At 42.9% G+C, this 72089-nt stretch overlaps 1 protein-coding gene across 5 annotated transcripts; it reads left to right on the forward strand.

Moving 5' to 3' along the window:
• Positions 1-12863: 12863 nt before the first annotated feature.
• Positions 12864-45807, forward strand: LOC103890894 (protein RoBo-1-like). Of its 5 annotated transcripts, XM_054560502.1 has the most exons (13): positions 12864-12934; positions 13172-13579; positions 15386-15492; positions 17018-17126; positions 21939-22104; positions 37553-37602; positions 37736-37852; positions 41246-41314; positions 41522-41612; positions 41848-41961; positions 42483-42632; positions 43562-43693; positions 45474-45807. In XM_054560502.1, the coding sequence occupies exons 9-13, from the start codon at positions 41540-41542 to the stop codon at positions 45662-45664; spliced, it is 660 nt and encodes a 219-aa protein (XP_054416477.1). In that variant the 5' UTR covers positions 12864-12934; positions 13172-13579; positions 15386-15492; positions 17018-17126; positions 21939-22104; positions 37553-37602; positions 37736-37852; positions 41246-41314; positions 41522-41539; the 3' UTR covers positions 45665-45807. The 5 variants fall into 5 exon arrangements, with proteins under 5 accessions (XP_054416477.1, XP_054416472.1, XP_054416473.1 ...); XM_054560497.1 differs by lacking the exon at positions 13172-13579 and having other exon boundaries at positions 12870-12934; XM_054560498.1 differs by lacking the exon at positions 13172-13579 and having other exon boundaries at positions 12878-13102.
• Positions 45808-72089: the final 26282 nt, after the last annotated feature.

Here is a 72089-nt window from a genome sequence, read left to right on the forward strand (position 1 = left end):
TTGCCAGCAGTAGGAAAGAGAGGTAGTGGAGGAAGGCAGGCAAGTTTCTGTGGGTTGGGTCTGGATGTGAATGCATCACTTCCTCCCACATTCCACTGGCTAGGACCCGGTAAGACAGTCATCTTGGCTGTAAGGGAGGCTGAGATAGTCAGGTAGTATGACCCCGAAGGAAAGAAAGAGGCATGAAGCTAAAATGAACAAGCCAGTCTCTGCCAAAATATGGCTCAAAATAATAAGAGTTTAAGAGCAGTAGTATCCAGGTACAGTATGATTTTAATATTTGTTAAGTGTCAATTATAGCATCATGAATCAGTGTCTAACTGTAATCATGGATTTTTCAGCGGTGTCAAGCACCATGCTTATCCTGAACCTCTTATTTTGGTTGTTGTTTTTTTTGTTTTTTGAGATGGAGTCTTGCTCTGTCACCCAGGCTGGAGTGCAGTGGTGCAATCTCAGCTCACTGCAACCTCCGTCTCCTGGGTTCAAGTGATTCTCCTGCCTCAGCTTCCTGGGTAGCTGGGATTATAGACATGTGCCACCATACTCAGCTACTTTTTGTATTTGTAGTACAGATGGGGTTTCGCCATGTTGGCCAGGCTGGTCTCAAACACCTGACCTCAAGTTATCCGCCCACCTCGGTCTCCGAAGGTGCTGGGATTACAGGTGTGAGCCACAGCGCCCAGCCCTGAACCTCTTTATACTGCTTTTTTTTTTTAAATACACTTTTTTTTCAGAGTAGTTTTGGATTCACAGCAAAATTGGGCGAAGTGATAGAAATTTCCCATCTACCTGAAACGCATAACCTCCCCCACTGCCAACATCCCCACCAGAGCATAATCTCCCCCGCTGCCAACATCCCCACCAGAGCATAACCTCCCCCGCTGCCAACATCCCCACCAGAGCATAACCTCCCGGCTGCCAACATCCCCACCAGAGCACAACCTCCCCCGCTGCCAACATCCCCACCAGAGCATAACCTCCCCCGCTGCCAACATCCCCACCAGAGCATAACCTCCCCCGCTGCCAACATCCCCACCAGAGCATAACCTCCCCCGCTGCCAACATCCCCACCAGAGCATAACCTCCCCCGCTGCCAACATCCCCACCAGAGCATAACCTCCCCCGCTGCCAACATCCCCACCAGAGCATAACCTCCCCCGCTGCCAACATCCCCACCAGAGCATAACCTCCCCGCTGCCAACATCCCCACCAGAGCATAACCTCCCCGCAGCCAACATCCCCACCAGAGCATAACCTCCCTGCTGCCAACATCCCCACCAGAGCATAACCTCCCCCGCTGCCAACATCCCCACCAGAGCATAACCTCCCCCGACTGCAAACATCCCCACCAGAGCATAATCTCCCCCGCTGCCAACATCCCCACCAGAGCATAACCTCCCCCGCTGCCAACATCCCCACCAGAGCATAACCTCCCCCGCTGTCAACATCCCCACCAGAGCATAACCTCCCCCGACTGCCAACATCCCCACCAGAGCATAACCTTCCCCGACTGCCAACATCCCTACCAGAGCATAACGTCTCCCGGCTGCCAACATCCCCACCACAGCATAACCTCCCCCGCTGCCAACATCCCCATCAGAGCATAACCTCCCCCAACTGCCAACATCCCCACCAGAGCATAATCTCCCCGCTGCCAACATCCCCACCAGGGCATAACCTCCCTGCTGCCAACATCCCCACCAGAGCATAACCTCCCCCGCTGCCAACATCTCCACCAGAGCATAACCTCCCCCGCTGCCAACATCCCCACCAGAGCATAATCTCCCCCGCTGCCAACATCCCCACCAGAGCATAACCTCCCCGCTGCCAACATCCCCACCAGAGCATAATCTCCCCGCTGCCAACATCCCCACCAGAGCAGAACGTCTCCCGGCTGCCAACATCCCCACCACAGCATAACCTTCCCCGCTGCCAACATCCCCACCAGAGCATAACCTCCCCCGCTGCCAACATCCCCACCAGAGCATAACCTTCCCCGCTGCCAACATCCCCACCAGAGCATAACCTTCCCCGCTGCCAACATCCCCACCAGAGCATAACCTTCCCCGCTGCCAACATCCCCACCAGAGCATAACCTTCCCCGACTGCCAACATCCCCACCAGAGCATAACCTCCCCCGCTGCCAACATCCCCACCAGAGCATAACCTCCCCCGCTGCCAACATCCCCACCAGAGCATAACCTCCCCCGCTGCCAACATCCCCACCAGAGCATAACCTCCCCCGCTGCCAACATCCCCACCAGAGAATAACCTCCCCCGCTGCCAACATCCCCACCAGAGCATAACCTCCCCGCTGCCAACATCCCCACCAGAGCATAACCTCCCCGCAGCCAACATCCCCACCAGAGCATAACCTCCCCGCTGCCAACATCCCCACCAGAGCATAACCTCCCCCGCTGCCAACATCCCCACCAGAGCATAACCTCCCCCGACTGCCAACATCCCCACCAGAGCATAATCTCCCCCGCTGCCAACATCCCCACCAGAGCATAACCTCCCCCGCTGCCAACATCCCCACCAGAGCATAACCACCCCGCTGCCAACATCCCCACCAGAGTATAACCTCCCCCGACTGCCAACATCCCCACCAGAGCATAATCTCCCCACTGCCAACATCCCCACCAGAGCATAACCTCCCCCGCTGCCAACATCCCCACCAGAGCATAACCTCCCCCGCTGCTAACATCCCCACCAGAGCATAACCACCCCGCTGCCAACATCCCCACCAGAGCATAATCTCCCCGCTGCCAACATCCCCACCAGAGCATAATCTCCCCCGCTGCCAACATCCCCACCAGAGCATAACCTCCCCCGGCTGCCAACATCCCCACCAGAGCATAACCTCCCCCGCTGCCAACATCCCCACCAGAGCATAACCTCCCCCGCTGCCAACATCCCTACCAGAGCATAACCTCCCCGCTGCCAACATCCCTACCAGAGCATAATCTCCCCACTGCCAACATCTCCACCAGAGCATAACCTCCCTGCTGCCAACATCCCCACCAGAGCATAACCTCCCCCGCTGCCAACATCTCCACCAGAGCATAACCTTCCCCGACTGCCAACATCTCCACCAGAGCATAACCTTCCCCGACTGCCAACATCCCTACCAGAGCATAACGTCTCCCGGCTGCCAACATCCCCACCAGAGCATAACCTCCCCCGCTGCCAACATCCCCACCAGAGCATAACCTCCCTGCTGCCAACATCCCCACCAGAGCATAATCTCCCCACTGCCAACATCCCCACCAGAGCATAACCTCCCCCGCTGCCAACATCCCCACCAGAGCATAACCTCCCCCGCTGCCAACACCCCCACCAGAGCATAACCTCCCCCGCTGCCAACATCCCCACCAGAGCATAACCTCCCCCGCTGCCAACATCCCCACCAGAGCATAACCTCCCCCGCTGCCAACATCCCCACCAGAGCATAACCTCCCCCGCTGCCAACATCCACATCAGAGCATAACCTCCCCCGCTGCCAACATCCACATCAGAGCATAACCTCCCCCAACTGCCAACATCCCCACCAGAGCATAACCTCCCCGCTGCCAACATCCCCACCAGGGCATAACCTCCCCCGCTGCCAACATCCCCACCAGAGCATAACCTCCCCCGCTGCCAACATCCGCACCAGAGCATAACCTCCCACGCTGCCAACATCCCCACCAGGGCATAACCTCCCTGCTGCCAACATCCCCACCAGAGCATAACCTCCCCCGCTGCCAACATCTGCACCAGAGCATAACCTCCCCCGCTGCCAACATCCCCACCAGAGCATAACCTTCCCCGCTGCCAACATCCCCACCAGAGCATAACCTCCCCGCTGCCAACATCCCCACCAGAGCATAATCTCCCCGCTGCCAACATCCCCACCAGAGCATAACGTCTCCCGGCTGCCAACATCCCCACCACAGCATAACCTTCCCCGCTGCCAACATCCCCACCAGAGCATAACCTCCCCCGCTGCCAACATCCCCACCAGAGCATAACCTTCCCCGCTGCCAACATCCCCACCAGAGCATAACCTTCCCCGCTGCCAACATCCCCACCAGAGCATAACCTTCCCCGCTGCCAACATCCCCACCAGAGCATAACCTTCCCCGACTACCAACATCCCCACCAGAGCATAACCTCCCCCGCTGCCAACATCCCCACCGGAGCATAACCTCCCCCGCTGCCAACATCCCCACCGGAGCATAACCTCCCCCGCTGCCAACATCTCCACCGGAGCATAACCTTCCCCGCTGCCAACATCTCCACCGGAGCATAACCTTCCCCGACTGCCAACATCCCTACGAGAGCATAACGTCTCCCGGCTGCCAACATCCCCACCAGAGCATAACCTTCCCCGACTGCCAACATCCCCACCAGAGCATAACCTCCCCCGCTGCCAACATCCCCACCAGAGCATAATCTCCCCGCTGCCAACATCCCCACCAGAGAGGTACATTTGTTCTAAGCAGTGAGGCTACATTGATACAGCCTCATCCAAAGTTGATAGCTTACATTAGGGTGCCCACTTGGTGTTGTATATTCCATGAGTTTGGACAAATGTAGAATGATATACATCCACCATTGTAGTAGTACCATATAGAGTATTTCCACTGCCTTAAAATTCCTCTGTGCTCTACTTACGCATCCCTCCCTCCCCTCTGAGCTCTGACAACCACTGATCTTTGTTATTGCCTCCAGAGTTTTGCCTTTTCCACACTATCCTATAGTTGAAATCATACAGTATGTAGCCTTTTCAAAACGGCTTCTTTCCTTAGTAATATCCATTTAAAGCTCCTTTCACTTTTAAAATTTCTGGGATGTCTAAGCTGCTATGATTTTTAATTCTAAAACTGTGTCCTAGAGCAACATGACATCAGAAAGATTTTTCTCTCTCTGCTTATCTTGTCCCCAGCTCTGATAAAAGGGATCGGTTTTCCTCTTTCTCATAGGACTTGACTTAAGCTGAAAGCCAGACAGATCAAAGCTATCATAAATGTAGGGGTATTTTTGTTTCTTTTTGTTCAAGATCACTTTTTTTAATACAGTGGAAATGTTCCACGAAACACACCTCCTTAAGTCACTCTAACTGAGTCTTCAGCACTGGCCAGGTGCGGTGGCTCACGCCTGTAATCCCAGCTCTTTGAGAGGCCAAGGCAGGCTGATGACTTGAGGTCAGGAGTTCAAGATCAGCCTGGCCAACATGGTGAAACCCGGTCTCTACTAGAAATACAAAAATTAGCCAGATATGGTGGCCTGTAGTCCGTACTACTCAGGAGGCTGAGGCAGGAGAATCACTTGAACCTGGGGGATGGAGGCTTCAATGAGCCAAGATTGCACCACTGCACTCCAGCCTGGACAACAGAGTGAGACTCCATCTCAAAACAAAACAAAAAACTTCAGCACTGATGCTTGCTATAAAACAGCATTTGGAGGTTTCTCACTCCTTTTCCAAACAAGTTTAGAATCAGCCTTTGTTGTTGCTGCTGTTCAAGACAGGGTCTCGCTCTGTCGCCCAGGCCGGAACGCAGGGGTGTGATCACTGACTCACTGCTGCCTCAAACTCCGGGCTCAAGCCAATCTCCCATCTCAGCCTCCAAGTAGTGGGACTACAGGCATGTGCCACCACCCCTGGATAACTTTTAATTTTTTGTAGAGACAACGTTTCCCAGTCTGGTCTCAAACTCCTGGCCTCAAGCAATCCTCTCACCTCAGCCTCCCAAAGTACCATGATTACAGGCGTGAGACACCATGCCTGGTCCTAGAGCTGGCCTTGAACTCAAATTGTGGCCCTGCTTGGTGCCTGGTCCTAGAGCCGGCCTTGAACTCAAATTGCAGCCCTGCTTCTGACAAGTGGTGAGTAGAGTCACTTCACCTCCGTGAGTCCCTTGGCCTCTGTGAGGTGCCTGTCTCCAGGGCTGTTTGAATTGCAGCTGACAGAGCAATTGGGGCTCACAGTAAGTGCTCAATAACAGGTAGCTGCTATCATAACTATGTCTTCTGTCCAAATGCCCTAGGCCTTTTTCTAGTACATGAATCTCAAAACATGATTAAACATAGCAGAACCCCAATTTATGGCAGAGACATGCCGTGGTCTCTTACATGCCTCCTGGTGGCCCTTCCTTCTTCTCAGGGAAAACTCAGGCAGGGAGGACTCAGGTCCAGAGAGGAGTGAGGATGGAAAGCAAAGCCTGGAAGCGGACAGGGAAGTCCAAGGTGCTGGCCCCTTCCTGAACTGAGAACAGAGAACTGCCTTTTGAATCTGTTCCTGGTTTCCTCACCTTCCAGCTACACAGGAACACAGGAGATGTGAGTCCCAGGTCCAGCTCTGACCTTCACTGTTTAGCCTGGGCTGGCCACTCACCTCCAGGAGTCTGTTTCCTCCAGGGTCAGGTGGTGGTGGGAGTCTAGGCCTCTGACCTCCAGGGTCTCTCTACCATTACCACGTGGTGTTCTTGACTTTGAACACGCAGGCTCCTTCTTCCTGCCTGGGCTTCAAGAGCACACCAGCTCTTGCCGGTCACCGGGCCACCGTGCTGCAGGTGAAGAACTAAGAGCAGGTGTGGGTGGAAGGACAAAGGACTGAGTGGCGTCCCTCCTGTCTCCTTTGCATTCACAGACATTGAGTCTAAGAGTCTCGTGCTGAAAGGCTGTTCCAACGTCAGTAACGCCACCTGTCAGTTCCTGTCTGGTGAAAATAAGACTGTTGGAGGAGTCATCTTTCGAAAGTTTGAGTGTGCAAACGTAAACAGCTTAACCCCCACATCTACACCGACCACTTCCCACAACGTGGGCTCCAAAGCTTGCCTCAACCTCTTGGCCCTTGCCAGCCTCCTTCTGCTGGGACTGCTGCCCTGAGGTCCTGGGGCTGCACTTTGCCCAGCACCCCATTTCTGCTTCTCTGAGGTCCAGAGCATCCCCTGCGGTGCTGACACCCTCTTTCCCTGCTCTGCCCCGTTTAACTGCCCAGTAAGTGGGAGTCACAGATCTCCAGGTAATGCCAACAGCTGCCTTGTTCTCCATTATTAAAGCACTGGTTCATTCACTGCCCAAATCTGTCCTGATGCATTCTGGGCTGGGCTTCATTTGAGCTGCTATCCAGCATCACCTCCCACTTCTGGGCTGCAGGTGGGGTCCTTGCCTTTGAAACCTGTGCACGTTTGTTTCTGGGATCTGAGGACATCCCTGGCTCATCTTGCTTCTAGGAAGCCGACCCCTTGACCTTGCAGCCCTGCATTTCTGGGCACGGACATGCCACCATCCACACTGTCACACACAAGGAGCTCCCCCGCCTACTTTATAAGGCCTGTGTTGACCCGAGTACCAACACATAAGCTTCTTCAGTATTGGCCAATATATGGCTCTTCAACAGTTGTCCTGATTGTGGTCAGAAGTCCACAGCGAGTGAAGAAAACAGCACCATCTCAGGGTCCTATCACGATGGGGGCCCAAAGAGGTTGGAGGGGCTGCTGAAGACCAGCATGCCCCTACTGTCTAGCCTTCCCAGGCAGGGACATGAGTAAGTCACTGGGCAACCTGCAATGCCAGGCTCCATTCCCGGCTGAGGAAGTTTTCTGCAGCCTTGTGCAGAATGGAATGTGGCTACAGAGCACCAGTCCAGCCCCTCAGAGAGCTTATAATCAAACACAGAGTAAATAACTCTACATCAAATGCCAAGGGAACAAGAAAACCATTCAACAGAATATGCCCAGAGGTCCAGGTCTAGTAAATAAGGACGGCCTTGAGCTGAACTTGGAAAAATGGGGTTTGCTGTGATAAATATTTTTTTGTAAACTGATGTGGGTCAACATTAGCCAGGATTGCTGGCAATGCACCGTGGACAAAGCCACCATAAAGGTCCTCTGATGGCAACTCATCACCACATGCGCTCTTACTTATTTCAGCTTGTTATTTTGAAATGGAATTTTAGACTTACTGAAAAGTTGCAAAAATTAGTACACAGAGTTCCACTATCTCCTTCATGCAGCTTCTCCTCACGTTCACATTTTAGATAATCACGATACAGTTACTGAAAGCAGGAAATGTTCACTGAAACAATATTGTTCATGAACAGACCTCATTTGCATTTCACCAGTTTCTATGAATGTCTTTTATTTTCCTGATTCAGGATCCAATTCTTTGCATTTAATTGTCATGTCCCCTCAGTCTCCTTCAAACAGTGGCAGTTCTAGAATCTACCAAGACCTTGATAATTAAGAAGATTATTGGCCATTTTGTAGAATGTTTCCCAATCTGAGCTTGCCTGAAGTTTTCTTGTGATCAGATTGAGGTTATGCATTTTTGGCAAGAAAACCACGGCAATGATATGCCCGTCTCAGTGCATTTTATCAGGAGATACGTGATGTCGATGTGTCATATTACTGGTAATGTTAACCTTGGTTAAGGTTAGTATCTTTCAGGTTTCTCCATTGTAAAGTTGCTATTACTTCTTAATATAATAGGCTAGGTTGTACTGCTATAACAAATATACCTTAGTAAAAAAAAAAAATCACACAATGGGATTTTTTTAAACTCCATATAGATGCTCCTGGTTGGACATCTGTCCAGGGCTGCTCTTCTCCAAGAGTAAGGAAGGCACCATGCTTCTTTAATCCCACAGTTCCACCATCCTCCATGACCCACTGGACTCTTGGTTATGTGATCTGTCTGTAGCCAGCTGATAAGTAAAAAGAGAGAGTGCCTGGAGGGCTGTGCAGAATGGCCCAGGGGCCAGGGCTGGCAGTGACATCCATCACTTATGCTCATAAATCCGGCTGTGGGACCTTGAGCAAGAGACTTTTCCTCTCTGGGCCTTAGTCTCCCCACCTGTATAATGGGGATAGTGATAAGGTCTGCTACCTGGGCTTGTGCAGTCTGTCAACATAGTTCTCCCTGTGAAGCTTAGTGAAGAGCTTGGCAAGGAGTAAACGTCAACAGCAGAAGATTGCAGAGTCTGCAGGGTGCTCCCTAAGGACAGTAGGAAGAGAAGAGGCCACAAGAAATGCTGATGTAGAAGGAACTGTCCCCGCTCAGCTCCCTCTGACGATGCCAACTTCACTAAGGTTACAGCTGCTTCTGTTTCAGTCTCAGAATCTCGTATCCACTTCACTCACCCTTCCTAGGCCCTCCGTGGCTGCTGACACCATGGCCTCACAGACCGCAATGGGGGCTTCTCTGCCTCTCATCTGCATTGTCTGAACTACCAGCTAACCGGTTCTTAAAGTCTCCTGGAAGCCCCAGTGCTCCGTGTTGATGTGAGGAAGCAGCGACATGTTTGGGGAACTGCAAAGGGTCACATGGGAGCCTGCCTGAAGGACAAGTAGGACCAGAGCCCAGGAGGTCTCCACAGCGTTGTAGATGACTCTGGCTTTAGACTGAAGGCCATGGGGAGTCAACGTATAGTTAAGAGAGATAGTAAGAGTGGGATTGGGTTTCCAGTCTGGGAAGATTGCCTAGACTGCAGGATGAAGGTGGAAAGACAGCAGAAAGACAGGGCAGCAAGAAAGTTAAACAGAAGTAGTGGGTACTGCCCCAGGGTAGATGCTCTTCATCCTGTTCATGGAGTGTAAACTAGAACCCTAATGTACTTCCATTTGCATTACCAGCTCCCATCTCCTTACCCAGAGCAGGGAATTGAGCAGAGTGCCACTCCCGCCCGTGTGTCTACCTTTTTTTCCTCCTGGCTCTTCATGCTTAACTCTAGACTCCTGTCCTCTGGCCCCTGAGCCAGGTCTCATACTTTGCACCTAAGCTAAAGCCCCTTACTGGCAATTCTTCATTAGGCCCAGCCTGGGCTCTAGGATAAGCCCCCATATCTGAGAAACTCCACAGAATTCTACACTCACTCTGTGGTTGGACTAATGACAGTGGCCTTTTCTTTCCACAGTACTTTATAATTTGTAAAGTTCTTTTGCCCATGTTGGTTTATTTTATTTAGAATGAAATTGTACACAATTACATTTTAGGAAGGATTTACATACAATAAAATGTATGTGTGCAGTCTGATGAGTATCAACAAACTTGCCCTTGTAACTAACCCCCACCCCAGTGAAGACATGAAAGCCTCTCCAGTAGTTCCCCTGGGCTGCTATGCAGTTCACTCCTTGCTAGCCCCAGGCATCTCCACTCTCCCCTCCTGAAATGACAGGCAACACGCTGCTCACAACCCATTGAGTTGAGCATTCACTCAGCAACACCCGGGCTCAAGACAACAGGCAGAATAGTCCCTAGGGGTCAGCTTTTCCCAGCAACAACTCTGCCTCATGGAAGGGGTTAGGATAAGGTACCGTTTCCATCAGACCCCCAAGCCCTTTTGACCCCTTCTCACTGCCTCAGCCAGGAAGACAAAAGGAGGGTGTGGGGTTCCTTTCTTTGTGCTCAAGACTGGGTTTAGCACATCTGAGCTAAAAGTTTCTTGAACTAAATCTCCAAATAACCTTTAATCTGAAATATAAATTGAACCAAAGTAAAAACCACTTATCACTATGTGTCTTCAATGTACATTTTCAATATATACATAATAATTGTACATATAATATTTATGGGGTACATGTGATATTTTGATACATGCATATAATATATAATGATCAAATCCAGGTAACTGGGATATTCATCACCTCAGACTTTTATCAATTTTTTTGTATTGGGAACATCACAAATCTTCCTCTTTAGCTATTTTGAAATACAAAAATTATAGCCTACTGTGCTATTGAACACAAGAACTTAGTCCTTATATTGAAATGTATTTTTGTTACCCATTAACCAACCTCTCTTTATTCCTACCTCCCCCCTACCTTAACTAATCTCTGTTAATCTCCATTCTACTCCTTATATCCATGAGATAAACTTTGTTAGCTCCCACATGAGTGAAAACATGCAATATTTGTCTTTTCGTACCTGGCTTATTTCACTTAACATACATTCATCATCTTTTCATGATAAACCCTTGACAAATGGGGTATAGAAGGAACACACCTCAAAACAATCAAGGTAATATATGACAGATCCACAGTTAACATCCAACTAACATACAGCTTTTCCTCTAAGATCTGGTACAAGACAAGGATGTTCACTGTCACCACTTTTATTCAATGCAGTACTGAAAGTTCTAGCCCAAGCAATTAGACAAGAGAAAGAAATAAAGGACATTCAAAACAGAAAAAAAATAAGTCAGGCGGTTGTGGTGGCTCATGCCTGTAATCCCAGCACTTGAGCCAAGATGGCGCCACTGCACTCCAGCCTGGGTGACAGATTGAGACTCCATCTCAAATAAAAAGAAGAAAAAAAAATAAGTCAAATTGTCCTTGTTTGCAGATGACATGATCTTATATTTAGAAAAACCTTAAGATTATGCCAAAAACTGTTAGAATTGCTAAATGAACTCAGTAAAGTTGGAGGCCACAAAGTCAACATGCAAAAATCAGTAGCATTTCTATTTGCTAATAGTGAACAATCTGAAAAAAATCAAGAAAGCAGTTTAATTCATAATGGCTACAAAAAAAAAAAACACCTAGAAATGAATTTAACCAACAAGTTGAAAGAGCTCTACAATGAAAACTATAAAACACTAATGAAAGAACTTAAAGAGGGCACAGAAAAAAAAATGGAAAGATATCCCGTGTTCATAGACTGGAAGAATTAATATTGTTAAAGTGTCTGTACTACTCAAAGCAATCTACAGATTCAATGCAATCCTTATCAAAATACCAATGACATTCTTCACAGATACAGAAAAAGCAATTAAATTCATATGAAACCACAAAAGACCCTATATAGCCAAAGCAATCCTGAGAAAAAAGAACAAAGCCGGAGTCATCACACCACCTCACTTCAAAAGATACTATAAAGCTGTAGTAACCCAAACAGCATAGTTCTGGCATAAAAACAGACAAATAGACCAATGGAATAGAATAGAGAATGCAGAAATAAATCTTCAATGTACATATTTAACTCAACAAGTGAACCTAGAAATGTTTTGCCGAGTCCTTAAGCACCCAAATCTGGCTTTAGATCTGAGAACAAGAGTGAGGAGGGTTCAGAGAAGGGAGGTCCCAGGCAGAATGGGCAGTGGACTTTTGGGCAGGGTTGCTCTTAAGCTTAAGAAAGCAGCTACTTGTGTCAAGTGATTCTGGGGCTTCTGGTTTCCCCAAAAGTGCTCCAACCAGCCAAGTTACAGAGAAAAGTAAGGCTTCAAGAAATACAGTGCCAGCAAATCATAGTGGACGATTACCAGAGCAGGTTTTGAATGAGGATGAGTTGGGACTTTTTCAGATTCTTGCACATTAACCCTGAAGCAGGAGGTAGGTCTCCTACTGCCAGCCTCAGCAGCAGAAGTTACAAGCACAGAGTAATAGTATGCTGGTGGGCTTTGGCCAGCACAAAGAAATTGGGACCCGCTGCCACCCACACTTTCTGCAGGGACTGTCAGAGAGTCTCAAATTTCAGCCATTCTCTTGGCCCTTGAAGAGCCATCTATTTCCCATTAACTAGTTCTCAGTGGGAGTCACACTCTAATCACTGTCAGCTGACATCTTACGGGAATCATTGCTGCTGAGAGGAAGGGCTCTTAAGGAAGTGAAACCAGAAGGTAAGAGGGAAAACCAGGAAGAGTCCATAAAGGTGACGGTTAGGGAGCATGAATCAGCGGATTTAGAGTCCCTAAGATACAGTGACAAACTCCCCCAGACATGAGCACAGGCCCCACCCAACTATGTGTGATTTGGAGTCAACCCAGTATTATTACCTACAATGATGGCACCAGCTGTGATGGTTCAATACTCCCTTTGAGTAACGGGCTTTGTGCCATATTTTATTCCCATGACAACCCGTGGAGGTAGGTATTACACGTCCCTGTTGTTCAGATGAGCAAACTAAGCCTGGCAGAGGCCAGTGCCTTGTCCCAGGTCACACAGCTAGTGAGGTAGGTCCAGGGATTTCATACATTTCTCCCTGACCCAGTGCCTAGCCCAAGGTCACACAGCCGGGGAGGGAGGTCCTGTGATTTCATGCAATTCTCCCTGACCACAGAACCCCAGGGAAAGACCTGAGTGAGTGGTTGCAGCTCTGTGCTGGCAGCTGGGTGCCCTGGGTGAGTCTGCTTCCTTCTGTCTCTAGTTCCTTATAGAATCTGTGAAATGGTGATTTTGGGATCCCTCAGGTTCCTCTCAGCTTCTGTTCCTTTAGAACCTTTTAGCCACGTGAGGACTTGGGCTTGGATATCATCCCCTACGGGCTTCAACGTGGGCAGGAAGAGACAACACACAATTTGAGAACTCGTTTTCAAGTGAACACAGTGGCCTAGGGGCCTAGAGACGGCCATACTTCTTCCTCAATGGAGGAGCAGAGTTGGGGTTTGAAGAGATTTATTCTGAGCCAAATATGAATGACCATGGCCCATGACACAGCCCTCAGGAGGTCCTGAGAAAATGTGCCCAAGGTGGTTAGGGCACAGCATGATTTTACATCTTTACGGGAGACATGAGACATCAATCAAATACATTTAAGAGGTACCTTGGTTTGGTTCAGAAAGGCAGGACAACTCAAAGTGGGGGCTTCCAGGCTACAGGTAAATTTAAACATTTTCTGGTTGACAATTTGTTGAGTTTGTCTAAAGACCTGGGATCAATAGAAAGGAATGTCTGGGTTAAGATAAAGGATTGTGGAGACCCAAGTTCCTATTTGCAGAGGAAACCTTCAGGAAGTAGGCTTCAGAGAGAATAGGTTGTAAACTGTTTCTTATCAGACTTAAAGTCTGTGTCCATGTTAATGCTGGAGAGGTATAATGAGACATGTCCAACCCCCTAAAACAGTCATAGCCTAAAACAGTCTCTTAGGTTAAATTTTAAAAGAGCCCTGGCTGACAAGAAGTTCATTCAGATGGTTGGGGGGGCCTTAGAATTTTATTTTCGGTTTACAAGGTACTTGTGCACCCCAGGATATTCAATCTTGTGTTGGCTGAGAGTGGACTCCCAGCTGTCTTTCTTCCTGCCTCCAAGTCTTCATCTCACTATTTGTCTTTTTTCTTTTGGAATTCAGTGCCTCATTTGTGTTCTCCAACCCCATCTCACCTGCTTTCACTTTTTCTTCCCCTGTGACCATAATATAGCACCAAAGTTTATCTTTTTTATTTCTTACATTGAATAGTTTGTATATTTTTCTCTATAAGCTAAATTAGTCACTTTTTACCTGGATGATTCTAGCTTTTATTTGTTTGCTTGCTTATTCATTCATTTTCCTCCTGAAGGTCAGAGATATTCTTGGCCAAAAGAATTTTCCACACTCCATTTCTACCCCTTTTGGGGCCTGAGCACTCCAGGGAGCTTGGGAACGGCCCAGGCTGAGTTGCAGATGGTGTGTGCGCTTTGCCTTAGGGCTCACCTTCTGGTGTGTCCTTCCAGGGGGAGCTCATCGACACTTGGTGAGGGCACACTCCCACCACTGGAAGAGCCCTGGGGCACTTGGGCCTCTCCTGGGCCTGTCTGTTGTCCAGATCACTCCAGCTGGTCATCTCAGCTTTATAAACAACAACCAATTAAAAGCGGCCCACCTGAGTAGTAGTCTACCGCAGATACCCTTATGCAATTTTGCTTTTTCTCACTTCATAGTATATTCTGGAAATCTGTTGCTTCTGTTCATGGGGTCTGCCATTCTTCTGCAGTGCGTCACTGGAGTCCACAGTGTGGCTTTGCAACTGCTCTGTGCTGTGTGGGCTTTCAGTTTGCTCCAATATTTTACAATCATAATGTTTCAATGAATACCCTTGAGCATTTGTATTTTTCTATTGCTGAATGTTATAGGTAGATAGCCATGAGTGGGGCAGGACAGGGTTCTCCCTCACCCACTAGAAACGTCAGGTGCTGGTTTGACAATTATCAAACTGCCTGTCTAAAAATGATAATTCCGGAGCCATGGAGAGGAAAATCTCCTGATGATCCACAGCTGTTAAACATTGACGTGTTCATTGAATGAAGACCCCAGGAAAGAGAAACTTCCTGGACATGCTCATTAAGAAGACAAAAATGTCAAGTATGACATTACTGGTACACGCCACTGGAAAAAGAAAGCAAGCCTGAGATGGGCATGCGTATTACTCCCTAAACACACTGCGCATGCTCAGTTTCAAAGGGTAAGGAGACCACTGGGCATGCGGAAAGCCCGCCCTAAGGGAAGAATCATGGGAAAGAAGCGAGTCTATAAAGTTCTAGGATTAAGGTTAAAGGCCTCCTTTTTTCTCTCTTGGACCTTCAGGCGCCCCCTTGGGTGTCTTCCAAGCAAATTTTCGTTTCTTTCCTTTTCCAAAGCCTTTTAAAATAAACTTCCACTCCTGCTCTGAAACTTGCCTCAGTCTCTTTTTCTGCTTTATGCACCTCAGTCGAATTCTTTCTCCTGAGGAAGCAAGAGCTGAAGTTCCTGTGGGCTCCGATGGATGCCGCGGAAAACTCAGGGTATCTCAGATCTCTGCTACCACTAACACTGAAGGTATGTCTTCAGAGCCGATTCCTAGAAGTTGGATTGCTGGGTCATTAACGCACAGGTAGTTTTGTTAGGTTTGCCAAATTCACCTATGGAAAGATTGTGCTGACCTATGCGTTCCCAACAGTAGTTATGAGCAGATCTGCCAAAGAATGTTCCATTTTCCATTTTAATGTTTGCCAGTCAGACAGGTGGGAAATAACATTTCAAGGGTGTTTTAATTTGCATTTATTTAATTATGGAGTTTGAACATTTTTCATGTATTTGAAGTCCATTAAGATTTTATATATAATATATTTTATCTGTGCATGTCTTTTACCTACTTTTCTATTGGATTTATTTTATTTATTTTTCTATTGGACTTCAGTTTTTTTGTCCCTCATTTAAAAAAAAATTTTTGATTTAATAGGCATAGAAACAACATTATACTGATAATATTACCAGAAAGTTCTCTCACTTGTTTTTTTTTTTTTTTTTTTTTTGAGAGGGAGTTTTGCTCTTGTTGCCCAGGCTGGAGTGCAATGGCACGATCTCGGCTGACAGCAACCTCAGCCTCCCAGGTTCAAGCCATTCTCCTGCCTCAGCCTCCCGAGTAGCTGGGATTACAGGCATGTACCACCACACTCGGCTAATTTTGTATTTTTAGTAGAGATGGGGTTTCTCCATGTTAGTCAGGCTGGTCTCGAACTCCAGACCTCAGGTGATCTGCCTGCCTCGGCCTCCCAAAGTGCTGGGATTACAGGCGTGAGCCACCACGCCCGGCTGTCACTTGTTTTTTATTGTTATTTTTGCTGATATTTTACATGTTTATGGAGTACATGTGATATTTTGATACATGCATACAATGTGTAATGAGCAAGTCAGGATATTTAGGACATTCATCAGCTTGAATATTCTCATTTCTTTGTGTTGGGAACAAAAAAAATGCTTAGTCAAGTGAGTAAATTCTTTAGCCCTTTCTTTGATTTATTTGATTTTAGGAGGTTTGGTTTATGGGGACCTTGGGTAAAGAGCATACTCCAAACTCTTGGTATTATCCTCCCAATAGTCATAATAATAGTCTCCCTGGTGTGCTGTATTCTCTCAAAGGTTTTAAATGCTTGCATGCAGCCATCTCTAGAATGTCATATGAGCTCTCTTCAATTGGAATGACAGGAGCTGAAAGAAATGTGCAGCCATGCGGGCACCATAACCTATAAATAATGTGCTGAGACTGGAAACCCAAAATGATGGTAACTGAGAGTGGCGCTACGAGAGTGTGATCAAAATGGGGGAATTTTTTAAACAAAATTCTGGGAGGCCATTGTTTTGGACTAAGCTCATTTACTAAGCCCCGACAGACTAAACCAAACCAAACCAAACTGGGGTCATTTATGCTAAGATTTTAAGGAAACGCATAGATTGTAGAACAGACCAGGTTTTGTTTTCCTCCTCCTTTAAATCTCTATAACAAACATTCCTGACAGCATGGGTATCCAACCCCTAAAGTTCCCATTAAATCTTTTGATCAAATTCATTTCTTCTTGCCTAGAGACCATCAAGCTTCAGATGATCGTACAACAAAGGTTCCAGCCAGTTCTAGGTGAAGACACCACTGCTGGCCATGAAAGAGCTACCCTGCCTCCACTAGACAGAGCAGGGTGAGAGTTCCATGATCCCCAATAGGTAGAGACTATGCCCCAAGCCAGCATGAGGCAGTTACAGAAAAATACCATTGTTCCCTCTGCCTCCTATAAAGATTTATGGGGATGACGTTTCTCAGGGGGAGATGGGGCAGGAAAATAAGTATGGGGACAGAGAACATAAGGCCAATTCACACTTCAACTATGACAGGAAATATCCTCTCCATAGAGTGTAGGCCAAGTAACTAACTTTGTAACTTAGTCTCTCCATTTACATAGAGCGCACCCGAAGTAACCAATGCAATCCTCTAGAGGGTATTTAAACTCCCCAAAATTCTGTAAAGGGGCCCTTGAGCCCCTATGCTCGGGCCGCTCCCACACTGTGGAGTGTACTTTCATTTTCAGTACATTCCTTCATTCCTTCCTTGCTTTGTTTGTGCATTTTGTCCAATTCTTCATTCAAAACACCAAGAACCTGGACAACCTCTGCCTGTGACAATTGTGTTGATTTGCACTTATCAATTAATAATGTTGAAAACTCTATCATGTGCTTGTTAGCTGTTTGTATATATTCTTTGGAGGAATGTTTATTCAAATCCTTTGCTCATTTTAAAATTGATTTATTTGTCTTTTTGTTATTGGCTTGTAAAAATTATTTACATATTATAGATATTAGACCCTTGTAATATGTGATTTGCAAATATTTTCTCTCATTCATTGGGTTCCTTTTACTGTCAGTAGTATTCTTTGATGCACGAAGTTTTAAATTTTGATGAAGTCTAATTCTTTAAGAAAATTTTTGTTGTTCCTTGTACTTTTGGTGTCATATTTAAGAATATATTAAATCTAAGGTCATAAAAATGTAACCGCATCTTTTCTTTTAAGAGTTTTTGTTTTGTTTTGTTTGTTTTTTTGAGACAGAGTATAGCTCTGTCACCCAGGCTGCAGTGCAATGGCACTATCTTGGCTCATTGCAACTTCCGCCTCCTGGGTTCAAGCAATTCTCCTGCCTCAGCCTCTTGAGTAGCTGGGATTACAGGCGCGCACCACCACGCCTGGCTAATTTTTGTATTTTTAGTGGAGATGGGGTTTCACCATGTAGGTCAGGCTGGTCTTGAACTACCGACCTCGTGATCTGCCCGCCTTGGCCTCCCAAAGTGCTGGGATTACAGGTGTGAGCCACCACGCCCCGCCAAGTCCCTGCTATATATCTTTGTATTTATTGCATTTGCTTTTCGGTTCTTTGTCATGAAATCTTTGCTTAAGCCAATGTCTAGAAGAATTTTTCTGATGTTATTTTCTAGAACTTTTATAGTTTCATGTCTTAGATTTAAATCCTTGATTCATCCAGAGTTGATTTTTGCATAAATTGAGAGATGAGGCTCCAGTTTCGTACTTCTATATGTGGGTTGTCAATTATTCCAGCGCCATTTGTTGAATAGGGTGTCCTTTCCTCACTTTATGTTTTTGTTTGCTTTGTCATAGATCAGTTGGCTGAAAATATTTGGGTTTATTTCTGGACTCTCTATTCTATTCCATTGATCTATGTTCCTATTTTTATACTAGTACCGTGCTGTTTTGGTCACTGTTGTCTTATGGTTTGAAATTAGGTAACATGATGCCTCCAGATTTTTTTTTTTTTTTTTTTGCTTAGTCTTGCTTTGGCTATGCAGGCTCTTTTTTGGTGTCATATAAATTTTAGGATTATTTTTTCTAGTTCTGTGAAGAATGATGGTGGTATTTGGATGGGAATTGCACTGAATTTGTAGATTGCTTTTGACAGTATGGTCATTTTTACAATATTGGTTCTACCCATCCATGAGCATGGGATGTGTTTTCATTTGTGTCATCTATGATTTCTTTCAGCAATGTTTTGTAGTTTTCCTTGTAGAGGTCTTTCACATCTTTGGTTAGGTGTATTCCTAAATATTTTATTTGACTTTTTGCAGCTATTATGAAAGGGGTTGAGTTTTTTATTTGATTCTCAGCTTTGTTGCTGTTGGTGTATAGCAGAGCTACTGATTTGTGTAACTCTGAAACTTTTGATTTTGTATCCTGAAACTTTATTGAGTTCATTTATCAGTTTTGAGCTTTCTTGGAGGAGTCTTTAGGGATTTTTTAGGTATACAATTATATCATCAGCAAACAGTGACAGTTTGACTTTTACTGATTTGGATGCCCTTTATTTCTTTCTCTTGTCTGATTACTCTGGCTAGGACTTTCAGTATTATGTTGAATAGAAGTGGTGAGAGTGGGCATCCTTGTCTTGTTCTAGTTCTCAGAGGGAATTCCTTCAACTCATCCCCTTTCAGTATTATGTTTGCTGTGGTTTTGTCATAGATGGATTTTATTACATTGAGTTATGTTTCTTTGATGCTGATTTTTCTGAGGGTTTTAATCATGATGGGATGCTGGCTTTTGTCAAATGCTTTTTCTGCATTTATTGAGATAATCTTGTAATTTTTGTTTTTAATTCTGTTTATGCGGTGTATCACATTTATTGGCTTGCATATATTAAACCATCCCTGCATATGAAACCCACTTGATCATGGTGGATTATCTTTTTGATGTGTTGTTGGGTTTGATTAGCTAGGATTTTATTAAAGATTTTTGCATCTATGTTCATTAGGGATATTGGTCTGTAGTTTTCTTTTTTTGCTATGTCCTTTCCTGGTTTGGTATTAGGGTGACACTGGCTTCATAGAATGATTTAGGGAGCATTTCCCATTTTTCGATATTGTGGAATCGTGTCAGTAAGATTGGTATCATTTCTTCTTTGAATGTCTGGTAGAATTCAGTTGTGAATCCATTTGGTCCTGGAGTTTTTTTGGTTGGTAATTTTTTTATTACCATTTTAATCTCACTTTTTGTTATTGGTCTGTTCAGGGTTTTTAGTTCTTCCTGATTTAAGCTAGGAGGGTTGTATCTTTCCAGGAATTCATCCATCTCCTCTAGGTTTTCCAGTTTATGCATGTAAAGGTGTCGTAAAGGTGTTCACAGTAGCCTTGAATGATCTTTTGTATTTCTGTGGTGTTGGTTGTAATATCTCCCATTTCATTTCTAATTGAGCTTATTTGAATCTTCTTTCTTCTTTTCTTGGTTAATCTTGCTAAAGGTCTATCAATTTTATTAATCTTTTCAAAGAACCAGTTTTTTGTGTTATTTATCTCTTGTATTTCTCTTTGTTTCAATTTCATTTAGTTCTGCCCTGATCATTGTTATTTCCTTTCTTCTGCTGGGTTTAGATTTGGTTTGTTCTTGTTTCTCTAGTTCTTTGAGGTGTAACTTTAGATGGTCTATTTATGCTCTTTCAGGCTTTTTGATGTAGGTATTTAAGACTATGAACTTTCCTCTTAGGATTGCCTTAGCTGTATCCCAGAAGTTTTGATAAATGGTGTCACTATTATCATTCCATTCAAAGAATTTTTAAATTTCCCTCTTGATTTCATTGTTGACCCAGTGATCATTCAGGAGCAGATTATTTAATTTTCATGTATTTGTGTGGTTTTGAAAGTTCCTTTTGGAGTTGATTTTCAGTTTTATTCCACTGTGGTTTGAGAGGGTACTTGATATAATTTCAATTTTCTTAAATTTATTGAGACTTGTTTTGTGGCTTATCATATGGTCTATTTTGGAGAAAGTTCCATGCACTTATGAAGAGTATATATTTTCTGCAGTTGTTGGGTAGAATGTTCTGTAAATGTTTGTTAAGTCCATTTGTTCCAGGGTATAGTTTAAATTCATTGTTTCTTTGTTGAATTTCTGTCTTGATGACCGTGTAGTACTGTCAGTTGAGTACTAAAGTCCCCCACTATTATTGTGTTGCTTTCTATCTCATTTCTTATGTCTAGTAGTAATTGTTTTATAAACTTGGGAGTTCTAGTTTTAGGTGCATATGTATTTAGGATTGTGATATTTCCCATTGGACAAGGCCTTTTATCATTCCATAAAGTCCCTCTTGGTCTTTTTTAACCACTGTTGCTTTAAGGTTTGTTTTGTCTAACTTAGGAACAGTGACTCCTGCTCACTTTTGGTGTCCATTTGCATGGAATGTCTTTTTCCACCCCTTTACCTTAAGTTTATGTGAGTCCTTATGTGTTAGGTGATTCTCTTGAAGACATCAGAGAGTTGGTTGGTCAATTCTTATCCATCCTGAAATTCTGTATCTTTCAAGTGGGACATTTAGGCCATTTACATTCAACGTTAATTTTGAGATGTGAGGTACTATTCTATTCATTGCGCTATTTGTTGCCTGTATACCTTGTGGTTTTTGTTATTGTTGTTGTATTTTTGTTTTATAGGTCCTGTGAGATGTTTGCTTTAAAGAGGTTCTGTTTTGATGTGTTTCCAGGACTTGTTTCAAGAGTTTGAGCTTCTTTTAGCAGTTCTTATAGTGCTGGCTTTGTAGTGGTGAATTCTCTCAACATTTGTTTGTCTGAAAAAGACTGTATCTTTCCTTTGTTTATTTGTTTTGCTGGTTATGAAATTCTTGGCTGATAATTGTTTGTTCAAGGAGGCTCAAGATAAAGCCCCAATCCCTTCTAGCTTGTAGAGTTTCTCCTGAGAAATCTACTGTTAATCTGATAGGTTTTTCCCTTATAGGTTACCTGGTGCTTTTGCCTCATAGCTCTTAAGATTTTTTCCTTCATCTTGACTTTAGATAACCTGATGACAATGTGCTCGGGTGATGATCTTTTTGTGATGAATTTCCCAGGTGTTCTTTGAGCTTCTTGTATTTGGATGTCTAGGTCTTTAGCAAGGCCAGGGAAGTTTTCTTCAATTATTTCCATAATATGTTTTCCACACTTTTATATTTCTCTTCTTCCTCAGGAACACCAGGTGATGGTGCAGATTGAGCTGTGGATTCACCTAGACAAATACCCCCTTGGGGTTCACTTCCTACCCAAGAAGCTGGATGAGGCAGTGGCTGAAGTCCACCTGCACAGGCTAAATGTGAAGTTGACCAAGCTGACTGAGAAGCAGGCCCAGTACCTGGGTATGTCCTGTGATGGCCCCTTCAAGCTGGATGACTACCACTACTGAGAACCAGGCCTGCCCTTCACCTACCAGCTGCTGTCCTTGCCCTGGCCCTGCCTCCCCTCTCTAAGAGCAAATGACACCAACTTTGTGATTGTTTTGTCAGTGTCCCCCATTGACTCCCTGGGGCTGGTCACTTAGGTTTTAGCCTCTACTGCATCCCTCATACTGTTCCAAGTGTGGCAGGGGGAATTGAAAAGCCCACCCTCAAGCTCTGGTCATGATGAAGGTACAAGGGAGACATCCACAGGGAACCATGAGCTCAGTGGTCTTGGAATTGCTCACTAAGTCAGTACTTCCTTAGCCTGGAAGTTGGTCATGGAGTCACAAAGCGCATGTACTTTACCATCTAGGCCTTCACCTGGTCTGTGGACTTATACCCGTGTGCTTGGTTTACTGGTTCAGTAGTTCCTCAGACCATGACAAATGGAAGGAACTATATTGAAGAACAATGAGGAACTGTTTGAATTTTCCTGAGCACCTGACTTACTGCTGGGCCTTCCCTTAAACATCAGAACAATGAGATTTGTCCCTATTTTACAGGGGTTAGAATAGACTATTAAGGGACAACTGAGAAAGGACAGAGAAGTGACAGCCAGAGGTTGAGAGGGGCCATAAAAACATACAATCAGACATATATCTGCTACAACTTTGTAGCAAGATGGTTCCTATCATAACTCTGGGTCAAAAAGAAAGTAATTTGGTTTATAATGTTGAAAGAAAGCAGAAAGGTGGGTAAGTAAAAATCTTACTGCCTAAAAGAAAAAAAAGGAAATATTTCTCCTTCTGAGAAATTTTTATTCAGACCCTTTGACCACTTTTAAATCAGATTATTATTATTATTGTTGTTGTTATTATTTGAATTCCTTTTATATTCTGAATATTAGTCCCCTGTAGAAAGAGTGGTTTGCAAATACTTTCTTCCATTCTACAGATTGTCTCTTCACTCTGTTGATTGTTTTCTTTGCTGTGCAGAAAGTTTTTAGTTTGATACAGGCTATTTGTCTATTTTTGCTTTTGTTGCTTGTGCTTTTGAAGTCTTACTGATAAAATCATTGCCTAGGCCAATGTCTTCATCTATTTCCCCTATTATTTTTTTTTCTAGTAGTTTTGGGTCTTACTTTTAAGTCTTTCGTCCATTTTGAGTTAATTTTTATATACGGTGAGAAGTAGGGGTCTCATTTCTTTCTTCTTTATAGAGATATTCAGTTTTCCCAGCACTGCTTATTGAAGAGGCTGTCCTTTCCCCAATATATATTCTTGGTACGTTTCTTAAAAATAAGTTGGCTATAAATGCATAGATATATTTCTGGATTTTCCATTCTGTTTCATTGACCTTTATGTATCCATTTTTATACAAGTACCATGTTGTTTTTGTTACTACAGTTTTATAGTATATTTCGAAGTCAGGTGGTGTGATGCTACAGCTTTGTTCTTTTTACTCAATATTGCTTTGGCTATTTAAGATCTTTTGTGGTTTCATACAAATTTTAAGATTGTGTTTTCTATTTCTGTGAGGAATGCCATTGGTATTTTTCAATCTGTAGGTTGTTTTGGGTAGCGTAGACATTTTAACAATATCAATTCTTCCAATTTAGGAGTGTAGAATCCCTTTTCATTTTGTGTGTGTATGTCCTTTTCAATTTTTTTTCAGTGCTTTGTAGTTTTCATTGTGGAGCTCTTCCACCTCCTAGGTTAAATTTGTTCCTAGGTATTTTATTTCTTTTGTAGTTATTGTAAATGAGGGTGCTTTCTTGATTTTTTCATCTAGTTAGTTATTGGTTGTATAAAAATGCTACTGATTTTTGTATGTTGATTTTGTATCCAGCAACTTTACTGAATTTATCAGTTCTAAGGGTTTTTTTTTGCAGAGTTCTTAGTTTTTTTCTTTTTATATACAAGATCACATTACTGCAAAGAGGGACAATTTGATTTCTTCTTTTCCAATTTGTGTGCCCTTTCTTTCTTTCTTTTCTTTTTTTTTTTTTTTTTTTTGAGACAGAGTCTCACTTTGTTGCCTAGGCTGGAGTGCAGTGGCGTCATCTCAGCTCACTGCAACCTCTGCCTCCCGGATTCAAGTGATTCTCCTGCCTCAGCCTCCTGAGTAGCTGGGATTACAGGTGTGCACCACCATGCCCAGCTAATTTTTGTATTTTTAGTAGAGATGGGGTTTCACCATGTTGGTCAGGCTGGTCTTGAACTCCTGACCTCGTGATCCACCCACCTCTGCCTCCCAAAGTGTTGGGATTACAGGCATGAGCCACCGCACCCGGCCTTCTCTTGCCTGATTAGCTAGAACTTTCAGTAGTAAGTTGAATAAGAATGGTGAAAGTGGGTATTCTTGTCTTGTTCCAGTTCTTAGAGAAAAAGCTTTTTCCTGTTCAATATTATGTTAGTTGTTGATTTGTCATATATAGACATTGTATTGGGGTATGTTCCTTCTGTATCATATTTGTTTAGAGTTTTTATCATGAAGAAATGTTGAATTTTATCAGATGTTTTTTCTGTGTTTATTGAGATGATCATATGGGTTTTCATTCTGTTGATGTGATATATCACATTTATTGATTTGCATATGTTGATCCATTCCTGTATGATGGATATCAGCCTGTAGTTTTCTTTGGGGTGTGTGTGTGTGTGTATGTGTGTGTCATTTTCTGGTTTTGGCATCAGTGTAATGCTGACTTCGTAGAATGAGTTAGTAAAGATTTTTTTCTCATCAGTTTTTTGAAATAGTTGGAGAAGAATTGCATCAGTTTTTCCTTAAAATTTGGTAGAATTGAACAGTGAAGCCATTCAGTCCTGAGTTCTTTGATGGGATTTCTTTTTTAAAAAATAGAGACAGGATCTTGCTCTGTCATCCAGGCTGGAATGCAGTGGCATGATTGTAGCTCCTGGCAGCCTTGAACTTCTGGGCTCAAGCCATCCTCCCACTTCAGCCTTGATGGAAAACTTTTAATTACTGCTTTGATCTCATTACTTATTGTCAGTCTGTTCTAGCTTTCTGTTTCATCATGGTTAAATTTTGGAAGCTTATATGTGTCCAAAAATCTATCCATTTCTTCTAGGCCTTTCAATTTGTTGGCATGTAGTTGTTCATAATAGTCTCCAATGATCATTTGTAGTTCTACGGTATCAGTTGTAATGTCTTCTTTTTTGTTTCTGTTTTTATTTACTTGGTTCTTCTATTTCTTTTCTTTTTTTTTTAGAGATGGGGTCTCACTGTTGTTCAGGCTGGAGTGTAGTGGTTCAATCATTTCTCACTGCAGCCTTGAACCCCTAGGCTCAAAGGATCCTCCCACCTCAGCCTCCTGAATAGCTGGGACTAGAGGCATGAGCCACTATGCCTTGCTGATTAAAAATTGTTTTTGCAAAGTTGTGTGTCTCACTTTACTGCCTAAGCTGGTCTTGAAATCCTGGCTTCAAGCAATCCTTTCACTTTGGCCTCCCAAAGTGCTGGGATTACAGGCATGAGCCAACATGCCCAGTCTCTTTTCTTTCTTAGTTACTCTAGAAAATGGCTTGTTGATTTTGCTTGTTATTTCAAAAAAAATAAACGTTTTATTTTGTTGTATTGCTTGTTTTTGTCTCTATTTTGTTTAGTTCTACTCTGATCCTTATTATTTATTTCCTACTACTCATATTTGGATTGGTTGGTTCTTCCTTTTCCAGTTCCTTGTGGTGAATGGTTAGATTGTTTAATTGAAATCTTTTTACTTTTTTGATGTGTTTGTACAGATTCCAAAAATTTTTTTATGTTGATTTCTAGTTTTATTCCTTTGTGATCTGAGAAGATACTTGATATGGTTTTGATTTTTAAAAAGTATTGAGTTTTTTTTTGTGGCCTAACCTGTGGTCTATCCTGGAGAATGTTCTATGTGCTGATGAGAAGAATGTGTATTTTGCAGATGTCGGATAAAAAGTTCTGTTAATGTCTGTTAGGTGCATTTGGTCTGTGGTGTAGTTTAGATCTGATTTTTTTTGTTGACTTTCTGCTTAATCTTTACAGTGATGAAAGTGAAGTTTATTTTGCCAAAGTTGAGGATGCACACCCATGACACAGCCTCAGGAGGTCCTGACAACATGTGCCCAAGGTGGTCGGGGCACAGTTTGGTTTTATACATTTTAGGGAGACATGAGACATCATTCAGCATATGTAAGATGAAACATTGGTTTGGTCTGAAAAGGCGGGGCATCTCAAATCAGGGAGGGAGCCTCCAGGTCATAGGCAGATAAGAGACAAATGGTTGCATTCTTTTGAGTTTCTGATTAGCCTCTTAAAAGGAGGCAATCTGATATGCATTTATCTCAGTGAGCAGAGGGTGACTTTGAATTGAATGGAAGGCAGGTTTGCCCTAAGCAGTTCTCAGCTTTACTTTTCTCTTTAGCTTAGTGATTTTGCAGCCTCAAGATTTATTTTCCTTTCACATTTTCTCCCTTTTATTTCTCAAAATCTTTTGGAGAAAGCATATTATAAGAAAATTAGTCTTTGTCCTCAGGTTTTATCTGATCTCTCATGGCTAGGATGGTTTATTCCTAGATGGGTAGGTCCTGAGTTATTAGGAAAATTCATTTTTGGCAGATTGTGAAGTCTCATGTTCTATGAAGGGAAAATAGGGAGAGAAAGGGAGAAAAACAACAATAACAAAAGAACAATCCTGGAAAATTGATATAGACCACATTACTCCGAAGTCTATATGTTAGTAGGCAGGTATGAAAGTGGGTTATGTATGTAAATAGGTTGCTGTTATTTTCTTCTAAAGTTTAACTTGACTAGCTTCCGTTCACAGGGCTTTATGAAAGTACAGCTTAGTTTTCAGTGACTCCAAATTAGGAAAAATGGGGGAAAAAGAAGAAAAAAAACTGAAAACAGTTTGAAGACTTATAGCCCAGAAACATTAGAATTCGGTCCTAATTGTAGAAAATAATAAAAATGGAAAAACATTTGGCAAGACTAGACTCTAACAACAGTTGTACTGTAGTTTTTGAAATAGAATTTTTCTCTCTCCAGTTTCCCACTTTTACTAAAGACAAATCATGGTAGGATTAATTTGCTTTATTATACTTGGCCTAATTATGTGTATAAAGTGCAGCAAGAATAATAAGTTTTTTACACAGGCTTTTAAATTGGCTTTGATGGAACTTTGTTCCATAGAAGGAGTCTCAAATAAGACTTTTTTAAAGCCAAGCCCAGCCATGGGTTTGTAGCATCAAGTACCTATGAGTTGGGTGAATTCTTTTACTCTTGAGATTCCAAGATAAACTTGGGGCTCCTGGGCCTGTCAGAAAGTGACATGCTTTACTTACCACAGGTCAGGAATCCTGTACAGGGACTGTGTAGACAAGGTATGAGGCCAGTTTTCCCAAGTAGCTTTTATTGGCTCCATAAGTCAAGTTTGATTCCTTAAAGGAAAGCACACCATTCCAGCCAAAGCCTTCATAAAATAACCAGTTTCTCTTATTGTGCCCTGTTATAAATAAAAACAGATTCTTATTGAACTTATGCAAATAACTGTATTGACATGAGTTAAAGATACTCACAAATAGTTTTCAAATTCTGGATAAATCAGGTAGAGAGAAACAAATATATTCTAAATTTTGTTCATAGGAGTATACTAAATTGTTAAAAGCTGTCAGTAGCTCAACAGAAAACTTTATCTGCCACCGAAAAAACAAAACAAAGAATCAGCAACATTTTAAGCATAAGTAAAAAAGATTACTTTAGTCTTCATTAGTTCACCCCATGTAGTTAATTCCTGTTCTGCTTGATAGTCATGAACATTTCAGTTCTCCATAAGTCCTAAAAGTTTTTCTTCTATTCTGATGTCACAATCTCCAGAGTTATCAGAAACTTGTATTCAAGAGCACCTGTTAGAATTTTATAGCTGATTATAAAACTACCTTTTAAAGAGGACCAAAACAAGACAATTGTCCATGGATGACAAAATGTTTTAGGGCAACCATAGTCAAAGACTATAGTCATAGTCATGGTCATAGTCAATAGACAAGGAAAGTTGTTACCTTTGTGGCACATGATAATTTAACATAACCATTATAATTATTCCTAATAATGTACACTAATTCATATCAGAATTACAGGAGTTTCCCATAATTTTGGAATACATACCAATAACATATTTATACAAACATAGGCCAAAGATATTTAAACACCATTTTATATTTGACAATGTTTCCTATATTTTATTTATATATATAATGCTTATATAATATATATATAAAAAACGTTTATTCCAAATAAGCAAATTATGTCATTTTGGAACTTTAGGGAACCTAATATCTTAAAGGATTAAGTCAGAAAAAGACATAATTTATATCTTTATTTTGGAAAGTTTGTCAAATATCAAAGATTTAAAACACTTGACATTACAGGTCATTGTAAAATAAGTCATTCATTTGACCAAAGTGATAACTCAAGGATTTCAAAAAAAGGTGAAAATCTTCATTCTTTGAGAGAGGAGACTCAATTTCCCAAACAATAAGCCCTAATAAAAACAACATTAAGCCAGTTAAATTTCTTTCTCAAAATTTTATAAACAATCTATAAAATGTTAGTCTTGATCATAAGATATAACTTCCATAAGTCTTTTATAACATTTATAACCTTTATTAAAGAGTCAGTTAATGCTTCAAGAAAACCTTGTTAATCTGACACAGGGGACCATATGTTGGTCTTGCATCAGTGTGACTCTGACATTAAGGATTAATTTATAGAAAACCTGAACTTGTTTTATCTTTCAAATCACCCCTTACAATCTCACATGCCTGTCTCTTCCATGATAGCCCCTGGGCCTTAAGGAGCTGAATAGCTTTAATTTCTGGGCCTATGTCTCTGGATTGCAGTTTATTTTGATTGGCTTCTTTTACCAGGCCTGAAGATGAGGGTTTAATTCCTGTCAGTGTTTAAGATTTAGCAGAACTTGGTGTCCTTTTTAGACTCAGGAGTCAAAGCTCTGTAACTCAATGTCACAATGACTCTAAAAGCCCATATGGAAAGATACACAAATGTAATAACCTTAAATAAAAAAAATTCTTTTAATTTTTGTTTTTCCCCTAAGCAAACAAAAACTTCATAATAATAATAATAATAATGGCATAGGAATTGCTTTCATAAACCCTAAAATCTGTTATGACAATTACCAAAAGGCAAAAGAAAAGACCTGCACTGCATACAATATTCTGTTGGAAGAAAACATTTCCTTTAGACCTTTAAGAAAACATTGTTAGCATCAGGCAACAACAAACAGAACTTGAGGAAAAGAATTTGTATAAGCTGAAAAATGAGCTGGAGAGCATTACTATTTCTCACCCTTTAAAAGTGGAGAGAAAACCAAAAATGGCAAGATGCAATAAAATTTGAACTTTTGGTTAAAAAAATTAAAATCTTTTATAATTGAGAGTAAATCAATCCCCTAAGAAAATTTTATCATTCTAACTAATTAGTGTGTGTTTTCTTTTCTTACTTCAAGCCCAATCTCTAGATAGACTATCATAATTTTATTTTAATTAATAGACAACTTGATCATATAACAGTTTTTTTAAAAAAATCCTCTTACTGTCACTTATGCAGACCATTCACGACATGCTTGAATGTTCTAATTCTTTCTTTTTTTTTTTTTTCTCCTGAATATCTCTCTTTCTTAAACAACCAGTCATTTTATTCTAGGACTAAATATACCATACAAGATTCTTTCTCATATAAAATTATTTCTCTTTAAGCTTCTTACCAAAAAATACACCCAAAGGGGTGAATGGTGCCTTTGTTCTGAATTCTTTAAAGGGGTTCAAGTCACTAGAATTCTTCTCTAGATTTTGTAGTACTGCATATGGCAAAGGGGGAAGGAGGTACAGTGTGAAAGAAAAGTGAATGAAAAATATTTGTTTTCTAAGACAGGAAGCAAGCTCAGAAACCAAGCACGTGTTTGTTTTTTTCCCTTCTTGTGCAGTGGAGAGGAATTTTAGCCAAATTAGAGAGGCTTTGTTACCCATAATTTGAAATTCTCACTCAGATTTGACCAAATCAGGTAGAGTTGGTCAAATCTGATGGAAGAAAGTCCGGAAAAAACAATAAAAAACCCCAACAATATGATTACTGGGCACTCTAATGGTAAAGAGAAATTAGGAACAGCTGGTTGTTAACTTACTTAGGGATGGGTCTCAGGCTGAAGACAGCCTCTACCATCCTAGAGTCAGGAATAACACTCAAACTCATCTTTCCTGTTGGGAGTGAGCTCAAACTCCATAGAGGAATTACCTGCCTTGCATCATCATGGAAGCAAGAAATCTTGCCTTCCTTGTTGGAAGCAAGTAAAACTTCAAAAAATGGAGTTGTACGGCAAAATAAACTTTAGATCTTAACCAAATTTTGGGAGATCAGGTATTCTCTGTGAAGCAGTATTGTTTGTCTGGGGTAATACCTGACGTTCATTGCCTGACACCAAGGAAATCAAGGACACAAACACACCAGAGTGAGGTTAAGTGTGGAAGTTTAATAGGCTAGAGAAAGAAAAAAAACTCTCTCTCCAGAGAGAGAAGGGGTTCCAAGTGGGTCTTCTGGTTTCATGATGAAATGCACGTGGTTTTATGGATTAGCTTGAGGAGGCACAGTGTGATTTACACAGGAGATGAGAGATTGGGAGGAGCAGGTGTGCCATTTACATAGAACACAAAGAAGCTGGTGGTCCCATCCTAATCTTTTATTATGCAGATGGGTCGTCTACCTGGCAGGCACCATGTTGTCTGTTCCTTTACTGTACATGTGATTGGAAAAGAAAAGGGAAGATGGAGCCTCCATGTTGAACATGTCTGGTCCCCAGGTAGCCTTTTCCTGTTGGCACAACTGCCAGCACTCACCCATGCAAGCTTCTAGCTTGCTTTTCTATGTCTGCAGCTTGATTTTTCAGGCTGCTCTTTGTTAGAAAAGAAATGATTTGGGGTCTGCTTTTTATTAAAAGCAAAACCTTGCTGAGGACTCTCTTACCCTTATTAACTGCCTAAATAATTTCTTTCTAGCTCCTGTATCATCTGGAGGGGGTGCTCCCAGACCTCAGCAAATTGTCCTATTGGTTTGAGCCATAAAGTTAGCTCATGCGGGTACCAAGCACCAATAGGAGATTTTTCAAAGGTCAAGGGGCATCTCCATTCAGAATCCCTCCATGGTTAACAAAATGTGAATCCTGTATATCTGAGACAGGTCTCAGTTAATTTAAAAAGTTCATTTTGCCAAGGTTGAGGATGCACACACAGAAGATAGCCTCAGGAGGTCCTGAGGACATGTGCCCAAGGCATTCAGAGCGCAGTTTGGTTTTATACATTTTAGGGAGACACGAGACATTGAGCAACATATGTAAGATGAACATTGGTTCAGTCTAGAAAGACAGGACAACTAGAAGCAAAGGCGGGACAACTCAAAGCAAAGGCAGGACAACTCAAAGCACGGAGGGAGCTCCAGGTCATAGGTAGATAAGAGACAAATGGTTACATTCTTTTGAGTTTCTGACTAGCCCCTCCAAAGACCAAATGCAATCAGATATGCATTTATCTCAGTGAGCAGAGGGGTGACTGAATAGAATAGGAGGCAGGTTTGCCCTAAGCAGTTCCCAGCTTGACTTTTCCCTTTAGCTTAGTGATTTTGGGGCCCCAAGATTTATTTTCCTTTCACAAAGTCTCCAACTATTATTACATTAGGAGTCTATCTCTCCCTTTAGCTCTAATTGTATTTGCTTTACATTGGTGCTCCAGTGTTGGGTGCATATATATTTATAATTGTTATACCTTCTTGCTAAATTTATTTCTTCATCATTATTTAATGATTTTCTTTGTCTATTTTTATGTTTTTTGACTTAAAGTCTATTTTGTCTGACATAAATATAGCTATTCTTGGATGCTTTTGATTTCCATTTGCATGGAATATTATTTTCCATTCCTTTACTGTCAGTCTTCATCCCATTGGTGGCATTCATGGGTGCTGGTGTTGGTGGTGGCAGGCTCTCGGCAGGTGATTCCTTTAGCCCTTGGGCAGTATGTGCAGGTGTGAGATGACATTACCAGTAGAGTGGATGTGTTCTGCAGCAGAAGCATCAAAAGCCCAGGCAGGTGGCTTTCAGGGTCTGGGGAGCACACACACCAGTCTTCTGGCTCCACAGGATATAAGGGGCTGCATAGGCTCAGGTGCCAGGGTCACAGTTGCACAGCTATAATAGATCTAAGTTGTGTCTTTATGCAGCAGCACTCTGGGTACCTGTGGTGGGATGTGGATGAGACCCCAGGGATGGATGTGGAGATGAAGGAGCAATTGGGCCCCTGGACAGGATGTACTCTGGTGATGGCTTCACTCCCAAAATGGTGCCATGCTGCAGCCCTGGGTCCTGGGACATTGGGGGAATCCAGCATAAATTCTCTCTCTGGAGTAGTAAAGTCATGTGGACTCTAGTCAGTACCCTATACTAGACTAAGGGACTGTGAGGGCTGAGGGCTCTCCTGTAGCTATGACTGCAGGTGTCTGGTGGAAATACAGACTTCTGGGCACCTCCTGCTAACTTGTTCTCCACAATGGGGAGGGAGTCCCTCCTGGCTCCAAGCATATCTCGGTAGGCTGCATTGCTTACCTCTCTATGCTGCCATCCTGAGTTTTTGTGCCTCAAAGTTTCTTTTCTTTGAATTTGAACACTATCTGCTGAATTCCAGTGTTCTTCCTTAGACATTCTAGTCAATGTGTGTTTATCTATTTGTTACTTTGGTTCTTCTTTGTGGAGAAGGTGACTGCTAGGCACCTCTAGTTAGCCATTTGATTTCTCTGTCTTCTTTTGAGCTACTGACTCTTAAAAAAATCTTTTTATTGTGGCAAAATATACATAGCATAAAATTTGCCATTGAAACCATTTTCAAGTGTATAATTTAGTGTCATTAAGTACATTCACCACGTTGTGTAACCACCTCTACTATTCATCTCTGAAACATTTTCACAATCTCAAACACAAACTCAACACATTAAATAATTGTGCTTATGCTTAATTTTCACTCAATTATGTACATTTTTGATTCTCTCCCTATTTATATCTCCCTATTTTTATCTTTATAAGATATAAAGATATAAATGAAGAGCAGCATGAAATTGCATCAACATTCAAGTTTGTTGTGTTCTTTTTCCAGCTTTTCTTCTACTGCCCTATATAATTATCATCCTCTTTAAAATACATATGATATTGCAACGGATTCATTTTTAGAAACTGGTTTTCAAACGGAAAAGCTTATAAAATCTCCATAACTGGCTGTGGATATTGCTGCCGTTGCTGGTTTTGAAACTACATTTTCTCATAACCTCTTGTGAAATTTCTTCAGGACACTAGGCAGATGAAGCAAGCTTAACTCAGTAGGATGAAATATGTATTGTTTTAAACTTCCCTAAATGTATTTATACTTCCCTAAATGTATTTTAAACTTCCCTACATGTATTTAAACTTCCCTAAATGTATTTCATCCTACTGAAATACAAATTTCAGTAGGATGAAATATGTATTGTTTTAAACTTCCCTAAATAAGATAAAAACCACTCACCACAAAACTCAGTGTACAATGTGACCTAAACTAATAATTCTCATGTTTTTGCCTCTCATCATGTGGGGACTACAGGTCTTCATGAACACTGGCACTTCTGAGTGCAAAGAATAGAATTAGCAAAGGAGAGTTATCTGGACCATAGTTTCATCTAATTGTTGATGTATTATTTTAAGGTGTTGCTTTTCTTAAATAGCTTAAAAAGGGAAAAGATTGCATTTAGCCATTAAAAGTAAAAAGGAAAGGTAACAAAAGACTGTTAACGTTTCCAAAGAAAATATACAAATGGCCAGAAATCCCATGAAAATATGCTCAACATCATTAGCTACCACGGAAATGCAAATCAAAACCACAATGAGATTAGCCAGGAATGGTGGCATGTGCCTGTAGGCCCAGCTATTTGGGAGGCTGAGGCAGGAGGACTGCTTGAACCCAAGAGATTGAGGTTACAGTGAGCTCTGATTGCACCACTGCACTCCAGCTTGGGTGACAGAGTGAGACCCTGTCTTAAAAAAAAAAAAACAAAAAAAAAAAACCCACAACGAGATGATACTTTATACCTCACAGCCCAAGGTTGCTCACAGTCCCTAAGTGCAGTATAGGGTGCTGCCTAGAGTCCATATGACTTTATTATTCCAGAGAAAGAATTTATGTTGGGTTCCCCCAGTGGCCCAGGACCCAGGTTGCTGCAGCATGGCACGTTCAGGAACGGGACTGGAGCCACCACCAGAGTACATCTTGTCCTGGGGCCCAATACTGGGATGGCTACAATAAAAAAGACAATAACAAATGCTGGTGAGGGTGTGGAGAAATACAAAACCCCCTGCACACTAATGGAAATATAAAATAGTGCAGCTACTTTGTAAACACTGGCAATTTTACAAAAAGTTAAACAGAGAGCTACCATCTTATTCAGAAGTTCCACTTCTAGGTATATACCCCAGATATCTGAAAACATGTAAACGCAAAAACTTGTACACAAACGTTTATGAAAACAACATAACAACATTCATAATTTTTTTGTCGACATATTGAATTAGGGCCCACACTAATAACCTCACTGTAACTTAATTACCCTGTAAAGACCCTATCTCCAAATGAAGCAGGAGAATAGGGTCTGGGGGCAGGAGAATAAATAGGGTCTGGAGAAAGGGAACTTAAGGCCAATTCATGCCAAATCAAGGAAAAACTCCAAGGTCTAGGGGCAAGGAATCTGAGGCCAATTTGTGCTAACTTCCTAAAAGAGAAAACACCAAGGTCTGGGGGCAGGGAATCTGAGGCCAATTCGTGATAATTTCATAAAGCTGGATCAAAAGGAAAACACCTGGGTCTGGGGCAGGGACCCTAAGGCCAATTAACTTAAACTTCCTACAGCTAAACCCAAAGGAAAAACCCCATCTTCCCACACCGATAACAAAGGCTCAAAGGCTACTCTCCTTACCACCTCCCCGCTCCACCAAGGCTCACAGCGAAAGGGAGAGTGCCTTGAACTGCCTGAGGGCCAAGCAGGGACCATCCCTTCATGTGCACAGGTTGCCAGTTCACCTCAGCCTCAGCCACAGACTAAATCCTTCATCCAGATGAGGGGTAACCCATAGGAACCTCAAAAGAAGTACTTGAAGCCCAGAAAACCTTGTAACTGGGTCTTTGAGTGGCTTGCTGGGACCCTCTCCCACCCTGCGGAGTGCTTTCTCACTTTAATCCCTGCGTTTGCTACTTTGTTCCTGTGTTTCATTCCTTTGTTACTTTGTGCATTTTGTCCAATTCTTTGTTCAAAACGCCAAGGACCTGGACAACTCACTCAAGACCCTCCTTCCAGTAACACAAGCACAGTCACATCTGGAGGTACTGGGGGTTAGGTCTTCAATATATACATTTTTAGGGGCAACATTCAGTCATAACAACCAATAATGCTTAGTTTACATGCTTCTATTAGTCTATCCACATGTGTAAAAGTTGGGTACATGAGCTGCCAAATATATTCTATTTCTACACAACAATCAGGAATGTTTAGAGAAGGTGAAAATTCAAAGACTGGGGACACCCAATTGGTGAAACTTCAGGTCAGAAAATGGAATTTTGAAAGTGCTTTTTTGTGCTGAGTTGGGAACCACTGACTGAGGAGAAGTTGCAGAATAGTTGTCTATTGCTTTACATTTGGGAGGGTGATAATGAATAAAAAACAAGCCTGTAATCTCTTGTCCGCACACATTTCTAGGGACAGAAGATGCTCTAGAATTTGAGGAGATGAGGAGTGTGGCTGATTCTACATGACCTGTTCATCTTCTCAGTAGTTTTAGCTGAAATAAAAACTTTATGTTGACTATGGCACATTGCCTCATTAGTCGTTGGGGTTTGACAGGTGATTTCTTTCTTTCTGTTTTCTTTTTTTTTTTTTTAAGACACGGAGTTTCACTCTTGTCCAGGCTGGAGTGCAGTGATGCAACCTTGGCTCACTGCAACCTCTGCCTCCCAGGTTCAAGCGATTCTCAGCCTCCTGAGTAGCTGGGATTACAGGCATCCGCCACCATGCCCAGCTAATTTTTTTGACAGCTGATTTCTATTAAAAGTCTAAAATCAATAAATGTTGCCCCTAAAGGTGAAATCTATCATCACATAGTACTCCATGTTGTTTTCCATGTTTGAAGAGTTACATAGAAAGCCTCAAATAATAGAAAATTGCCATCTTAGATCAAGAATAAGAATCATTCACTAACAAAAATTACCAAGCACCAACTAAGTATCAGCATCACACGTGTTAAAGATGCAAGCGTGAACAAGCAGATGGAAATCTTACCCCATGGAGCTCACAGGTAGGAAAAGCTACAAGATTTACTTATATCAAAATTAATGGCATTTTAACCAGAAAAAAAATCCCCCAAATTGAGTGTTAAATGATAGACCTTGGACCAATAACAATAAATATGACAAAAATGGGTATCTTTATATAGAAGTTATAGTATATGTTTACATACATGTTTTATATACATATGTAAGTTCATATACCTAAGTTGTATATATGTATGACTGTCATAAAATGCTAAGAAGAAAACGTTCAGATGTTAATATATGAATGTTCAAAGGGCTAGACAAATAGTTCTTACAGAAGACTCGCAGTTGGTAAGTAAAAGTGAAACCTCTCCAGAGTGAAACTGCTTCCTGCCTTGGCCTGCCTGTGACCTGCTGATAACTTGGGTTTCAATTTATGAGGATAATTGGCAGTTGTTCAGACCTTCACATGAAGCCGCCTATGCTATGCCAGGGGTTATAACATGATAAAGGCTAGAATGGCAGGTTGGTGAGGACAGTGGGGGCAGGGCCAGGCATTCTGCAGGCCCCCAGGGCACTCCACCTGGGCCTGGCTCTTCTGCCTCTACACTCCCAGCTCCTGCATCCTGCTCTCAGTACCCTTCACCCACCCAGAATCGCAGGATTCTTGCTAAAACTGGACAAGGCAGAACCACATGGGAGCCCCGAAATCAGGGCCTAGTTGAGAAGAAAGCTGAGAGAGAGAGCCTGAAGTAGAATTTGGTCCAGAAGACAGTCTTTGTCTGACTGGGAGAACAAGGAGTATGCCACTCTCAGAACTGAGCCCAGGAGCTGGGCTGATGGGAGGGTGGCCATGGTGCCCCCCTGGGGAGTGCTTTCGTCTGGAACATGGAGCAGAATGTTGTTTCTGGCTCCAAGAATGATCTCAGCTGCCCTGAGAGAGCGGGATACCCACAAGAAGATCTGTGGGATGGTTCTGAAGCCAGAAGGTGCGGGAGGTGATAAAGACAGTGAATACCCTTGTGTCCGATAAGTGTCTTGGGCTCTCTTCTGTTTTTCTGCAGGAATGGTGTCCCCAGTTGGGCCGCTGGCAGCTTTGCCACAGTAACAACAGGTAAGCCCAGGTCTGTGCTCACTGAGCCGCAGTTAGTTTGCTGAGGACCTGTTTGGGGAAGTAGGAAGTTGGCACAGAGGTAGGCGGTCCCAAATTTAATATCTTTCATTTTCTATTCTCCATGTGACATAAGTGATGCAGACCCTGGCTTTCTACCAGCAGTGGCAAAACAGTTCGTTCTGCCTGACGATCCCTCCTTGCTGAACCCAGCCTGCCCTTCAGGCTCCAGCCGCACTGACAGCCAGCTCAGGTAGGCATCCAGCATCACTGCATTGCAGCAGGTAGTTGGATTTAACTAGCAAAATTTTAACCAAGACTACATGGTAAGTTTGGCTTCCTGTCCTGAAATTCCTCTGCCAGAAACTATCCTTATTTCTGGCCACCTCAGCTGGTCAGAGTTCATGGGTAAGTATTATTAGGAAGAAGGGGAGAGGTTTAATGGGCCAAGAAAAGAAAAGAATCATAAAATGTATAGCCTTGGACCATGCTTTCTGCATGGGCATGGGGACAGAGCACTGTTCTGGGAGGGAGATGCTGATTTTGCTGTTTTCAGAAGTGGGGTAGAAACCATGTCTGCCATGGGAATATGGCAGGCTATGGACCCAAGAACCCCTTCTTATTAAAAAAATTCAATCACACAGGATTATCATTGTATTAAAATATGGTCATAAATTTCCCCTAACATGTGGAATAGTGCCAGATAGCAGGACCTGTCAGTGGGACTGATAAGGAAATAGTCTAGAGCAGCTGATGAAGGCAAAGAATACTTTCAGGTATCTGCAGATAAGATAAGAAAACCTCAATGATGACTACTGGTGGGTAGATTTGCTGTGGTTTGTGGGCTCCATTTTTCATGGAAGGAGAGGCTACATTTCAGATAGAGGTTAGTGAAAATGAAGATGCTATCCTTCTTTCTATACAACCATACAAAGGACTTTATGGGGAGTCTCCGATCTGGAGGTCCAAGCCTCTGGGGGCTTCTGGATATCCAGTCACCCTGTGAGACGTCTCCTCAGTTGAGATGGTGGAGGAAAAACACAGGGTGTGCACTCGTCTTATATTCTTGCTCCTAGATGTTCACTTCCACACTGGCATATGCAGAGCAGGTTGACTGGCCCCACTGACCTTGTTCCACCAACCATAAACTCTTGCCTATTTTTGCTCACATGTTGCTAATACGGACAAGGGAAGTCCACTGCTATGTGCCTGCACTGCGACAGGTGTGTCATACACATACTGTCTCCATTTCCATCCTGAGAAGTAGGCATTGCCATCTTCCCTGCACATTCCTGAAACCAAGGCTCAGACTAATGGAACAGTGTGTCCAGGTTCACACAGTGCTCTGTGACAGAACTAGAGACAGGACTCACTCCAACGCCTGTTCTCACTGTGCTCAGCCAGCCCCTCTCTATGCAAAACGATCTTTTCCCTCTTTTTAAAGAAAGCAAGAGACAACATTTTTGTCTGTTATCTTGAGGTTATGATGGAGGCTGAACAGGAGAAAGCTGGAATGAGGTTGCAGGTTGTTCTTGGTTGGGTATCATATATATTGTCTCTGCCTGGTTTGGCTTAAGGTTATAGAAAATGAAACCTGAATTTCAGAGTATAAAATAAATCTTTGCCATTTCCTGAAAACCTGCCTTCAAGAAGGAAAAGCAGTGGGTCCCTGACTCCTCCTCAGTTGTCACACCATGATATTGCAAGATTTTTGCAGGCTTTTCCTCCAACCCCTGGCAAGATGAGTTTCAAGGCAGGTGGGGTGGGACAGGCTGGTGGTAGGGGTGATGGCTCATGAAATTCCACAAGGCAGGGAGTCTGGGATCCCTTCCTAGGTTGGGGAAGTCCGTACATCTTCTTTGAAAGGATAATTGATGACAGAATGTTTAGAACGAATGCCCAAATCTGTCTAGCAAGTCCTGGCTCTGTCATTTTGTGGGGCCTGAGCAGAGTTCTGTCTGGAATGGAAGCTGGCATTTCCCACCCGTTTTGAAGGGCATCTTCTACCCTAACCTTGTCTGAGGGGTTAGTGGGTCCTCTGGCCTTCTCTGAGTACATGTTTCTGTCTCCTCTGCAATTCTTTATCGACTTTGTTCAATAAACAAGAACCTGCTATGTTTGCTGCCCCACTTCTCGGCATCGTGCTGTGCCTTTGCAGAGATTCCAGCAAGGCCTTGCTGACCTCTACACCTGTCCTGGGCCTGTCCCTCTCCTGCTCCTCCATGCCTTGGCCTCTGAGGCACCTGGACAGCCCTGTTGCTCCTCTCCTGCAGGCCTGACACCTTCTTTGTCAACACTCAGCCAAAGGAGACCCCAGGAGTCTCTTTCCTGCCCACTGTAGAGAATAACCACAACATCCTGAACTTTCAGACTGTGCAATCAGGATTTCAGTGCCTGGCAGGAGGGTTTATTGCCTTTTATGGCTAGATATATCAACTTGTCCACAGATACCAATGAAGAATGACATATGTTGTAATAAGAAATTCTCAAAGTTTGCTTATAAAGGTGTTTATCTTATCTCCCTTGTCTCCCATTTCAAACAAGTAGCCTGGGATAGAACTTACGCCCTAACAATAGATCAGCAAGAAAATAAAGACAGAGGGAGAAGGAAAATGGGGTAGAGGGAGATTCCCAGTTCCTCATCTGGAGAAATATAAGCAGGTCATAAGAGTTGATTTTGGGAGGAGAAAGGAAGGGATGGATCTCATGAGAAGGAGATCTGGGAATTAGCATTGAGGAACAGCTGGACAATGATATTGGCTACGGGCCAGAGACATACCATCTCTTTAATCCCCGCAGAACCCCGGGAGGGAGATTTGGTTTAGAGTACAAAACAGAGGCCCAGAGGTGTTGTGAAGTACTCCCCTCCACCCCCTGCCGTGAGGACCACTTTCTCCTAGGTCACGTTCTTTCACAAGTGGGCTTCCGACTAACATCTCCACTGCCCCTTGAATGGTGACAAGCCGGCTTCAGAAAGATGAACGTAGCAACATGCAAGAAGAACAGCAGGAAGCAATTAAAGAAATCATGGTTTGGCATAAAATACAACTCTGAACTTCCTGGTGGCCAAAAACTCTTTTATCTAAGAGTTCATACTTCATATTATTCGAAAAAGGAAGCAAGCTGTTTCTTTGAAAGAGAGGCAGTTTCCCCCCTCTGACACTTAATTCTAGGAGAGATTTATCATTTGCAGTCTTCCACAGCAATGTCTAGTTCAGTCAACGATATCGCCGTTACAACTGCCTTGCATTTTGTGTCTGTTTCTGGAGCTGGATGCTTGATAAATGCCTATGCAAGACCCAGCATTAAAACTGTTGTTGAAGGACATGTGACTGGGTGGTTCTGAATTACAAGCTGTTCTTAATTCTTTTTCTTTTCAAACTTATTTGCTAAACTCACAAAATCTTTTTCCCCAGAGAGTTTTCTATTGGGCGATCAGAGGGTCAGGAACAGTTGTTCTCATAGTACCTTCCTAGACCAGTGCAATTTGCTGCACTTAGGTTTGTGTCAAGATGATATTGATCTGTAGCGCTTAATTATTAGGCCACCTGAATTAAAGTGCTATAAAAGTAAGTGAAAGAAAGGGGTAGGGAGAGAGCCCATCTTCAGGATTTTTCTCCTTTTCTAAGTCTCCTTTCCTCTCTAGGTGAGAACAGTTGCCTTCCTCTCCATCTCAGAGGCAGTCCCTTCACAAGAAGATCTGAAATACTTGAAGGTGAGCATTTCCAGTGTGGGTGGTAATACCCATGTCAGGGTGGCTGGCTCTTTGTGGGAAGGTGACTTCAAAACTGAGAAATTTGTGTCCTTAGCTAATGGGGTGCTTGCTTTGAGATGCAACAGCCCAGATCTTTCCAGCATGTGCTATAGTAGGAGCCTGGGCCCATATCCCTGACTCCTTCATTCTCACTTGGGTCTTCTGCAGTGAATCAAAGGAGCCATTATGTCCCTGTCCTCCAGCCTAAAGAGTCTCCTCACCGTCTGTGTCCTCGCTGCTTTTGTTTCCAGCACTGTGGGTAAGAATGAACAGATGCCTCTTTCTGCCAAAGATCTGAAAGTTGAAGATAGCAATAAAGTCCCTTAGAGAGCAACTGTGGGTCGTGTGGGCCTGCAGGGACCCATCCAGCCCCACAGGGACCAGGTTTCATGGGACTTTGATTCCCAGGGATCTCTGGCTATTGGAAACATCAACTATGACTTGACAGTTTTCATTCTTGAATTATTTTTTGAACAATATTTATTTCCTTTTAGTAGAGAGTTACAAATGTGCACAATGTGAACTTGAAGAGTGTAACAATGACAATAAGAAAACTTGTGATCCCTCTCACGGCTGCTTCAGTGAAAAGAAAGAACTTAATACGACAGGTAGGCCCCAGCCACCCTGCCCGAGCTGCTGGATGCTCAGGGTAGACAAAGGAGGTGCTTAGTGTGAGGGGTTACTTTGTTCAGAAACTTGATGTATCTCCTCATTCCTTTATGCATCGTCTCTTTTATCCTTTCTTCCTAAAATAATGTCCTGCCAGGATGGGGCTAGGAGAGTATGGGGGCAGGAGGTGGCAGGGATGGGGCACTGTGTGAACACAGGGTGTCCAGGGAAAGGTCTAGGTGGTCCTGGCTCCTACACCAATCTCGTGGGGACCGTTGAGGCCTGACACTCCCTTTTTAGCAAATTCTAACATATTGTCCCTCCATTGGTTTATTCTATGAAATGGACCAATGCAAAAGCAGTCTTTCGGAGAAGAGGAAAGACTAAAGACACATGGAGTGGGGACCTGAAGACTAAAGACACATGGAGTGGGGACCTGCAGTCCTTTAATACTGGCTGCCCATGGGGCATCACTGCCTCTGGCGCAGAGAGAAAATTCTTGGGGTTTGGTTCTGTGCAGGGCAGCGGCCCCAGAGTATCCTGAGGAAAGGCTGTTCTTCAAGCAAGTGTGATCCAAAGGCCTTCTCAGCCACACTGGGGGATAAGCACACATTTGGGTATGGCTATCAATGCTGCCAAGCTGAAGAGTGTAACAAAGCGGACTTCCAAGGTGAGGACCAGCTCAGCTCTGTGCTCTCCCTCCCTTCCTGCTCCTACTCCCAGTCCATTGATTTTAGCCTCTGCCTTCTAAGAACCAGTCCACAACCCATCTTTCTGCTTCTGAGATACCCACTGACGTTGCTTGCCAATTGCTTGTCCTTCTTCCTGTGGAGCATCACGGATAGACACCAGTCCCTCTCTGCACGGGAGACTGAGTGACAGTGGGGGACACTGAGTGACAGTGGGGGAGACTGAGTGATCCTTCTTCCTTAGACACCAGTCCCTCTCCTGAGTGACAGTGGGAGACACTGAGTGACAGTGGGGGAGACTGGGTGACAGTGGGGGAGAATGAGTGATCCTTCTTCCTTAGACACCAGTCCTTCTATTGGGTGACAGTGGGGGAGACTGAGTGACAGTGGGGGAAACTGAATGATTCTTCTTCCTTAGACACCAGTCCATCTCCTGAGTGACAGTGGGTGGCAGAGATTGGTTCAGGGATTTTCTTTAAATGTGAGTCGGTCGATTTAAATAATTTTCTCTTTGATTCCCGCTGAAAGACTTGTCCGTCCTCATCTATGTAATTCCTCAGTCCTTCAATCGTGTCTTTTTAGACCACAGATTATCTTCTCTACCATTATTTAAATACTTGTCTCCAGCCAGGGCAGAGAGGGGGTGATTCATGAAAAGGGAAAATAACACTGAATTCCTAATAAATGTTTTTTATTACTTTACATGGAAACGTCTAATACCTACAATCCTCCTCCCTCCCCCCACACCATCCTAGTTGTAACTCTGTGTGTGTGTGTGTGTGTGTGTGTGTGTGTGTGTGTGTGTGTGTTTGGAGAAATCCTAGAATAACCATGATCCTGGGGATAAATAATGAACTCTTTTATTTTATCTGCCTATTCCTTAAGATACATTTTTTCTCTCTTCATTCAGTGGCTCGGAAGTCCTCAGCTCCCAATGGCATTACCTGTCCTGCCTGCTACAATGACCAGGGTTTTACCTGCCAACCAACTGACCTCGCCTGTAAAGGGGAAGAGAAAAAGTGTCTTGAGTTTGTAGGCACAGGTATCGCTATTTACCCGAGCATTTTGGTGTTCATTTTCCTAAAAGGTGTAGTATATTATAAGCCAATTATTGCTGGATAACTAGTTACCCCAAAATTTAGAGCTGAAAACAACAAAGGGTTATTTTACGGTTTTTGTGTGTCAGGAATCTGGATGTGGCATAGCTGGATGGTTCTGGCTCAGGGTCTTTCATGAGGTGGAAGTTAAGGTGTCAGCAGGGGCTGTGGTCATTTGGATGAAGGGTCTGCTTTCAAGCTGGTTCACATGGTTGTTGGCAGGCCTCTGTTCTTCTCCTATGAGCCTCATAGGTGCCTGAGAGTCATTTGGACATATCAGCTGGCTTCTCCCAGAACAAGTGATGAGAGAGAGAGAGAAAGAGAGACAGAGAGAGAAGCTATAGTTTTTAATAATCTAATCTCAGAAGTGACACATCATCAATTCCACTCTTGGTCACACACAGATCAAGCCTGACACAGCATGGGAGAGGTTTATGCCAGTGCATAAATACCAGAAGATGGGAACCACTGGGGATTATTTGAGAGGCTGACTGGTACACACAGCAAGGTGGGCTACAGGGCCAGGTGCTTGGTTATCCCTCTAAGGTTTGGAGGGAGACATCTGGAAGGAGAAAAAAGGAAAAGGGAAGAGAGGAGAAGAGAGAACGTAATTGCTTCCCATAGCTAGGACTGATGCTTGAGGGGGACATGTATCACTATGATGTCCTGAAATGAGCTCTCAGCTCATTGGCAATGAAGGGGGTGATGGCACCACAGTTCTGGTTGTTATCGTCACTACCATTATTGCCATTACCAAACCCCATGATTAAGCATTTAATTTTTACATGGTGTCATTCTGAAATCTATGGAAAGATTTGTAATTTTCCTGAGTAGGGAAGAAGTATATTTGTGGTGAAGGGCATATATACCATTCAACCATAATATTTTTCTTTCTAGATTGTACAGCTGGATGGGGGTACTGTCAGTTCTCTTCTGATCAATTTGTAAGAGGTTTCCTGGAATTAGTGGTGTTTTAGGAGCTGATTAAATGATGGGAGAGAGAATTTAGTGGGAAAAGAGACAAGTTATGCTTTCTTTGGAGGGGAAGAGAGGAAGATCTCAAAGGAGGGCCTGGTACTAGCAGGTGAAGGGCCCTTTGTCTGGATGTGTTGAGATGACTGAGAAAAATATGATGTCATGTAAGATACAGAAAAGGGTTGGAGCTGTTGATAGTGGGGCAGTCTCTTTACTCCATCTTATCATGGGGATAGCACAGGCATGCAATGAGATTTCACAGTACTAATCTCCCAAGAAACTCAGAGCCCTGGGGAGAAGAGATACGATCTTGAGAGGGATCTGTAATATTTCACTGTGGTTTCCCCAAAGGAAGCAAAGGTAAGGAGGAGGACACATACCACTGAAGTATTTTAGCCAAATGCATGAGTCTGACTTCTTTCTAGCTTTTTTCCCTACATCAACAATCCCTCCCTTAGTCAGGACCCAAAGGCCCCAGTCTCAGTCATGCATCTGAGAGAGCAAGTTCCCTTTGGGGTCTCTCCTCAACTGGAGAGATGTTGGGACCAGAAGGCAATAAGGCTTGGTCCCTGGATGGAGCTGGAGCCACTGTTGATGCCTCTCAGGCAGAAGGCAGAAGGCAGGGATTCTGGGGCACTCTGCACACCCTTTTCTTCCACAGAGGATGCAGATAGGTTGACCTGAGGATGTGGGTGAGGAGGGGAGACAAGATGAGAGACAAGACTAACCCCTGGATCTTTGTCTTTGCAGTTAAGGGTGCCCAACCAGTATTTGGTATGGGTTGTGCAACTGAAACTGCTTGCAACTTGAGGAATATGGAAGTGACAAATGACGTAAGAATCCATACCTACTGTGTAGGCAGCGGTAGTGGAAGCCCCCAGCTGACGTCCATCATCTCATCAATTCTGACTGCTCTCTTTCTGCTGAAAGTCTTGCTTTGATCTCTGAGGCACTTCCAAGCCCATCTACAAATATTTCCAAGCACTTCTATAAAGTTGAAAAAGTTGGAGACCTTGAATGTCTCCCTCCCCGCAACACTGCCTACCCACAACATCAGAGAATTAAAAAGCTGATATGTCCAGAAGTATGTGTGTGATTACTTGTTTGTACTTGAGGTTAAAAAAATCCTATTCACTCTTCTAATGGCTTCTTTCTTCAACCCAAGTAGCACATTTCAGAGGAAGTCTAAATGGCATCTATAAGAATCCCTGTGCTGCCATCTTTGTATGAATCGAACTATATCCTCAGCCACACATCCTGGAATGCACCTGTTTCCTGATATTCTCAATTCCCACCCTTGATCCTTAACTGCCTATTGCCAGGGAAAATTATTTTGAATGAATAAATCACATCTGTGGGAGGGTCCTTTCCTGCAGATTGTAAAGTCACAGGTACAATGGACTCTCCCCGACCTCAGGATCCTGTGTGTGAAATTCTTGCCATATACTCTGGATACCTCTGCTTTCAAGGATGGGTGGGTATCAGGATAAAGGATGCAGGCAGAGGTGGTCTGTGAAGGTAGTTTTAAATGCTAAGTTTAAAAGACGGAGGTGCATGCGTGGAGAGCCAAGAGGGCTGTGTCCTTACATGGCAGGATTTGGAACTATGGCAGCCACAGCAACATTTCATAAATGCCTGTGAACACGCAGGGGGTCCAGGTGAGGAAAAGCTTTTACAGGATTCAAAGTTGCATGATGTTCTTGTGGTGCTGATCCCACAACTAAGTAACCCTGTGGTAGGCTCAAATTGACCCCTTGATTCTCCAAATTCCCGGCACACGACTAGACCACATCTCGCAGCAATTTTTGAGCTATATGTGGGCCAAAGTGAGTACCCTTCTCCAGTATCCTGGCCCATGGAACCCTTTCAGACATGACCCTTTATGCCCTTTCTGCATCTGTTGACTGCGTGGGATGCACTTTGTGTCTGAGGAGGGCTAAGACTCAGTATAGAGAAGACTGGTCCTTAAGTTGCTACTTGGAGGAGATCCACCTAAAATAGTGTCCCAACCATGAATGCCCAATGTGGACCATTATGTGGGCAATAAAGAAACGCTTCTATGTTAACTCTCTGAAATATGAGGGGTTAGGGTACACCTGTTGGCCTGCCCCGACTAATCCATCTTAATTGCAATGGGAGGAGCGCAGACTACAAGGCAGAGACCAGCCAAAAGGGTTTTCTTGCCAGTTGCCATCTAAGAAGCGCAGTCTCAAGTAACACCCTGAAACTCATGAGTTATTCCTTCCCTGTGCCTGAACATGAAGATTTCTGCTTGCTTAAACTGGTCAGGGAGTTCAGAACAAACCCAGTTCACTTGCTCTGAGCCAGCAAAGGGGAACACTTATTTTAGCCTCCGTCATCAAGGTTGCATGACCACCCCTGCTGGGAAGTGCTCTGACTGCTTTTGCTGATTTTTCCAGAACAGAAATGGCAGATTCATGTTGACGTCTAAATTCCAACCCTCTTACCTCATTTGGGGGAGTGAGGCTATTCTTTAATGGAAATATTAGAAAGCAAGGAACGTGCATTTTAGACATGGAGCTTTCAAGTATTTGCATATTGTTTTCAGCTGTCCAGAGTTGATCCGGGAGGTGATATATGGTTCTTTGCAGTACTCTGCCTATCAATGAGTAAGAATTAATTTCTTCTGTTTCTCACGAGAAGAAAGCTGAATTTCAATAATGACAAAAATTTCCTTTGTTGAGGGATTACTACATACCTGCCACTGGTCTAAGTGCTTTACATGTATTAACTCAGTTGATCCTCACAAAAGCTCCATAACGTAAGTACTGTACTATTTTATTCCCATTTTATAGATGAGGAAACTGAGGCACAAAGAGGTTACTAACTTGTCCAACTAGTAAATAGTGGAGTTGAGATTTGAATCCGATCTCTCTGGAGGTGAAATAATCAAGCTGCCCAGTTTATTACTTGTAGAAATTTAGACTTTGGTAACAATTCTTTGTTCATTTTATTAATAACGTATCAGTTTTCAATTGCTGCCATAACAAATTACCACAAAAGTAGTGGCTTAGGAAACAATTTCATTCCTTGTTCTGGAGGCTAGAGTCTGAAAAGAATTGCACTGAGCTGACGTGAACAGGGCTGTTTTCTCTGGAGACTCTGAGGGGAAAATCCATTTCCTTGTCTTTTTCAGCTTCTAGTGGCCACCCGTACTGCTTGGCTTGTACCTCCCTCCTCCGTCTTCAAAGTACATCATCCACTCTCTGCTTTCATTATCACATGACCCTAACTCCTCCTTCTTCTCTCTTATGAGAACTCTTGTGATTACCCTAGGCCCACCCAGATCATCCGGGATAATTTTCCCATCTCAAGGTCCTTAATCCATCTGCAATGTCTCTTTTACCATATAAAATGACATTCAGGCCAGGAGCAGTGGCTCGTGCTCGTCATCTCAGCACTTTGGGAGGTCGAGTTGGGCAGATTACTTTAGCCCAGGAGTTTCAGACCAGCCTGGGCAACATGGTGAAACTCCATCTCTACAAACAAAACAAAACAAAACAAAACAAAAAACCCCACAAAAGTTAGCCAGGTGTGGTGGCATACACCTGTTGTCCCAGCTACCTGGGAGACTAAGGTGGGAAGATACTTGGGCCCAGGAGGCAGAGGTTGCACCCAGAGCTGAGATCGCAGCCTTGCTCCAACCTGGGTGACAGAGGGAGATGCTGTCTTAAAAATAAATAAATAAGTAGGATAAATAAATAAATAAAATGACATTCAAAGATTCTGGGTGTACGGATATGGACTTATTTGGAAGACAATATTTAGCCACCACATAACCCATCTGTTTGCGAACAAATAGCGTTTTGTTTTTGTTTTTTTAAATTCTTGTAATGAAAGTGTAAACCAAAAATAAAATTCTAACCCCCTCAACCGACTAAATACACCCCTCCTCTTGGCCAATGGGATTCCAGAGAAATCTGACAAACCAGTTCAGGCCAGGATGAGAAGGGAGTGTGAGACATGCCTCATTATACTCTCCTGTCTTTGGAATTCAGGCCCAACTAAGCAGCATTAACATTAAAACAGAGATCGGCCGGGCACAGTGGCTCACGCCTGTAATCTCAGCACTTTGGGAGGCTGAGGCAGGCGGATCACAAGGTTAGGAGACTGAGACCTTCCTGGCCAACATGGAGAAACCCCATCTCTACTAAAAATACAAAAATTAGCTGGGTGTGGTGGTGCATGCCTGTAATCCCAGTTACTCAGGAGGCTGAGGCAGGAGAATCACTTGAACCCGGGAAGCGGAGGTTGCAATGAACTGAGATTGGGCCACTGCACTCCAGCCTGGTGACAAAGCAAGACTCCGTCTCAAACAAACAAACAAACAACAACAACAAAACATTAAAACAGAGCCAGACTCTCTGTAGCGATAAGATACCAAATTTCCACCTGTCTCCAGTATAGCATCACATGACAGACAGCAGGCCCTGAAGGAAATCGAAGCATTTTACCCCAAAATAAATTTCTTTGATGTATTTTGAAATGGCCCTGCAAAGTTGTCTCTTGTGGGGCAAATTTACATTCCTTAGAGAATCCCTTTCCCTTTCCAGGTCTTTTGCTGATCCTGATCATCTAGCAGGTTTTAATGGCCTGAATAGGAGACATTTGCCACCTCTTGCCTCCAAGGGCAGCCACCTTTGAGGCTTTCTGTACGTAATGAGAACCTCGGTCTCCACAACCCCTTATGTTAAGCTAGACATGCCTTTCTATTGATTCCAGGTCTTCAGATAATAACATAACTCTTTCAACCAACTGCTAATCAGAAAATCTTTGAATCCACCTGTGACCTGTGAGCCCCGTTTTGAGGTGTCCCACCATTTAGGACCGAACCAATGTATACGTCACATGTATTGATTGATGTCTTAGGTCTCCTTAAAATACGTAAAATGAAGCTGTAACCCATGCACCGTAGGCACGTGTTCTCAGGACCTCCTGAAGTTGCATCATGAGTCATGGCCCTCACATTTGACTCAGAATAAAATCTCTTCAAAATTTTTTTTTGTCAACAAAAGGTATCTATAAATGAGGACTATTGGAACTGTTACACTAAGGAAAATACTACAAAGCTGTGTTATACAATGGGTGAAGAGGAGGGTCACTGTACCAGGAAACTAATTTATGGCTGTGGCTGTCTTTGAGACGGAATTAGCACACACAAAGCACATAGATCATCAACAGAACAAACCTTTGAGAGAGATTTATTATAGGATCTTTTTATATGGAACCCTGAACATTATGGATGATGTCCTACCAGATTTTTTTTTTTTAAAGACAGGGTCTCATTCTGTTGCTTAGGCTGGAATGCAGTGGTACAATCATAGCTTACTGTAAACTCAAATTCCTGGGCTCAAATGATCCTCCTGTTTCAGTCTCCCAAGTAGCTAGGATTTCAGGCACACGCCATGATACCTGACTAATTTTTTATTTTTATGTTTTTGGTAGAGACAGGGTGTCTCTCTATGTTGCCCAGGCTGGTCTCAAACTCCTGGCCTCAAGTGATCCTCCTGCCTCAGCTTCCCAAAGCATTGGGATAACAGGTGTGAGCCACACTGCGCTTGGCCCTACAAGAAATCTGACAAAAATGCAGAACCAATCTTCTGTTGCCTCCTGCAGAAAAGAGTACGAAATATAATGTAGACCATTGCTCCAGGTAACTGAACACAATGCAGCGTGCTTGAGGGGCTTAAAGATGAAGGGAGGAATGATTTTCCCTGTCATAATCTCAGGTAGAGGCTGTTCTTCACTTTCCACAGACAGAGGCTCATGACCGCAGCTTATTTCTGGCTCCTCATTGCTCTGGCTCTTGGATCCTGAGACAGAGCAGGGGCCCCTCTTCGGGGTCTGTGGGTCCCCCAGGCATGGACATAAAAGAAATTCTTGAGTACCTTCAAGGAAAATTCCAGGTACCTAGCTAGCTTAGAAAAGTAAATGAACAATTTGATAAGCAAGAAGGTAATAGTAGTTTAAAACAATAGCCAAAGAAACTAGAGCCAGAAGATGTTTGGCTCCCTATAGAAATTAAAGATAATATCTTAACATATGTTCCTGAGCTATTTTTCAGAAACCTGGAGCCCCACAAAATGGAACTGCAGACACACAGACCTCAGATAAGGGAGAACTGAGGACTGAACTCTGATTGCCATTAGAAATTTCTTTCTGAGGGGCCTGGAGAAGGTCATACCCATGAGCCAGCACTAATATTTTTTTGTTTGATTTTTAAACAAAACTCTAACTATCGCAAATAAGAAAATCTTAGAATCTACCCCGACCTGTAAGCCCCACTTCAAGATATCCCACCAGTTTAGGTCAAAACCAATGTGTAACCTCCAGGATTGATTTACAACTTTGCCTGTAGCTTTCCTGAAATTTACCCGCTTTTTTTTTTTTTTTTTTTTTTAATGGTGTTTCGCTCTTGTTGCCCAGGGTGGAGTGCAATGATGTGACCCCGGTTCACCGCAGCCTCCGCCTCAATGGTGCGATCTCTGCTCACTGCAACCTCCACCTCCCAGGTTCAAGTGATTTCCTGCCTCAGCCTCCTGAATAGCTGGGATTGCAGGCACCGCCACCACAGCCGGCTCTGCCACCACACCCAGCTGATTTTGTATTTTTAGTAAGGATGGGGTTTCTCCATGGTGGTCAGGCTGGTCTTGAACTCCTGGCCTCAGGTGATCTGCCCACCTCGGCCTCCCAAAGTGCTGGGATTACAGGCGTGAGCCACCGCGCTGGCCTACCCCGCTTTTAAAAGCCATTACCTGCAAGCCACCTGGGAGGTCAGGATTTAAGCATTAGCTTCCTGGTCCTCCTTGCTTGGTGCTCTGCAAATAACTGCCTTCCTTTTCACTGCTGTAAACCTCGGTGTATATATCTGGTCTTACCAGCTGGGTGGGCAGACCCCAGTTCGGGTCAATGACGATCCTTCTCAGAGGTCAGGTCTCTAAGACAAAAGCATGGTGCTCTCCCAACCCCAGGCCTGCCCCCTTTCAAATCTGTGTAGACGACCCATCCAACACTCAGCCCCAAAGGTCCTTTGGTATCTGTGCCTCTTGCCTCCACTCCAGCAAATCCATGTCCAACTTTGACATGGGAACTGTGAAAGGAAAATAAATCTCAAGACTCCAGGCTCACTAAGCAAGAGTGAAAAGTCAAGATGGGAATTGCGTCAGGGAACTTTGTTTCCCATTTTGTGCCTAAATAAGATAGCCTCAAAGATTAAAAAAAGAAAAAAAAAAAAAAAGAAAAGCTACATACCTCCTTCACAATTTGTACCTGAGGAAATTCCTTTACCCTAAAATAGTTCTGCTGAATTTCACTCTGACAATGTAAATTGATAGTGTATCTTCACAGGTATGGGACAAAGGGCAGAATTCAAAGTCATTCCTCTGCCCACCTGAGACAAATGCACATCAGATTTCTTCCTCTGTAAAATGCACATCAGATTTCTTCCTCTGTGTTGGGAAAAGCTGAGTGTTGGGAGAAGCTGAGGCGGGGCTTGCATATCTGACATAATGTAAAAGAGTTCTGGAACATGTCCAGGGTCTAAAACCCCTTGTGGTCTTTGGAACACCAAGCTCTGTGCTAAAGGGTGGAAGGCTACCCTGATGCACCATAATCTAAGCCCAGGGCATAAAATCCCTCATGGCTTGGACAGAATCCAGGGCTCGCGGCTCTGGAATGTGTCTAGACTTGCTGGCTCCTTGCTCCTTGCTCTCCCAGGATCGACTGTATCTTGAGTTAAAAGAACCTGCTCTCCATTTTCTCAAGTAGCAGAGCATATGCTAAACCATCACAGCTGTAAATCATGTGCTTAATGCAACACGCCCTTTCAATCTCCACATTCTTACCACCTGTTTCTTTGTTGGCTTACCAATAAATAGCACTAGGTTCCCAGAGCTCGGGGCCTTCACAGCCTCCACAATTGTGATGGACCTCTGGTCCCACTTTACTTCTCCAACTGTCTTTTTCTCAATCCTTTGACTCTGCCAGACTTTCTCACCCCCATGACGTGGTGTTGGGTCTGATCACCCCAACATTCTGCCTTATGTTTATTTTATATTATATAAAAATGCAGATTAATTGAGCCACAGGAATGCATAAGTGACTATTCCTCTACCTACTTCTCACATGTGAAGGGCTTATCAAAGACTCGAAAGCATGCCACTGCTTGCCTCCTATTTACCCACACTTTAAAAAGATTTTTTTCCTCTTTCCCCAGTATCTGTCTTTTCCCCTTTAAATTTTGAAGCCCTCACAATCATCTTTGGAGATAAGTACAGACCTGTCTCCTGGATGCATCCTTAACCTTGGCAAAATAAATTTCAGTGCTTTTATTTTGTATTGCCAAATGCAGACTACATGGACAGAGAAAGAAAAATATAACCAAGTCTACAAGAAATGACACAAAATAAAAAAGGGAAGAAAAGACACACACATGCCCCATACAGATATGAACAGATAGAGGGAAACAGAGGTAAACAAGACACACAAATACAGACAGGAAGAGGCAGATAAATAAACAAAAACGGAGGAATAACATTTTATTAATGAATGTCTCCATTTTGTGGTCATTCATAATGTAGCTACTAATTAAGTCAAGTTTCTCTTTCCATTGTTCATTCACCTATCCACCTTTTTATGCATTCATCCATCAGTGCAACCAATATTCTTGAGCTCATGCTATATGGCAGGTCCTATTCTAGTGTTGGGGATAAGATAGTGAACAAAGCAGATGAACATCCCTGTCTTTGTACACCTTTCATTCCAGTTGGGCAGATGGGTGGTAAATTAGATAAGTATAATATGTAGTAAATTAGATAAGTATAATGTTAGGTTGCATAATGCTAAGAAGAAAACATAAAGTAGGGAAGGAAATATGAAAGGCTGTTGGAAGATGGAGTTAATATTTTCAGTAGAGTGATCATGGAAGGTCTCACTGAAAGGGTGACTTTTTAGTGAATGCCTGAAGAAAGGGTAGGAGAGAGAAAAGGAGGAAACCTCATGGATATGTAGGGGAAGAGCGATTCAGGAAGAGGAAAAACCCGGTGCAAAGGCTTTGAGTGGGAGTGTGGCTGCTCAAGGAATGGCAAAAAGATCAACTGGGGCTGGAGTGTAGTGAGCAAGGAGGACAGCTGGGAGGTGAGTAAGGAAAAGAGCAAAGAGAGAAAGCAAGAAGGAGAGCATGGAGGACAGCAAGAAGAAGAGGACAAAGGTGAGCAAGGAGGAGAGAAAGAAGAGTGAGCAAAAGAGTAAGGAGATAAGGAGGTGAGTAAGGAGGAGAACAAGGAGGTGAAGATGGGAGATGAGCAAGGAAAAGAAGAGTGACTTGAGCAAGGAGGTGATCCAGGAGAACACGCAAGGAGGTAAGCAATGAGAGTGAGCAAGGAGGTGTGCAAGGAGAGTAAGGAGATAAGCAAAGAGGTGAGCAAGGGGGAGAACAAGTAGATAACCAATGAGAGTGAGCAAGGAGGCGAGCAAAGAGAGTAAGGAAGTAAGCAAGGAGGTGAGCAAGGAGGTGTGCAAGAAGAGTAAGGAGATAAGGAGGTGAGCAAAGAGTAAGGAGGTAAGCAAGGAGGTGAGGAGGAGAATAAGGTGGTGAAGATGGGAAGTGAGCAAGGAAAAGAACAGTGAGTTAGGCAAGGAGGTGATCCAGGAGAACACGCAAGGAGGTAAGCAATAAGAGTGAGCAAGGAGGTGTGCAAGGAGAGTAAGGAGGTAAGCAAGGAGATGAGTAAGGAGAGTAAGTAGGTAAGCAAGGAGGTGAGCAAGGAGGAGAATAAGGAGGTGTGAAAGGAGAGTGAGCAAGAACAGAAAGCACGCAGAACAGCAAGAAGGTAAGCAAGGAGGAGAACAAGTAGATAAGCAATGAGAGTGAGCAAGGAGGTGAGCAAGAAGAAGAACAAGATGAGTAGGAGGACAACCAAGAAGGTGAGCAAGCAGCAGAGCACTAGGAGAACAGCAGGCCCATATCATTCTGGCTTTGGCATTTGCTCTGAGTGAGGTGGATGACACTGGAGGATTTTGAGCAGAGGCAGTACACCATACGACATGATCCTGGTTGCTGAGATGAGAGTAGGCTCTAGGGGACTAAGGCTGGAAGCTGGAAGAACAGAAGGGCTATGGCAATACTATAGTGAGAGATGAGGCTTGGAAAGCCTCTGGAAAGGCAAAAAAAGGTAGAATTCTAAAGATACTCTGAAAGTAGATACAACAGGATTTTTTAATGGGCTTGATGTGGAATGTGAGAAAAAAGGGACAATAAATAGATAGAATTTCTTCTTAATTACCAGTGAGGGGGCACTTGTGTAGAGTGTAGTCCCTTTGTTTTGGCCAATTTCTCCCTTTTGGAATGAAAGTATTTAGCTAATGCCTGTACCCTCATTGTATCTTGGAAGTAACTAATTGTTTTTTGATATTACAGGCTCATAGGTGGAAGGAACTTTCTTGTCTCAGATAAGACTTTGGATTGTGGACTTTTGAGTTAATCCTGAAATGAGTTAAGACTTGGGGGACCGTTGAGAAAGGATGATTGTATTTTTCAATGTGAGGAGGGGCCTGGTGTGAGGCGACTGGATCATGGGGATGGATTTCTCCCTTGTTGTTCTCATGATAGTGGGTGAGTTCTGATGAGATCTGGCTGTTTAAAAATGTGTAGCACCTTCCCGTTTGCTCTCCTCCTCCTGCTCCAGCCATGAAAGACATGCCTGCTTCCCCTTCACCTTCCACCATGATTGAAAGTTTCCTGAGGCCCCCCAGCCATGCTTCCTGTACAGCCTGCAGAACCGTGAGCCAATTAAACTTCTTTTCTTTATAAATTACTCAGTCTCAGGTAGTTCTTTATAGCAGTGCAAGAACAGACTAACACAGGGTCTTTGAGACCTGTCAGTGCCATTTTGATTTGTGGATAGCTATTTTTGGAGGGGTGCAGGGGAGCAAGGGGAATGAAGGCTGGTATGTCCTACTCTGTCATCTTGGTGATATCGCTCTCCTGATTTCATTTGAAGTGAATCCTATCACTTCATATCAATTTCAATACTAAGTTCATCCAAATTAAGTAATTTCACTAACTCTGTGTCCACTCAGTATTATGAACATCGTAATAAAAGTTATCACAAAAATTGAAAATCAACTCTAAATTTATAAATACCAACAGAGTGTATTAATGTTTTTATAGTTTTTACAGCCACTTTACATAACAATGTTGATGACAATCAAAATCTTCTGCCTATTAGAATGTTAAAAAGTTAAAAGTATGTGCGGTGGCTCAAGCCTGTAATCCCAGCCCTTTGGCAGACTGAGGTGTGTGGATCACTTGAGGTCCGGAGTTTGAGACCAGCATGGCCAACATGGTGAAACCCCAACTCTACTAAAAAAATACAAAAATTAGCCGGATGTGGTGGCAGGCACCTGTAATCCCAGCTACTTGGGAGGCTGAGGCAGGAGAATCGCTTGAACCCATAAGGCAGAGGTTGCAGTGAGCCAAGATGGTGCCACTGCACTCCAGCCTGGGTGATAGAGAGAGACTCCGTCTCAAAAAAAAAAGTTAAAAGTGTGTAAAATCATTATTGTTTGTCTTGTAAAAAGTTTCTATTTCAATATAGTGTCATATCTTTTTACCAAGTTTACAAATAAGCTTTTCCTTTGATTGGAGGCTAAATTTTAGCTCATATGTGAAATGTAACATCAATGAGAAAACATAAATTACATTGCCCATTTTGGTCTTTGATTATTAAATGGTTGGCAGGTATTCCTTCTGTTTGAAGAAAATTGTGAATTGGAGTTAATAGTATAGTAAATCTTTGTAAAAATTTTCCATGATTCACCCAATGAGCACTGGCAAAGAACACAAGTTCATTAAATTCACTATCTTCTCTTTATTATTCCATAAACTGGTGACGATTTATGGCACTGACACATATGAACTCAATGATTTAAAAAAACTCTATCCATGACACTTTTCATAGAGTCTGTTTGAGAAAAATGAGAATAAAAATTTTCAGGAGAACAAAGCTATAAATAAATGCATTTGCCTCTTGTTTAAAAATTCCAATAAACCTTGGTATTTGATTTAATATATCTGGAGTACAAGTTGTCATGAGAGAAACAAATATAATCACATTTAGTTGGAATTTTTTTCTTTGAGAGATATAAAAGATTAAAATGTATTTATGCCATGAGTTTGATTTTCGGGGTCATGAGTGACATTTCTCCATAAATTAGGAAGTCCTTTGAGAAAAAAAGCCATTAATTTGGTTAGTGTTCTTGTATTGCACAACTAATCTAAAGCTAAAGAAGAGTACTTGCAATTTTTCAAACTTTATATCAATTGACATTTGATATCACTTAAACAATCCTCTGTTTTACATACTATAGTTGGTTGGCTTTAATTGGAGGTCTTTCACTTTGGGTAAAATAAATTATGATCTTTTACTTATACTTCAGTTATTTTAAAAAATAGTAGCTGAAAATTAAAATCACCCTGGTTGGGGGGCATTTAAAACAACACAAAGGACAAAAATGTGGGAGCAAGGCCAGGCTCATCCCAAATCAGCTGACTCTGAATTTCTGGCAGTGGGCCTGGGATGTGCATTCTAATTTAAAGCTCCTGGGTGATTCTGTAATAAGTAGTCAGCAGTGGACCGGACGCGGTGGCTCACGCCTGTAATCCCAGCACTTTGGGAGGCCGAGGCAGGCGGATCACGAGGTCAGGAGATCAAGACCATCCTGGCTAACATCATGGTGAAACCCCATCTCTAATAAAAATATAAAAAATTAGCTGGGCATGGTGGCACGTGCCTGTAGTCCCAGCTACTTGGGGGCTGAGGCAGGAGAATTGCTTGACCTGGGAGGCAGGGCTTGCAGTGAGCCGAGATTGCGCCACTGCACTCCAGCCTGGGTAATAGAGCGAGACTCCGTCTCAAAACAAACAAACAAACAAACAAACAAAACAAAAAGTAGTCAGCAGTGAGAACCAGGGACCTTGGCTTTCGATCATCTCTCTGGTGGATTGAAGGAAACTGTTTTCCATCACAGAGCCGGCCTGTCCTCAGCTCAGTAAGTCCACTGTGTTCATCCACGGCAGCACTTTCCATCCCTCTCAGAAAGATGCTTCCAGCCAGGCCCATATATTTGCTGACATTTTCCTCTCCCCCACTCCTCCTACCATTAATTTCAACTACTGCATCTTAGCCTCCGCCCATCTCCCCGTGTCCATGTCTCAGTGCACGTTATTTCTGCTGCCATATAGTAAAGGTCTCCTCAAAGTCCATCTAAAATCCTAATCTTTCCTTAATCAAACCCACAGTCTTCTACTTTTACCCTATGTCCAAACCAATCCCTTAGGCTCCTTAAGCAGAGCACTTCTGCTCTTTCATGTTCTTCTTAAATTGTTTTCTAAGCATTTTAACTGCACACGTCCTCATTTTCTAAATGCTGTGGGACCTTAAAGGCAGGGACCCGAAGCTGATTCACTTTGACCCTAACCCACTTTATGCAAGGCTGGATACACAACAAGTAAACTCACTGAATGAGTAAATAAATGGACAACTGAATATAACTATGGAGAAATTAACACTTATGAAAGAATACATTAACAAAAAAATGCAGGTTTAATTCATAAATGGAAGTGGCTAGGCTCTTGCCAGAGCTCCATGAAGTACCCTTCCCAGGAAAAGAACAAAGAAGATGGGAGATGGGGGTCTGATTCTGGCCCTGTTTCTGATGGCTGATTTGCAATTTCTACTCTTGTTAGCAATTGGAAAACCCATCTAAGAAGTTATCGTCTCTTTGCATAGGTCTGCTTGTATGCATCTCTTCATTTCAACGGCTACGTCACGAATACCTGCAAGAAACTGTAAGTGAGACTTCCACTCTCCTCCTCCTTCCTTATACTCCGCATTTTACCCATACAGACTGGGCTGGAGTAGGATATAAGTCAAGTCACACTCTGGTGTGATCTATCTGACAGGGCTCTCTGCAGCAGAGGCAATGAGTTAGAAATGTGTCCTCCAAACACGGGACTTCCAAATTCCTAAATCTTCTCAAAATCTACGTCAATCACATACTGGCATATTTTCTAAACTTTATATGAACTTTTTTCCAACTTATATTACCACTTGGGATAGCATATGCTTTTATAGACCCTTTATGCCAATGGTAGTAAGAAGTCCTAATGACTTTGTTAGGAGTATCCTGTATGCTACTGATACTCAGGGGAGGGGGTGTGTCTGTGTTTCAGTTACGTAGACTCTTTGTAAATTTAGGAACATAAATCTAATCTCTTATTCTTGGTCTGAGTTATCATTTAAGAACTAGCAATAGCCATAAAAAAGCTATGACTGTGATTATGTTCCCTGTCTTTCAAAGCACCTTCAGACATATTCTTTCACATGGCACATATTCTATGCTCTCGATGATTTCATCTTACTTCTTCTGCAGTGTCAATAGCAATCGAGTGATTGCTATTTTAAAGCAAATAAATCTCTTTTGTTATGCAAATTACAGAAAGTAGAAACATAAGAATCCAAGAGACCAACCAACATGGTTAGCCTTGTAATTACCTCACTTAGATGAACTTCAGGAAGGTGGAGCTCCCCAGCGTCAGCAGGAGGAAGTGAGCAGGTAAAGAGGAATTATGGAAACAACCCAACCGTCATGGAACTCAGCCCACTGCGTTTCGTGCTATTCCACACTATCACTCCTAAATCATTTCTCATTTAAATGTCTTCAATTAATTTAGAATTTTGTATTGTATTTTCTTAAAGCAAGCATAGGAAAATATAATTTGCAATCTTTTTGAAGAAAGTTTAAGCTTGGTCATTGCCTCTCTCCAAAGCTCTTATTTTGAAAATTTCAAAACAACAACAGAGACGAAAAAAGCACACATTGTCCCTGTGGTTTTTTGTTTTTTGTTTTTTTGAGACGGAGTTTTGCTCTTGTTGCCCAGGCTGGAGTGCAGTGGTGCAATCTTGGCTCACCACAACCTCCGCCTCCTGGGTTCAAGCGATTCTCCTGCCTCAGCCTCCTGAGCTGGGATTACAGGCATGTGCCAACACCCCAGCCAATTTTGTATTTTTAGTAGAGACGGGGTTTCTCCATGTTGGTCAGGCTGGTCTTGAACTCCCGACCTCAAGTGATCTGCCCGCCTTGGCCTCCCAAAGTGCTGGGATTACAGGCATGAGCCACCACGCCCGGGCATTTTTTTTTTTTTTTAAACCTAACCAAAATTTGCAGAAGATGAAGATTCCTCCAATATGCTGAACCAACTTCCTCAAAGCTAGTAGAGAGCCTGTCAATGAATGCATGTATCAATTCAAAAATAAGTGAAAGTGAAAGCCAGTTGGACATATTTACAGAGTCAGACCACTGCTGTGTCCTCATTTCTAAGAGATTTGGACAAAAGCCGATTTCTCCTCAACCTTACCCTTGGAACACATACCCCATAAGCTTGTGAGAGAATACCAGTACATCCTAGAAAAGTACCTGTGTTTATGATGCCAGAGACTTCAATACACTTTACCTGCTGCACACCATTTGAGTTCTGTATCACATTTCCTTCCTTGCACTGCAAAGCATGTTGGGCACTTAAAACCACTGGAGCTGAATTCATCAACATCCTTCTCCTCTAGGTCACTCATCTTAATCTCCCAGGAGACTGTTAAAAAAAGATAGAAGACTGGCTAGTTATTTGCCATTGACAAGCAAATGTACTCATTCTCATAGAACAGCCGCTAGAACTAGATCCACCCACCCCATTCACCCTGCCCTAATCCTCACCCCTGCCTTCCTCATGTGACACTTTCAAATGCATTCAATAACACTAGAGTTACTATAAAAATCCCTGCCATTATGGAGCTCATTTTCAGATGGAGGAAGCAGAAAAAAACAAAGAAGAAAAAGATATGTTATGTCAGATGGTGATAAATCCTACGGAGAGACGGAGAGACAACAGGACAGGATGTGCAGGGCAGGGATGTACTTCACAGGGCGGTCAGGAAAGGCCTCACAGAAAAAGGGACATTTTTTGAGTGGAGGCCTGAAAAAGATCTACTTCCAAACACTTACACAGAAAAATGTGGTCTTACAAGTAAAGGTCATGGGTGGCAGAATGCACAGGATACTCAAAGAAGGGGCCCTAACTGACAAGAAGGAGCCTTAGCTTCTTCTGCACTCTCTGCCTCTGGGGCTCCATAATAATGTCCTAGTGAACAGAAGTCAACTGATTCCCTGCTTCCATTCAAGTGTTCCTGCTGCCACCTGCTGTCATGGGCAAAGACTGGGCTTGGCTGTTGCAGTGAAAGATGTCCAGGCACAGAGCAGAGAATGGTGGGGACAATGAACAAAGAGGTGGAAATCTGTGGAAAATTAAGAGCAAGGGGAAAAAAGGAGTAAAAGCCATAGTATTTCCCTGAATAATTCTCCTTAGGCTATCAAAAGGTAGTTTTGATTTGTTCACCTCCCCCAAACCAGGGCCTCTTCTGCTTCTGTTAGCCCCTGTGGGATGAGTAGTATGTGACACCAAGGGGACATGCCCACCCGGATCCTGTATGCCCTTTCTCCACTTTGACTGGCTACCAAGAATCCTGGGATTTCTTGCTCAAACAGACTGAGATCTAACCAAGCAGTTGTCAGAGGTGGTGGGAGTGGGGAGTTTAAACTTCAGCATTGTTGTGTCCACACACATGATCACGATGGCCTTCACAGTGAAGGGGAATGTGGAATGGGGAAAAGAGATGGGCTGAAGACCAGGATCCAGATTTCTCAGTGCTGCAATTCTCTGGCATGAAACTCTTGCGAACATTCCATACCTTTTAGGTCATTCTGAGGACACATTTGTGCAAGTAAAAGGATGAAAAATATTTTATTTTATTTTTTAGCTTACTGTATTTAAGTATTGTGACATATTACCATGGGCCCTGCAAATGTGAGGGCAGCCGGCCCTCCAACTGGGGTAAGAGAAGGGGTTGGGAAGGCAGTGCTGAGGCCTGGGAGCTGGGTACTGCCATGAAGAGAAGGAGAAGCAGAGACTAGAGATGCCCAGATGCCTCTCCACCCACTACAACCATTAGAGATCCAGGGCTAACCAGGCTTGCTTTCTCTGAAGAGTCTTGTTTGAGGAAGCACAATCCAAATGTAATTTTAAAAACGCATAGATTTGGCCGGGTGCAGTGGCTCACACCTGTAATCCCAGCACTTCGGGAGGCAGAGGCAGGTGGATCACGAGGTCAGGTGATCGAGACCATCCTGGCTAACACGGTGAAACCCCGTCTCTACTAAAAACACAAAAAATTAGCTGAGCGTGGTGGCGCGCGCCTGTAGTCTCAGCTACTCGGGAGGCTGAGGCAGGAGAATGGCGTGAACCTGGGAGGCAGAGCTTGCAATGAGCCAAGATTGCGCCACTGCACTCCAGCCCGGGCGACAGAGCGAGACTCCCTCTCAAAAAAAAAAAAAAAAAAAGCATACATTCAAAAGTCATTCGTAAAAACTTATCAATTTAAAAAGTAATTTTGAAAATTAAAAAACAAAATAACGAAAATTTCAATCGTTAACATTAGAGAGACCTTCCAATTCATAATTTCTCAGCAATACGTCTCATAGCCCCTTTTGTCTCTTTCCAAATTCTTTCATACCCTACTCTGCTCTGAAGCTACTCTGTCCAATGTATCTATTTAAAATTAATTAAAATAAAATATAATTAAAAATTCAGTTTCTTAGTCACACCAGTCTCATTTCAAATGCTGGATAGCCGCACATGGCTAGTGGCCACTGTACTGGACAGCACAGGCATAGACATTTTGATCACTGCAGAAGATAATGATGAATGTAAATTAAAATTGCAATGAGGGGCAACAGGTATTCTCATCTATTTCTGGTGGGTAAATTAGTAATACTTCTTTTTGAGAACAGTTTGCACAAGCTCTTTTATCCAGCAATTCCTAGGTATTTTCCTACATGCATTTGTACAAGGTCATTCATTGTAACATCCTCTGTGATAAGAAGTGATCAGAAGTGACTGAAATTCTCATGGTTAGACAGATTCTATCATATCCATGAAAGAGAGATGAATACCACCATAGACAGAACATGGCCATATTCTGATGAAATGAAAAGCTCTTCAAGATGTACTTTTAAGGGAAAAAAACAAGATGTAGAGCATTTGGTATAAAATGCTGCCAATGGAAAGAAAAGATGCATTTGGATATGTTTTTGTAAGTAACAGACCATTTCTGGAAAGGTAAACAAGAAAGGAATAACTATGGTTGCTTCACAGGAGTTGTGTTGGGGGCTGAAGAGGGTAGGATAATTATACATCATAGGCATATATTATTTATTTTTACAGTTACACAATTAAAAACAAATATAAGTAAATTTTAAAAATGGGACAATATATGAAAAAGTTTTAAAATTTGTTTTTGCTCCTGAAAAAAATGGCTTGTTACAGAAAATATTATATTCAAACAAACTTCACTACAAATCACAACCACTAAGCAATCTCTCATCAGCAGAGCAAAGGAGGGCACTTTTGAGGAAACAAGTGGTCACCTGGTTAAGTATGAGATTAAGTATCACTTTCTCCCACTCCCCTCAAAGTTGCCCACATGCCTCCCTCTGCCCCTCCAGTGCCTGGCTGGGGCCCTGATTTCCCAAGGCAATGGCATGTGAACTTGAAGAAAATTATTAGAGTGTGTGCCATATGCAGACTGATAGGTCTTCCTGCCCTCTCAACCAAATGCACAAACACTCTTAAGCCCAATATTCCAGTAAATGGTTTTTTTTTTTTTTAAGTTTTGGACTTTGATTTCTGTTAAAATGCAGAGAATCCCAGGCAAGTTAATAGCACTGTTCTTAGCTATTTATAGTGACAGGAACGACGATTTTCCCATCCTTTTTTTTTTTTTTTAAATGAGCTTTGATTGAGAAAAATCAGTGGGGCTGGGTTTGGGCTCTAGCGGAGGTAAGATAGGATAGAGTGGAGAAGACAGAGGATGGGGAAAGGAGAAGAGAACTTGAAGACTGGAAGCTCCAAGATAAACTTCCACATTTTACCTAAGGCCTGTCCTCAAAATAAATAAAACAAGACTTTCCATAATGTTTTATTAGGTGTGGAAAGCAGAAGAGAAGAAAATATATCAAGAAAAAACTGTAATTTTATGTAAAATTATGCTGAACTTTATCTTATCAAAAATCCTAAGTTGGCTCATAATGAATTCTTACTAAGTGATAACTATTTTTACTGTGATGCTGGTCCACCAGTATGGGGCGGGGGAAAGGACAGGTGGGTGGTGAGTCTATTTTCAGTCTGCCCTTCTCTTTCTCATCAAAGGAAAGATGAGAACTTTGAGAGGCTGAGGGAACCAGGAAAGGTGCAAGGAGGTGGCCAGGAATAGTCAGTGCTCCCGGCCGTGAATTAGTACACCACGCAGGTGACGTGGGAGCAGGAACAGCCAGTGCTCCCGGCCGTGAATCAGTACACCACCCAGGTGACGTGGGAGCAGGAACAGTCAGTGCTCCCGGCCGTGAATCAGTACACCGCCCAGGTGACGTGGGAGCAGGAAGAGTCAGTGCTCCCGGCCGTGAATCAGTACACCGCCCAGGTGACGTGGGAGCAGGAAGAGTCAGTGCTCCCGGCCGTGAATCAGTACACCGCCCAGGTGACGTGGGAGCAGGAAGAGTCAGTGCTCCCGGCCGTGAATCAGTACACCGCCCACGTGACGTGGGAGCAGGAAGAGTCAGTGCTCCCGGCCGTGAATCAGTACACCACCCAGCTGACGTGGGAGCAGGAAGAGTCAGTGCTCCTGGCCGTGAATCAGTACACCGCCCACGTGACGTGGGAGCAGGAAGAGTCAGTGCTCCCGGCCGTGAATCAGTACACCACCCAGCTGACGTGGGAGCAGGAAGAGTCAGTGCTCCCGGCCGTGAATCAGTACACCGCCCAGGTGACGTGGGAGCAGGAAGAGTCAGTGCTCCTGGCCGTGAATTAGTACACCACCCAGCTGACGTGGGAGGCTGGCTTGGGAGGTGAGGCAGGATGCCCTGGCAGCAATGGGAGAAACGTTAAAATGATTATGTGGCACTAACTGAATGACTCCTCCCGATAAGCAGACCCAGAACATCTTACTTCTGTGAACAACCAGGGAGAGTTAGAGGCTGCTCACACAGTACCGTATAACCTTCAGGGAAATCGGGGAAGTAGAACTACTTGGATGAGGGCTCATGATTCACATTTCACTGGTGAACATTTTCTCTTCCCACAATTCTCCCAACATGAAGTGGTCTCTGGAGAAAGACAAACATTAAAGCTCTCTTTAATGAGAGCTTATTAAATGCCAGGCATTGTGTCAGCCCTTTACTAGCTCACATGTTCCTTACAACTATAATAGGCAGGAACCAATATTCTTAGTACTCTAATAAGGATATCTAAGAACAGATAAGCTCAGCTGCTTTCCTGAGGCCAGGCAGTCAGTAAGTGGCTGATCAGGAGGCAACACTCAGGACTGTGTCCCCAGCACTGTTCTGTAGACTGTAAGCATATGAGGGCAGGAACCGTGTCTGCTCTTTCCTTATGCCATGCTGAGTACACTGCCCAACAAAGAAAGGTGATTGGAGGTCTGCAGAATGCAAAGGGGAATGTGGGTGGGAACGCGAGAATGAAGGCAGAAATGCCAGAATAAAGGCTGGACTGGGGTAGAGAAAGCAGGTAGGGATTCAGAAATGTGGGTGGGAATTAGAGCAGGGATGTGGGAATGCGGAAACGCAGGTGGGAACGATGGGGAGAAAGTGGCAACGTTGGGGGATGCAGTCGGGAATGCAGGAATGAGGGTGGAAATGTGGGAATGGAGGCTGGAAGAGTGGAGAGTACAGGAATGCAGGAGGGAATTCAGGAATGCAGCAGGAACCTGGGAATGCGGGAATGCAGAGAGGATGCTGCGGGAATGCGGGAGGACCCCAAGCCACCGGCTCACCTGTGAAGAAGGGCATGAAAGCAAGGCTGCAGGCCAAGAGGAGCCTGCCCGCCGCCGAGGGACGCATGGCTGAGGCTGCGGCCGGCCCCGTCGCTCCGTCTGGACGAGAAGAGCCAGTGAGCTCAGTTCTGCGAAAGGGACACGCCCAGGCGGCCGGGCCCGCCCTCCTGCGCCACGCGAATGGCCTTTCCGCTGCTGGGCGAGCGCCCCTCACAGCGCCCCCGGATGCTGGGTGGGCCGCGCTGTGAACTCGGCCTCTGGAGGCACCTGGGACTCGGAAACACTGCCTAGCCTAGACTTGTAGGCCCGAGGGAGCCTCTGGCCTGTCCGCTCCTTTCCACAGCGCGCTGTGGGCCCGCGGGAGCAGCTGGACTGGCAGCTGGGTCCCCGAGGTGGGCGGGGTGGCTTGGTGAACCGGTACCTGACACCTGGCAGTCCGGGACAGGCCTGTTTGCCGGGCTAGGCCAGAGGGCACTGCGCATGCGTCGGCCTCCACAGTCCCTTTGGCCTGCCCCATTGGTCCTCACTTCGCGCTCTTCCCGCCCTCTGGGAGCCTTGGCCAATGAGATCCCGGTGGCTCCCGCCTCACGTGACTGGAGAAAGCCTGGTGGGCTATTTCCACAGTTCTGACGGTTGGGAGAACTTGGAGGAGCTGGAATGTCTGTTTTTCCAATTTTTTGGTTCTCACCCCACCCAGTTAAAGATATGCTATTGTGGCTCACCCTCTTCCCTACCTAGTCTAAGCATTTTTGAGGAAAGGGTACCTATATACTTAATTCTCTGACGGGAACATCCTACCCTACCAATACCCTCCAAGTCGTCAATGCACCTAAAGCAATTCTGGCACCTCAAAATATTTTCTAACACACCCACACCTCCTTGAGACTGAACACTTTGAAAGGACAGGGACTGTGTATGTATGCATGATCCGCATACTTCCAGCCTATAGCACTGTACCTGGGACATAAACGCATTGTTAGCGTGTGTTGAATGAATGAAGGGTCCCTTCTACCTATGAGCTCAAGAGTGTTAGACTTCTTCCTGTTACCCAACTGCTGTTTTGATGGCTTGCTTTTCGGCAGCTGCAGAAGCTCTAATTCTTTTTGGAAGCAACCTAAATGTCCATCAATGGATAAATGGATAAAGAAAATGTGATATCTACCTGTGATGAAATATTACTCAGCCTTAAAAAAGGCCTTGTCTGCATCTATTGAGATAATCATGTGGTTTTTGTCATTGGTTCTGTTTATGTGATGGATTGTGTTTATTGATTTGCATGTGTTGTACCAGCCTTGCATCCCAGGGATGAAGCCTACTTGATCGTGGTGGATAATCTTTTTGATGTGCTGCTGGATTCAGTTTGCCAGTATTTTATTGAGGATTTTCACATCAATGTTCATCAGTGATATTGGTGTGAAATTTTCTTTTTTTTTTTTTTTGTTGTTGTGTCTCTGCCAGGTTATGGTATCAGGGTGATGCTGGCCTCATATAATGAGTTAGGGAACAGTTCCTCTTTTTCTGTTGTTTGGAATAGTTTCAAAAGGAACTGTACCAGCTCGTCTTTGTACCTCTGGTAGAATTCAGCTGTGAATCCGTCTGTTCTGGTCTTTTTTTTTGGTTGGTAGACCATTAATTACTGCCTGGATTTCAGAACTTGTTATTGGTCTATTCAGGGATTCGACTTCTTCCTGGTGTAGTCTTGGGAGGGTGTATGTGTCCAGGAATTTATCCGTTTCTTCTAGATTTTCTAGTTTATTTGCATAGAGATGTTTGTAGTATTCTCTGATGGTAGTTTATATTTGTGTTGGATCAGTGGTGATATCCCCTTTACCATTTTTTATTATGTCTATTTGATACTTCTCTCTTTTCTTCTTTATTAGCCTAGCTGGTGGTCTATCTATTTTGTTAGTCTTTTCAAAAAACCTGCTCCTGGTTTCATTGTTTTTTTGAAGGCTTTTTCATTTCTCTATTTCCTACAGTTCTGCTCTGATTTTAGTTATTTCTTGTCTTCTGCCAGCTTTTGAATTTGTTTGCTCTTGCTTCTCTAGTTCTTTTAATTTTGATGTTAGGGTGTCGATTTTAGATCTTTCCTGCTTTCTGATGTGGCCATGTAGTGCTATAAATTTCCCTCTAAACACTGCTTTAGCTATGTCCCAGAAATTCTGGTACCTTGTGTCTTTGTTCTCATTGGTTTCAAATATCTTATTTATTTCTGCCTTAATTTTTTTATTTACCTAGTGGTCATTCAGGAGCAGGTTGTTCAGTTTCCATGTAGTTGTGTGGTGCTGAGTGAGTTTCTTAATCCTGAGTTCTAATTTGATGCACTGTGGTCTGAGAGACTGTTTGTTATGATTTCCATTGTTTTGCCTTTGCTGAGGAATGTTTTATTTCCAATTATGTGGTCAACTTTAGAATAAGTGCTATGTGATGCTGAGAAGAATGTATATTCTGTTGATTTGAGGTAGAGAGTTCTGTAGGCGTCCATTAGGTTTGCTTGGTCCAGAGCTGAGTTCAAGTCCTGAATATGCTTGTTAATTTTCTGTCTCCTTGGTAAAGTTTTTCTTTTAACTATTTGGTGTTAGAAGTAAGATTTGAAGGACACCCAGTGGCCACCTGGAACAAGGAATGCCCAAGTGTAGATACCCACTAGGGCCCATTGCTCTCACGCTGCAACTGAAGGTTATGGGTAAATTTCCTCTTGGATTCAAGCTCTGCAAATTTGTGTTTTGAGCTCTAACTTTGAGCAATTTGTTGACTGGACTGGGTTCAGAATTGGAATGGATCTGGTAAAGAAACCAGACTGGGTCCAGTAGGAGGCCTCTGGTAGGTAAGGTTCCTGGAAGACAGCACATCATGTGTTTTTTGAATCCAAGTGTTCTAGAACTCTTCCATCTGGTACTGCAGCCTATTTTATGTATAAGAACTATGGACCCAGAACATGTGTTTTTCTAGAAAAATGAGTGAACCTGACCAAAGGTAACTTTGAGTTACAAAGGCCACAGTGGGGACTTTTTACAAAGGACAAAGAGGTGCATGCCTTTATAATACACCAGCTATGGGGACTGAGAAGACCTCCTTGTAGCTATTTTGAACTCCAGAGGAGTTGCCTCAAAAGTAAAGGACCGCATGTCCCAAGAAGTTTACCTGTATTTTAAATAGTCAGGCCTTTGCATAAGAAATTTTTCATTTCTATACCAGTCATCTGATGGACCTGGCCTGTCTACCTACTAGAGCAAGCCCCCAAGGGCTACACTCCCTGGGCAATAATGAACCAATCCCCCAGAGAAAAAAAATGGAAATTTCAAATCAAATGTGAAAAGTCCCCATACCTGAACCTATCCAACTGACAGTTGAATCATTTTTAGAAAAACATTTGTAAGAATGAGTCTTTTCTGTTTTCTCTCTTTAATCCTGCTTCTCCCATGGGAACCCTGCAGTCAACTGAAACACCTCTTATGAAACTTCCTGTTAAACACATGCTCTGCCAATTCTTTCTTGTTGTCATGATCTTTGCTATGCCCCAAAACTCTTTCTGGGAGGCGGGGGGGAGTATTGTTCAGTCTTGCAATCTTGAAAACAAAACAGGAGAGAAAAGTTGTACCAGTCTGTGATTATAGAGCAAGATTAGAAGTATCCATGCTGAGTCAGGCACACAAAATATTTGTCCTAGTCTTCAGTAGGTTCCACCCACTTAGTATTTTAATTAAAAGACAGTAGGTGGGTTGGAAGACCACTGATTTAGCAGAATAAATCTCCAAAATACAACTTTTGGCATAAAAACTATTTTCACCTGCTTATTTTGAGGACTTTTTGTAAGAGAAATTTACATCCATAAGGGGAATCTCCATTTGTAAGAAGGTCTACCTCTCTGGACAGAGAACACTGGAAACTCTGACAATGAAGAAAGCGTTGGCTTAAATCTACAAAAGCCTTGCCTTTAAAGTGCTTTTCCTAGCCATCTTGCCCTAACTGGGTTTTTACATCTTTCTTTCTTGGTTTGGGCAAATTAAAGCATTTAAGCTGGAAGTCCAAGCTCTGTGCTTTTGAGATATAAATTTTCTACACAGTCTTCTCTAGAGTCTAATAGGTATCTATTTAAAATGCAAGTTTAGGGTAGATAACTCATCAGAAGTAGAAGTAAGAAAAATAGATATTTGGAAACTGAGCAAATAAAAAACATTAATGATCTTTTCCACAAATATTAGTAAGAAGCTTTAGCCATTTAAGTGGTATTAGCCAAAAACAATTTAGATCCAGATATTCTTTAATAAATTAGTGAGATTTGTATTATTGTACCTGGCAGACGGCTAAAAATTTGTAATGTTTCTGTTACATGTCTATCTATATCTGATGTATGTACATATGTGCAATATTTTTCTACTGCCTTATAGTATTGCCAAAATTAAATAACACCATGTTCAAACAAGATGGATGTCTAGCTGTAGGCAAGCAGGTGATTTTTCTACTTTGCTTCTATGTCTGGCCTATAAAAGCTTGTTCACGCTGCTGGGCAGAGCTCTCTGAATTTCTTCTGATCCGTAGTGCGATCCAATAATGAATCATTCTTTGATCAAATAAAGTCTGCTAAGTGTAATTTGTCTTAAGTTTTTATATTAAGACTCACTTTCCTCATTTGAAAAATGAAATGATAAAATATATATCTCCTAAATTTCTGACAGATTTTTCTATTCACTTCTAATTTTCAAATGATCATATTTAGTGAGATCTACTCATCCTCTTGGTCTATCACTGGTTGTGGAACAAATAGATTTGGAGAAAGATGAGAAGCATGATGATTGTCTCCATTAAGCCAATAATTTTCTGAGAGTCTATGTGCAATACAGAAATAGGCTGCTGTAACTGCAAAGTAAACTGAGTATATGCACTTAACTGCTCTTATGTGGCATACTGACTAGGCATAGTGATGAAGTAAAACAGTTTATTATTTTCTGAGTTTACTTAAATGTCTGGGTTTTGTACTTTATCGAAGATTATTTTATGAAATGTGAAAATATAAATCCTTTACTTTTTTCACTGTTTACTCTCCTCACTCTCTTAATGAAAATCTCTATATCTCATGCTCATCACTTCCTCATGGACTCTGAGTTCAGTTGGCACCTACTCCATATTCTGCTTTCTGTTTCAGCAGGTAATGTACAATTTAACCCAGAGGAGGCAGCATCCTCCTGAGACCAGTGTCCCCCAGGCTTCCTTCTGGAAGCCAATCTCCTCCAGACTGTGGCGGCCCAGTCTCTATGGGAAACTAACAGAGAAGATTGTCTCCTTGATATATTATACATCAGGTTTTCTCCATCACTGAGTTTGCATGTTAAATTGGGTCACTTCTTCTGGTGAGACACAGAGGAAAACTTCAGAACTGTTTCTTTATCATCATTGGTCCAGACAGTGAATACATATTGAGAAGCTACATGTTATTTAATCAAAGTATTGCTGCTCTTGTATTTCTCAGATATTTACCCAATAAGGAAATTGAATTTGTCTACATGAGATTTATGAAAGCAATCATTTCAAATTTTTTATGAGAAAAAAATCAAGACATGTTTGCTTAAAGTGATTTAATTGTTCTCTTAGTAATTATGTTTCATATTTTTTCCAAAGAAACAAGCAAACAAAATAGTGCATTCAGTTTGCTTGAATTTTTATCATTTTAATCAGTTTTGGAGAGATCTATTTTTAGCTTGAGACTAGAGTGGAAGCAGCTCATGGTGCAGTGTGTATTGGTTTTGTTCCTCCATGTTGCTCTTTTCCTTGATATAAGTGGGATAAAGGGCAGCTCTTCAGCATCAGGCCACTCAGAACTACACTGAAGTAAAAAGCCTTCATATAGATTAGATACGAATGCTCTCAGAGGTGGAGCAGCAGAGGACATCTTGTTGAGTGTAGTTTTACGTTTCAGTAAATTGAAATTAAAATGTATTTGTAGGTTCCCCAACTTAAAACATCTTAGCTGTGTCAGAACATGACAAGAATTCAGGTCTCTTTTAATCTTATTACTTATCATACCACATGTGTGAATTTAAAATAGATAGACTTGGAAGCAGGAAACCTTTATACATATTTAATTCAATATGCTTTATGGTTAAAAATAATATATTCAAAATTTGCAACTTATATCTATCAATGATGCACATATGTATATGAAAGTGTATTGTGTCTTTTTAACCAACGTGTTAACTACTAAGTTTTTGTTAATAAATGAACATCAATTTGCCTAATATTTTGAATAGGTGTATTGCATATATGCTTATATATCATAATGATAATATATGTTTGCATCCCTATAAATTTGTTTTGTATGTCCTAAATTTCAAATTGTAGACAATTTTCAAGGAAAATATTGATTTAATAACTTTTCAATAAACAGTAA

This window comes from Pongo abelii, chromosome 1 (genome assembly GCF_028885655.2).
Source record: "Pongo abelii isolate AG06213 chromosome 1, NHGRI_mPonAbe1-v2.0_pri, whole genome shotgun sequence".
Classification (NCBI taxonomy): Eukaryota; Metazoa; Chordata; class Mammalia; order Primates; family Hominidae; genus Pongo; species Pongo abelii.

Excerpts from the sequence above, each read along its gene's own strand:
- LOC103890894 (XM_054560502.1), top strand. The coding sequence starts at position 41,540 with ATGTCCCTGTCCTCCAGCCTAAAGAGTCTCCTCACCGTCTGTGTCCTC. Across the intron at positions 42,633-43,561 it reads TAACAAAGCGGACTTCCAAG|TGGCTCGGAAGTCCTCAGCT; the intron begins GTGAGGACCAGC and ends CTCTTCATTCAG. Across the intron at positions 43,694-45,473 it reads TCTTGAGTTTGTAGGCACAG|TTAAGGGTGCCCAACCAGTA; the intron begins GTATCGCTATTT and ends TTGTCTTTGCAG.